At 37.8% G+C, this 60948-nt stretch overlaps 1 protein-coding gene across 2 annotated transcripts; it reads right to left on the bottom strand.

The window, feature by feature from the left end:
• Nucleotides 1–2954: 2954 nt before the first annotated feature.
• EDNRA (endothelin receptor type A) lies at nucleotides 2955–39153 on the bottom strand. Of its 2 annotated transcripts, none has more exons than XM_027795210.2 (8): nucleotides 38926–39153; nucleotides 35585–36065; nucleotides 22727–22854; nucleotides 14027–14225; nucleotides 9852–10004; nucleotides 7456–7589; nucleotides 6937–7045; nucleotides 2955–4804 (listed from the first exon to the last, which is right to left on the bottom strand). In XM_027795210.2, exons 2-8 carry the CDS (start codon nucleotides 35984–35986, stop codon nucleotides 4664–4666), a joined length of 1266 nt encoding a protein of 421 aa, XP_027651011.1. In that variant the 5' UTR covers nucleotides 35987–36065; nucleotides 38926–39153; the 3' UTR covers nucleotides 2955–4663. The 2 variants fall into 2 exon arrangements, with proteins under 2 accessions (XP_027651011.1, XP_055652887.1); XM_055796912.1 differs by having other exon boundaries at nucleotides 38967–39153.
• Nucleotides 39154–60948: the final 21795 nt, after the last annotated feature.

Here is a 60948-nt window from a genome sequence, read left to right as displayed (position 1 = left end):
TAACAGTTCTATCAGGTGAGATTTATGATGAACTACTACATAGGCACATTTTTTCCAAAGCACAGGAGCTGGCTAGGTTAGGTCTGAGGCACAGAGTTTCATTTGTAAATAAATAAAGTCAAACATAAATATAAATGAAAACCTTTGTATGCTATAACTTTGAAGAAAATAAGTATAAAATATACCAAAGAGGAAATGTTTAGTGAGGTAGTTCAAAGAAAATGCATATTGAAAACAAGGAGAATAATTGGCGTCTAAAATTAAATGAAACTGCAAAGTGTTTTGCATTCACAAAGGCTGTGGATGTTTTCTACCTAGACTTTAGTAAAGACTTTGATACTGTCTCCCACATCATTCTCCTGGAGAAGCTGGCTGCTCGCGGCCTGTACGTGTGCGCTCCGGGCTGGGTAAAAGGCTGGCTGGCTGGCCGAGCCCAAAGGGGGGTGGGGAATGGAGCCACATCCAGCTGGCGGCCGGGCACACGGGGTGTTCCCCAGGGCTCAGCGCTGGGGCCGGTCCTGGTTCGTGTGATCTGGGTCTGTGATCTGGGCGAGGGGATCGAGTGCACCCTCAGCGAGTCTGCAGCCAACACCCGGCTGGGCAGGGGTGCTGATCTGCTGGAGGGCAGGAGGCTCTGCAGAGGGGTCTGGGCAGGCTGGATCCACGGGCCCAGGCCACTTGGATGAGGTTCCACAAGGCCGAGTGCCGGGTCCTGCCCTGGGGTCACACCGGCCCCACGCAGCGCTCCAGGCCGGGGCAGAGCGGCTGGGAAGCGCCTGGGGGGAAAGGGCCTGGGGGTGCTGGTGGGCAGCCGGCTGGGCATGAGCCAGCACCGTGCCCAGGTGGCCAGGAGGGCCAGCAGCATCCCGGCTTGTGTCAGCAACAGCGTGGCCAGCGGGACCAGGGCAGTGACCGTCCCCCTGCACTGGGCACTGGTGAGGCCGCCCCTGGAATCCTGTGTTCAGGTTTGGGCCCCTCGCTGCAGGAGGGACACTGAGGGGCTGGAGCGTGTCCAGAGACGGGCAGCGGGGCTGGGGAAGGGGCTGGGGCACAAGTGTTGTGAGGGGCGGCTGAGGGAGCCGGGGTGTTTAGCCTGGAGAAAAGGAGCCTGGGGGGGCTTATCGCTCTCTGCGACTGCCTGACAGGAGATCATACGCAGGTGGGGGTCGGTCTCTTCTCCCAGGTAACAAGTGACAGGAGGAGAGGAAATGGCCTCACATTACTCCAGGGTTGGACTCAGGGATCTTAAGGTCTTTTCCAGCCTGAACAATTCTGTGATTCCATGATTCTGTGAAAGTGTTTGAAGTTGAGATGTGAGACTGTATATAAGAGGAAACAGTCAATGAAATTTTCCACTGACTAGACTGAAAAAAGTTGGGAATTGCGAAGTCCACACAAAAAAAAAAAAGTGATAATTAAATGGATTTTGATTATGATGAAATAGATGTTACAAAAAGTGTAAGAAATTAATCAGAAAATTGTGGAATAGAGATCCTGACAGCTGCACAGAAAAGCTAGGCTTGGTTCCCCTGAGAGGAATGAAGCGACATAAAAATATCTATAAAATAAGAGGTGGATGGAAGGATAGTTGTGGTGGAAAGTTCTCATGTAAAAGAGAAAGCAGCTTCTGTGCAAGAGCAGAGGAAAATCCAAACTAAACCTACACTGGTTTTGATGCACTAAGAGAAATGCCAGAGCACCTTTTTGTAAAACTTGGCAGGAAAAGGAAAGATCAAAATCAAAAAACGCTGAATTTCAGAACTGTGGAAGACTTTTGTTGATTCTTTTGGAAAGTTAGCTTTTTCAGAATTGAGGGTTGATACAGTACTAGGAGAAATATTTACTGTTAGCAGTGGGAAGAACAGGAGAGATTTTGAAAACTTAAGTACCTTAGTAAGTTTTGGAGAAGCAGTTCCCCCCCTCACTATAATTCCCACATCGTAACACCCTTTGTCCTTATGATTGGCTTGTGAGTAGGAGCAGCAGCGACAGTGAAAATACAAAAGAGCATGCAAGGCAAAAATGTTTAAGACCTCCTGAGACCTCACTTGTCACTCTTATTTAGGCTCTCTCTGTCCTTCCACTGGCTGGAGGAGATGGAAGGAGGATCACCAATTAGTTTTTGCAGGCTTTGATCCCTAAGTAAGCTTCCAAAAAATCATTCTAAAGCATTCTAAAAACTGCCTCTCACATCTCTTAGATACTTCACCGTTTTTTTTTTTTCTTTAGTTAAAAAGTTTTATACTTTATAATGCTGCTGCTAAGGTCAGTCAGCTCTTTGGGGAGTAGGAAGATTTTTATTTTTTTTCATCTAGGCTGAATTGCTTAAGTATGCCTTGTGTGTGCACATATATATATCTTCGCCACATAATAAAGCTAGCTATTGGTTTGAAAGCAATAGATGTTTGAAGTGTTAATGCTGAAAGGTTAACTGTTAGCTTTTAATGACTTGTGGTTGGTATCACTGCTGATAGAGCCTAAAAATGGTCCATTTTAGGGTCTGAAACTTTTGCAGGTAGATTTTTTTAGATTTTTTTTTATTATTATTGTAGAACTTTAGAGTTCCTGCCCTGGATTGTCTCTGCTGCTCACTGTCATGTAGATAGGTAGAAAAGATTGTCTCTGAACAATCAGATTATATATTATATTGCTGGTATAGTGTGAACTTTCTAGTTCATCCAACCATCATGTAAATAACAGAAGAGGGGAATGCACACAAAGCTTTCTCCTGCCTTGAAATAAAGAAGGGGCAATTTACAACTTAAACCCATTCCTTATGTCTGTTTTCTGTTTACCTTTGTCATCTCCTCAATACATTCTGTCAAAGGAGCAGTGAAGGTGTCAGGATATAGAGACCAGTAATTCAATCTTCTCAAAGGAAAGCATTGTTACTCATTTACTATGACTTTCAATACAGTTTGAGGATGAAATAGTTTGAATAAAATTCAGCCAAGTCTCATTCAATACCGTGTTCTTAGGCAGTACTAGAGCACTGTCAGAAGATTGTATTTAGGTTTATAACATATGAACATAAATTTATATTTATACACACATACATGCCACAGAGACAAAAGCACACAAAAATATATAAACCAATTTAAAGAATTGTTTTTAATATACTTTAGAAGATTTGTGTGAATGTAAACATTTGGGAAATTTGTGCAGCAGAAGTCATTGTAGGCACTAGCATTTTGACCTCATAAATAAAAATATGCAGGATTATATCTTTCACTTGAAATGTAACAAATGTTTAAAAATTTGTGGAATTTTAATTACTGCTTCTTAGCCTGGCACAACAGATGCTATAAATTTTCTAGCAGATTTGTGCATGAGGCATATTATATATGACACCACATTATTTAATTCCACTATTTAATGAAAGGCTACCTATTAAAAATTTTTATAGCCAAACAAGGAATCTCTTGCCATGTAACCATAATGGATGAAAGTAATAACTAAATCACCAGTTTACATGTATGCAAGCAATATTTTCTATATATTATTCATAGCATTTGTATGGTTAACAATGCTAATAAACTATCAAACCCCATTGAAATCTTTGAACATTGTGAGAATAAGACAAAGAACTCTGTAAGCATAAAGCAGAAAAAAATCCTTGTGCTCTTCCAGCTGTTAAGGACTTCCACAGTTCTGTGTTCTCTCTGACTATAACCTCATGTTCACAATGCGTAAGTAGTATTGTGCATAGTTACTATGATAATAACCATATTCTCAGAACTCTTTGGACAGCTTTAATAATGTTTCACTGTGTTCCACTGATCCTCATTTCAACTTGGATTTAATGCAGCTATAGTGTAAATAGATTAATAGATTCATATAGTTGAAGAATTAAAATGGCAGGTTAATTAAAAACATACTGTAAGCTGCCCCTCTGCGGGCAGCTTTCATTCTTTTTGCTGATATAGATTACGTTTATTTTGTACAGAGCATTAGAATAAATAACACAGTATAGTACTGTATTATTAATACCTCTTTTTTGGGTATTAATCTGTGCTTAAGTGCCAAATTTTGATGCCACTTTAAATAATCTCTTCCTATTTTTGAGTCCTGAAGTGCTACAAATGTGAATGGCCCAGCTAATGTCCTGACCTATTGTAACATAAGTAAATAAAATACTAGTGTGGACCAAAACATTTTCCAACATAAACCTGAAAAACAACAACATGCAAAACATACTGATGCATGGAATATATCCACCACACAAATAAAAGTTAAAAGGCAGATGGGCAGAGAGAAAATGCAGTCACAGACAGATTCCACTTTGCTATCTTCTGAAAAGTTCCATAGGGATTAATTCTAGGTGACAGTCAGGTTAAAAGATTGTATTGTACCAGTCACAGACACTGGACAGTTCCTGCTTGGTTCAGAAGAGTAAACCGCCTGTGTAGTTCAAGTCAGTTTTTTGGTGTCATAATCACATCAATATCTTTTTCAGAGCCAGAATGACCATCCAGTGGATCTCAGTTCACAGAACATCACAGTTACAGTCAGTCAATCTACTCAGTCACCTCTAGAATTAGGTACAAGGGTGCACATGTCTGAATTGATTATAGAACAGTCACTGGACTGCCTGTTGAAATAGCTTTGTTGTGACTCTTTTTTTTCCTGTTTGATTCTGAAGTGGTATGAGAGTCCTTAATTTTCAGTTTATGCTGTCTTTATGGCTGCTTCGGTCTGTATTGTGATTATTTAGTTCTTGATTTTTCCACTGAATGCTTGTTCCATTCATGGGCACTGAAGTCACTAGGCTCTTAGACTGAGAGCAGCAACAGCAAAGACATGACTGGGGAGAAAAAAAAGAAAGTTAACGCAAACCTAACAACTCTATGCAGATTGCCAGCCATATTTTTCATTCAGGAATGACCATGTGATTCTAGCTGAAGGGAGTCATAACTGCACTCAGGCAATTTTTTTATCCTACAATACAAACAATTCTTGTGATTAAACATGACAAACGCAGCAAATTAGGCCCAGCCTAATTTAAGAAAAACTCTTTATTTAAGAAAAACTTGCATACTATCAAAGGAGAAATTTGTTTGACTAAGCTAAATAGATCCAAGAACTGACAGAACTCAATACATATTGTAAGAGCTGGGTTGGGGTTTTTTTTCCCACTTTATCACTGCACTTCAAACTTAGGAATCAGCTTAGCATGTAAAAGAGAAGAAGAAAATTCCCCAGCCTGTGACTTAGTTCTCTTCTCACATCTTAGAAGAAGAAAAAAATATTTAGGAAAAGGGTCAGTGAATATATTGAGATGTATCATTTTTCACAGCTAAGAATAGAAGGTCATTCAGGATCATATGCTCAGGTTATTCACAGGCTGATATGTTCAGTTCTCTTTTGGGAAAGGAGCAGAAAGGATTCTTCAGCTATCCTCCCCTTCCTTCACAAAAACTAGTGCCTAATTCTGTGTAGATGGAATCTCTACTTTAGGGGAAAGAGTTAGGGCCTCAGAGGAGCAACGGCAATAACAGCAGTAGATTCAGGTCGTCTGTGATTTCAATGAGAAGGGAGTGTTGCAGAGAGGTAAAGCCAAACTTAAGATATATTAAGATATATGTACTATATATATCTATGGGTGGGTGTGTAAAAGAGCAACAGAGGTAGGGTGAGCAACTCAAGTACAGAATGGAGAGACTGCCTGAATTAATGACCTTGATATGGGAAGGGAAAGGGTAAATTACAGTGAGAAGCTGGAAAAGATTAAACGGTAGCTGAAAATTCTTTAATTAGTGTTGTTGGATGGTGATTTTATTTGGAAGGACAAGTGGGAAGAATGAACAAATTATATGAGTAGCAGCCTGGTAGTACTCACTGTTAATTCTCCCTTTCATCTGAGGACAAGTTCAGGCATATTATCCTCTACACAGTTCCCAAATGAAGCAGGGGACCATAAAAAGCAAAGCTGACTCCTTGTTTATCTTGTGAAAGTACTCCCTTAAAATAGTTTATGAGTCTAAGCAGGTTACGGGCAAACAGGTATTCCCTAGACCAGGGGTCCTCAAACTACGGCCCGCGGGCCAGATACGGCCCCCCAGGGTCCTCAATCCGGCCCCCGTATTTACAGACCCCCGCGCCAGGGGTTGGGGGGGGAACCAAGCAGCCGCAGATGACTGCCTGCCACTTCATCTGCGCGCCAGCCCCCTGTTTAAAAAGTTTGAGGACCCCTGCGCTAGACTGATAGTTTATTACATTTCTTCAGTAGCTTGAGTTGCCTATTCACAGACAATGTTTAGTGGTACAGTTCTGTCATCTTTTGGTTTTCTTTGCAGTTAAAGCTATTTCAGTCTTCCTTTTCCATTTCATTACTTTCTTTACTACTATATGCTCTCATTTTCTTTCTTCCTGCATTGTCTTTATTAGGTGAATAGGGACTTGAAGAGCCACAGTGTCACAAGGATAGCCTTAAAATATGTTTTCATGTGTAGGAACTGGAAAAATGCAGCTAAAAGCCACATACACATTTAATTGACAAAGTCAACTCACGTGCCTGCTTTGGTGTTCAAACCTGAAAATTTTAGTCGTTAATGAGATTGGTTAACTGCAGGCAGCTTGGCATCCTGTGTGTGTGTCCTTTGGATTCATCTAAAGTGGGAAATAAGTTACTAACCTAATTGTATTTCATATACATATCACACGCAGATAAATAATATTTACAAGAGTATGTCTATCTCAGTTTACATATGAGGACTATGTCACACTTATTTACTGGTTTAGCATTTCAGATAAAGTGGATAGTTCCACTTGCAGTTTGGTATGTGTGCTATGTGAGCTGCTAGATGGTAAACTAGACAATTTCTAATCTTTCATTCCTTTGCATGTCTCTTTTCCCAACTGCTAAAAAAAGATAATAACTAAGTGGCTCAATACAGTTTGTTAACTGGACTTAAAATCTTACCAAGAAGATCTTACCTGGAAACAGTTTTTAAACTTCTTGCTCACAAAATACAGAGCTATTGGGTTTATACAAGAGTTCATAGTTGCCAGGTTGATGCTGATATAATCCAATGGCAGTAAGAAACTACACAACAAAAGAAAAAGCAAAAGCTAAACATTTAAACTGTTCATATATCATAGAAGCATCCATGCTCTTTGCGGTTACAGCCTCTTCTGTCACAGAAACTAATTCTCTTTTACCTAACTCCCCCATCTAGTCTTATATAGTCTAGGTCTATAATAACCTGTCTCACAGAAGTTCACAAAAGCCAGAGGGAAGTTACTGCAATGATTACAGACAACATTTATTAAAATTATGCTGCCCTATTCTGAAACCCCTGAAAATGGATGCAGCTGAAAAGACATAAAGTATTTGCTCTTCTAACACCACAGTCACATGTACAATGACATTTCTCACAAAAATTCTAAGTGTGCGGCATTATAAACAGTATAAACATCAGTATAAACAGTTGATTGAAATAGAAAATGAAGTACCTGAGTAGTTCACATCTGCCGGGGTCTCTCTCATTGTATACCATTTTCTTCAAAATTCGGCTCAAATGGAGAGGGAACCAGCAAAGAGCAAAAATCACTACCAAACAGAAAACTGTCTTTGCAACTTCTCGACGCTAGAAAAAGAAAATAATGATGCCTGAGTGCTTAATTCATATTGGTAGGTGATTGTAGTGTAGTGATGTTGGCAGCAAAGTAAGTAATCTAGATAAAGCATGCAAGGATTTCCGAAGTGCAGCTTCCAGACTACCTGATGTCCCTGAACTGTTTTTATGGGGCTTATCATGTTCTTGATTCTGGCCACCCTCAACAGAACCTGCTCATCACCAAGACTGGAGTAGCTGGAGCACACAGGTCTCTGCCAGGACACTGTAGGCATTAGTCAAGGAAAATCCACTGCTGGCCTTTTCTGAACCTGATTGCTTTTCCAGCCCTTCTTATTCCTCTATACCGGTTTAGTTTTCTGGCAATCCCTCAGATAAACCGCTTTCTTCAGAAACATGCATAATCTGCAAGAAAATTTTTTAATGTATGTGGGAAACTGGGATCATACCTGCCTGATAAACCACTTGTACCTAATCCTTGACGTGGGGCAATTTGTAAACCCAAGGCACCTAAATCAATTGGTAATTAAAGTTCCATTCAACCACATACCTAGCCAGGATGTCAAATTATTGCTAAATGTATTATTTTATAATTAGTATGCATCATGTTACATGAAGGGATATAAATTTTGCTATCTGATCCTTGCTATGTGATCTTGATGTTCTTAAGTAAATATTTCCTCTACAAACAAAATTTTAGAAATGTCTGTATTACAGCTTAATCTCATAATACTTACTCAGAAAATAATTTCAATTTAATGGATATTTTATATAGCTCTAGAGATTTACAGATGTTTTAGTGGATTTTTGACAATGCATACCAGTGGTGTTTGGTAAGCATGGATTTGATAAGGAGAAGCGTATGAAGGGGTAAGAACACCACATCTGAAATTGCCCCTGTAACATAACAATAATTAAGCATTGCAAGGCTCCGTGATTAAGAAATTTAAAATCTAACGTGTGCTTACAGTAAGTCTTATTAGGCTTTGAATATGGCTACTGTTGTTTCTTCTTTCTTATAATAGCAAGTTTTATCAAAATATGAAAAGGATTGTGAGTAGATATTAATGTAGGGAAGGAAGGAAGGAAGGAAGGAAGGAAGAGAGGGAGGAAGGAAGGAAGGAAGGAAGGAAGGAAGAGGAAGGGAGGGAGGAAGGAGGGAAGGAAGGAAGGAAGGAAGGAAGGAAGGAAGGGGAGGGAGGGAGGGAGGAAGAGGAGCAAAAGGTGACAGTTAAAAAGACAAGCATTTGTAAATTGTGGCATAAAGCCATCCTCCAGCAACCAGCCTGAGTAGCTTGCTGGGCACCGCGCAGTGGGATGGGAAAGCTGGAGGGTGGATTCCCCCACCCAGTACATACCGTTCTAGTTCTAATGGGTGGAGCAGCTCGTACATGGTCCTAGAACAGACTGTGTTGCACACCCTGGGGCCTGATGAGGGGAAAAAGTGGAGGATCTGCACAAGGGGAGGATTTCCAGTCTGCTCTAATCTGGAATGAAACAGCAGTGGAGTACCTCCTCTGGAGGGGAAAACTCACTCTGAGGCAAAGGGGACTACTTCAGGGATTCACGCATGTGAATGTGGAATTTGAAAGAAAGAGTGGAATTGGGTGGGCCGACATTAACACAGGGGGAAAACTGCAGATTGTTTTTAAAATTTCAGTTAGGAATTAAACATCAGACAGTGCTGCAAAAACAGCAAAGTGAGATCTGATTGTTCTTTGAGTGACTTCATGATCATTTGTTTGTGCTGTTCTCCCATTGCTCTTTTCAAAGCAGCTGCAGTAGTGGTACTGCAACAGTGCAATAACCCTGAACAAACCAATCCACTCTATTCTAAACTAGGCTATTCTACAGTTGCCTTTTATGTGAAACTGAAGTTACATATCAAAGTGTGCCAAAAGTAGTGAGGACCCATGGAGTCATATCTTTATGAATAAAAAGAAACATGTTTCTGGCAAATCTTTGAAGTTAAATTTCAAAGCATTTAGCCAGTAGTGATTTGAGGTTAAAGAGCAGGAGAGCACAACTGTCATACATACTTAAGAGAAGAAAGAAACTGGCTAGTTTCCTGAGCATGCTGTCTTCAATACATCCTTATACCATTATTTAGTTCTGTGTTCCAGGTTTAAATGAATACCTTAACGTCATAAAAAGCTTACATCCTCACTTTCTATATCTGTAATTTACTCTATTCATGTACACTTTGAAACATTTCTAAGCTAACTCAAAGAGAGAAGAACAGTATTTTCAGACATTGGTGTTCCTAATATTTACCTGCTTAAGGTGTTCACTGAGAGCGATTCTCAAGTTGCTGTTTCTTCTGTTTAACATTTCACAAGTCATTAATGTATAAAAGATGGCAGTACATGCCAGCGGCATGCAGAAATAGAAACCAAACAGCCACCAATCCTTTGCATCTTTGTAAAACTGTAGACAAGGTAAAGAAAAGAGAAGATATTTTCTTATGATTCAATGAAAAGCATCACAGAAAGTCTTGGAAAGTGTGGCAGTTAGTACACTGATATCTTTCTGTTGGTAAACAGCACAAATTATGTAAACTTTCATATTGTTGATCTGTTTTGGATCAACATCAAAATGGGAATTGTGGCAGTGTAAACATTTATTTTACCTTACTGTGGATAGCATGCCTGTACCTTTGTGGCAATCTGTCTTGGGTTGGAGTTAGGTTTATTGGTTGTGTTTTCTGAATATTTACACTCATTCATGAAAACTAGAATCCAGCTTTATTAAAAAGACATGCCAAAATGTAGACAGTGTCAGTTTGAGATAACAAATCTTACTAAAAGCCTATCTCAGGAAATGCCATTTACCTCCATGGCTTCTGTCCTGATTCCAAAAAAGGAAAATGCAAAATGTCTTGTAAGTTTAATCACCTTTTGTTATCAGTGAAAAGATTGGTAGTTGGTTTGCTTATGTACTGGGCAGACAGAAGCCCCTTCATAAGTGTTTGTCTGATATATGCAAAGCTTAGGACTGGTGTCTTCTAGTGGCACAGTTACTTTTAACCCCTTGCCTGCCGTTCATACCATTTGCCTTTTGTGACAGGACACTGAGGGACTTGATAGAGTAGCAGTACTCTGCTGTGTAATTTTAAGTGTTAGCTGTGATTTAAGCTGTGGTTTAAGTTAATACATTTATGTATTATGGGAAATACTACATTTGACAAAACATTTTAAATTACTTTTTTCTGTAGAAGATTAAATTTTCACACTTGAGAAAATATTGTCTATTGGTTTTTAACTTTTATGCTCAAGCAAAAGTGTGCACTGAAATATGAAATTTTAAATACTTCCTGTCTCTATGTTATTAGTCACTGAGATGGATGTGTGTAAAAGGGAAGCTTCTTTCTCATAGTCTTTCCCCTAGCTTGTTTATTCCTAGCGGATGTGCTCTTGTAACATCACGGTTCCCACACCAAATGTCAAAATGCTAATAATGGAGAATCATATGAATCCTGCTTGAAAAGGTAAAACTTTTTACATTTTGTTTACATTTAAAACTGAACAGTACTAAACTTTGAAAGATGAAAAAAAGGATGCAATTAATAGACTAGTATTTAATAATGTTAATTTTAAAAACTGCTTTAATTACACTAGAAGGTTGATTTACAAAGAAGGGAATGCTTTTAATTTATCTCCCTCTGCCACAACACAGTTAGCTACTTACAGAGCTTGCGAATTTAGAGTATGCTGCTTGTATCTAGGCCACAACCCCACCTCACAGGACATGTTGAATTGTGTTGATTAGCTTGTTTCCTCCTCCTCATTAGCCTCATCCCTGTGTGAGGACGGGCTACAGTCTGCTGCATAGTTGCACTCTCCTTGGGGGCAGAATTTCCCACCACTGGGAACAGAGCTTCTGCCAGCAGAAAACAATATGCCTCATATTTGAAAAGTTTTTACTGAGGGGAAATCTAATTAGCACTCCTTCTGCAGAGAAAAGTATTACAAATAGATGGAGAGAATTATCTTTTTTGTGGCAAATTCCTCCAAGTCAGATTAGAATCATATTGGCTGGGCAGCACAACAAAATGTGTACTGTGTGAATCCATGCTATGTTTACAAGGAAAACTCTGTCATATCAGTCTATCGGTTTTCGTGAGTGTTGCCTGTCAGTCAAGAAAACACACATGTAGATTTCTGTGTCACAACCCTGACCAATGCGTCAATTCTGTATGAGGACATAGCTTTCTGATGTTATAAAACCTACATGAAAATGTCTGTAAATGATTAATTGTGGAATCTGAGTTTCAGAAAAGCTTACATCAAAGCGCAAAATTGGGTTGATTTAAGAGAAGTAGACATTCTTTTGTTTTCCTTGAAAGCCCACATGGAACTGGTTTTCTACAGGAAATGTGCATTTTAAACAAGTCTCCCAGTGCACTCAGCCTCTTGGGAATCATGGTCTAGCATGAATCTTTTAAGTCTTTTAAGGATAGCTTTAAACATGAATAAAGCTGCTATTAAAACCAAAAGTTAATCATATATCCTTCCCAAAGTTTAGTGATTGTTTATTGTGGTAGTAAATATTACGGTTAAGGTTAAAATGGTGTTTCCATTTTAATCTCATGTTTGTACTTGCTTGCAATGTATTGAAACACACTCCATTTTGACTGTCATGTCCAACATTTACTCTCAGCTTGAATGTAAATGCTGATCTGTTTCTTTGAAAATCAAACTGGCTTGGGGAGATTTGGAGCTTTTGATTTATGCTGAGCAAGTAAAAGATACTAATTCCTGCTAATAAAACAAAACAGCTCCTCTTCTTACCACATTAAGAACAGAACAATAATCATTAAAGTTAGCATGCCTTTGAAAGACCTGAACTGTAGTGTTTTGAGAAGAAGGAAGAGAAAACTATTCTTTTTCTTAGGGAGAGACAAAGTGAAGATTGTCCTGGCACATTCATGGAGAAAAATAGCCATTACAAAAGGGAAATTTGTTGCAGTGTGCCTTTCATAAATTATGTTCTTATAACTACAGTATCTACAGTCATATAGTCTGTAGAGCTTAGAAAAAAAGATATAGTAAGTCCTGCATTAATTATTTCCATTAGGGAATTCCTTTTGTCTTTTCTTGCACTTGTCTTTTGCTCTTTCTGCCATCCCCAGTCTGTGTAACTCTACCAAAGTTGGAGATGTTCCTCCAAAAAACACTAATCCTCCACATTTTTTCTGTTCAAAATTTCCTAGCTCCATTTCACCCTATCCTTCCCAATTCTAGCCCAAGCCATCCTCTTATCTAATTAAAGGAGAAATACCAGACATTCCAAAAAAGAGAAATTTGCACTCTACCATGAAAAATTCTGGTCTGGAAAAAAATATGGAGTTTCCCTCAAGGCTTAAGATCTTGCACTATATGCCTTCTCTGTGACAAAACAGAACATTACTCTTTCTATTATTGGATGAATGGTGGCTGGCCCTTCTTTGGCTTCACAAAGAAAAAAATTAAGGTAATTTTTTAAGGTAATAAAAAACACTTTCCCATATTCTCAGCGTAGTGCCAGGCAGAAAATCTCTATCCCCCTGTGCTCCCTCTTCATTGGCTGCCCAGCCTCTTACCAGAACCAGCCACAGCTGCACCTTGTCTACATCAGCCACCCCCCCCCCCCCACCCCCCCAAGCCAGCCCACAGCTGTATATTATCAATGTTAATTAACCCAGCTTCATTCCCCTACACCCCTGTTCAGTAAAGATCTATTAATTCTGTAGTGACTACTCACCTGACTTGTTTAACAAGCTAATGTGGGTATTGGCAACTATTAAGCTGCAGTAGTGTAGAGGATGAGGCCTACGAAACATGCCAAAGAAGCCTGGTGTGTCTCAGGCACTTCTCTTGCTCTTGAGTTGCTGTATCTTAGATGACAGCTAACAGTGCCCAAGCTACCTAGGTTGGAGACGTGAATCTGTCAGATTTGTAGCGTGATTTCTTGTAAATGAGAAGATTATTCTCTGTTTGACTTTGTAAATGCATATAGAATAGGAAAAGTTATGTTAAAGCATGGTCTCACCCTTTTCTTTATCTGCCAAAAGAGCAGGCTACTGCATGCAAAATGATGACTAATCATGGTAAAACACGGTTTTTGACAGTTACGAGCTCCAAGGTGTTATACCTAGAAACACAATACCTTCCAAGGCTCTGGCTACCCTGTTATCTTTCTTGATTTTACTTTAAGCAGGCCCAAATTGCAAATCTCTGTATTAAGAATCCTCAGTAGTGAAGAAATAAAAATGTTGTGAAGTCCCATTTACTACCTCTGGCTGAAAGTAGAGACAGGCCACTGTAAATGAGGGATCTTCTTTGCACGAATATACATTAGAATACATTTTGCACTTTAATGGATGAATAAAGTGTATCATACTCCAGTATCTTAATTGTCTAACCTATACACTGTGGATTCCCAAAAAAAGAAGAAAGGATGTTACTTACCAACATAAAATTATTTGTAGGATTGAGCATACAGGTAACATAACCTTCATCCTTGTATCTGAAAGGTACCACAGCAAAACCAATTGCTTCTGGAATAGCCAGTATGAAGGACAGAAGCCAAATGGAGAAAATTTCAATGGCAGTGATCATAGGGATTCCAATTCCCTGAACGCGGCTCCAGGAGGCAACTGCTCTATACCTGAAAGAGGGAGGCATCAGTTTCCAACCTTCAGTTTCTTCCCTATATTCAAATATTTTGGTTCAAGTTTATATATTAAGCAAAATTCTAAAGCTGGCATCTTAGCCTTGTATTGCTTGTTTTTTCCTGCCTGTTCCAGGGGCTTTGCCAGCTACCAAGTCTCTTAGGACACAGCAGAGCACATGAAGGAGTGGACAGCAGAGAACTGTCTGTAACTGTTTTGCTTATGCACAGGATTGTGTGGAATTCTGCTATGTGGACTACGCTATTTCTAATTAAAGTAGGCAAGGTCTGTGAGACCAGATTGTATCTTTCACTAGATCAACTGACATAACAGGAGAAAAAAAAGAACTTCCAGGGACACCAGCCATTCTAACAGATACAAACCAGCTGTCTTCTTCAGCTACCTCAGTTGTAACATCAGTGCTATCTGGTCAGCTTCCACACAATGAAATAGTGTGAAAACACTCTTCATGAAATGAAAATGCATTTGTTCTATTTGCAATATGCAATGCTGGCTCTATGCTGCATATTCTGTATTTGCCTTAGGTTACAAATGAGTGCTAGTTAGGACTGTCTGACAGCTATCTCGGCCTCTGCATCACCTTTCTAATGAGAAACTGAAGTGCCTAGCTAAGAAGTCTATACATGCCAAAGCCAACATATTTCCCCACTACTTTATCCCTTAGATAGCAAGTTTCTCAGTAAAAAGTGGTATTATTGAACCCTGCTTTCCTGTGTGTGTGTGCCTCATAACTGTGATCTTGGTAAAACATAGGAACTCCTTTAAAGAAGTGTCAAATACAGCCCATGCATTTCTCCCGTTTCCTCCTCCTCTTTACCTTCTCTGTCCCTCCAGTTCTGGAGGATTCTTGTTACCAGGTTGCAGCCTTTTCCCCAGTTGGGGAACTGAGGGGGTCTTTCTCTACTTGTCTGCCAGTTTTCAAGAAACTCGTAGAGATTTATTAGCTTTGAGACCTCAATCTCTCTTTTGACTCAGGTCAAAACGTTTGAAAATCATTTGGAGAAGACTTACAGACATACAATACAGCATACAAACCAGTCCTTAAATAAAATTCTCAGTAGCAGACTTAACTGTTGTCTAGCAGTAACTGCAGTAGACGAGTTACTCATAATTTCCAACAATTTAGCAAAGACAGTGCTATCTAAAAATATTGGAAGAACAAACATTACTTTTGATCTTGTAATAATCTGAAATTCATGCTGGAGAGTGTTGTGTCAAGGGTGATGTAACAGTTTTTAAACTGCTTATTTGTCTTCCCCAAAATAATAACACCTTCCCATTTGGAATGACAGTGCTATGTGGATATATCATGGCATCCACTGATGAAATAGTCTTTAGTTGAGGAGAAAAAAGTCAAGAAAGGTTATTCAACTGCTTTAAAAAATGTCAGAGTAAGAAGTCACTGAAGCGGATTATAAATTGTAAGGACCTGTGTCATTTTACTGTCCTGACTATGGGAAGTATTTTTTTCTTCCTCAGACATGCCCTCATTTTCTGCCCCCTTGAGTCCTGGCAGATACATTGGGGTATGTGCAGCTGCCACGCCTTTCCAAGATACAAGGCAAAGTTAAGCTTTTCAGAGAAAAGCAAATGGGGTGGTGATTTCAGCTGGTGACAGCAGCTAACTGGAGTACAAAAGGGCATACCAGTACACACGAGGAGGGTGAAAGGTTTGAGGAAAGGAGATGCCCTCAACAGACCAGGAGGATACAATTTGTAAGTATGTAGGCTCTGAGTTGCACAGGTGGGTGGGCTTGGCAAGGAGAGGAAAGAACGAGGAGCTTTAGATCAGAAAGCTTTGGGCTCAAGGATTAGGCTGTGGAAGGATTTGGGTGGGATGGTAGAGGGGTGATTGGAAGGAATACATAATTTTGGCAATGGGCTTGAAGGCTCAGGAATAACAAGGGTTTAAGGAAAAGAGTAGCTGAGAACTCTGTGTTAGAATGCTTTGAGTGTACTGGGAAGTACTGGATTTTGAATTTCTGAGATGGAAGGAATGAAGAGTTTCCAATGGGAAAAAACAGTTAAGGGATATAGAACCTTGGCTACAGAGGTCAGCAAAATTTAAAGTTATTAAAAGGCATCCTTGCCCCCTCTATAACCAGGACACTAATTTGGAATTCACACATACAGCATTTCTTCTGATATCCTGTATCATGCCCCCTTTTTCATTTGGAAGTGTGCTTATTAACAGGATGGAAGACTTGTGAGTTAAATCCCCTACAGCCTCAATATTAGAGGAAGGAAGATATGAAGGCAAGATCAGGCTGTAAGCCCCTCACAAAAACTTCAGAAAGCCTTATTACAGAATATCAGTGGAAGGTGTCAGGGCCTTGTATACCATCATACTTGCAGAGAATGCACTAGAAACTTTTGCTTTGATAGCAAGTCATACACAGCATAGTCACATGTTCTCATACATCTTATATGGACAGGTTCTCAGTACATCATTTTAACAGAAATGTATGTGTAAAGATTTTGAACATACTAAAGCGAACCACATTTAGGGCTTGCAGATTAAAAGTAAAAACACCTTCTAAAGGCACCCTTGTCTTCAAAGAATATCAAAAAGGAGGGAGGCAGTGGTTCACTCACAGGGAGGTCTATGAGATTAAAATTCTGAGAGCACCAAAACAAATAAACTATACTGAAGTAACTGAGAAACTAACATTCAGCATCATATCTGCTCACACATAGTTATTCATATTAAAATTCAAATTTAATTTTAAATAATAAGTAATCTTCTCATATTTCATTTTACCAAATAAAAAAATTGGCTTTAATGACTAAATGACTCATAAAAATGTAACTTTCCACACAAATACTCAAATATTTGTGAACTTTAGAAATCTAACAATCAATTTGAAGTTTACTTTCTACTGACTGGAAATTTTACAGTCGCTCCCATCAGCTGCACAGGGTACATAATACTATTTCACCCCTGACTGAATGATGTTCTTAGCCAACGGGGGCCTGTAGACTGTACATATTTTTCAAGCAAGAGATGTAAAGTTTTCATTCTGTAACTATGTAAATGGCAACAAATGGGTTGTAAATTGTGAATTCAGTTCTTTGCTTTCTTGCATTTTTGTACCTGTTCTGTTTGAGCTATAGTTGGTTTGCACGTGAGAAGATCAGTGTGCACAGCAGTAAGGATTTGGGTCCTGTATGTATTTTATTAGCAATTTTGTTTTCAGTTCACAATTCAAGTAGCTATCAGTTAAGGAATTATTGGCTGAACAATTTTATGAATGGTTTCATCTAAAGCATAAGAAGCTCAGTAATTAAATCAGAATTTTCTGACTGCATATTAACCAGCAATTACTTGGTCTCTTTACTCACTGCTGTAAGAGTGATTTCAAAAATACTTGTAGTATAATTTTTCAAGTGGGTGTTCTGTGAGTTATGTAATATATAGGATCTTTGTCTATCCACAAACCTCCCATAATTAGGAGTGGGAAAATACTGCAGGGTTTATTTCCCTCACACTTAGAAAATACAGGATGTCTGCCAGGGAACTGTCATAAAATACATGCATCATGCATTACATTTAATTCCCCAATCTAAAATCTCTGTGTGTGTGTTTTGTCTTACTTTTCTTTGTTTGTTTCCCTTTTGTCTCCAACCTTGTCTAAAATACTCAGTTCCTTTCCAGGTCATTTCCTTTTCTCTGTTTAATGTTGTGGCTTCTCTTCTTTCTGCCCTTTCTATTTTCTACTGCTCATGCATGTTCTGTCAACTTTAGTATATTGTGCCCTTCAGTTGCTTTCTCTCCTCTAGTTTCTTCTCCTTCCTCTTCTCCTGTTCTTAGCTATTTTATGACTTTGCAGTCCCTCCCTGCTGCTTATTTTTAGAGCTGCACAGTATTTAAGGACAAAGGCTCATTACATCATGAAGTATACATACATACAATTAAGTATTTTGCACTCCTACCTAGTTACAAACTTGCTTAAAGAATTTCTTTCAGAAGAACATCCTGTCTTCATTTGACAACATTAAGAGCAGGACACCTTTCCCTTTCCCTGGTGGTTTCTTCTTGTAGTTAATCACCCTCATTTTTAAAAATGCGTACCTTATTCTCATTTGGAATTTGTCTGGCTGAAACCTTGTTCTATAACTGCTCATTATATCTTTCTTTGCTAACCTAAAGACCCCATAGGTATCTGATACATCATCAACATTTCAGTACTTGGATATTATATTTAAGTGGCTTCTTAAGTATCATTTTTGATAAGCAAAAAATCTGTAAGGCCACTGAATAATTTCTGATGCTTTTCTATGCCCTCTCCATGATTTCATCATTCTTTGGTAAAGAATAATTCTAGAACTCTAGTTATCCTTCCAGTACTGATCTCATTAATACAGCACAGTTGTGGTTTTTGCTGTGATCCAGATCAGGTTTTGGAACAATTTGGATAAATTTTACCATAATGATACCTAATCAGAATTTAAAAAGGAAGTGTATTGTGGGCCTTATGAAATGAAATCAAGGAGTATGTGAAAAATAAATAATGGGCTATATCTTATCTGTGGACTGGCAGCCTTGGCTTATGAAAGGCAGGTCATGCATGATGAACCTGATCTCTTTCTATGACAAGATGACCCACCTAGTAGATGAGGGAAAGGATGTGGCTATTGTCTACCTGGACCTTAGTAAAGCCTTTGACACTGTCTCCCACAGCATTCTGTGAGACACAGAGAAGCTGGCTGCTAATGGCTTGCATGGGTGTGCTCTGGCCTGGGTTGAAAGCTGGCTGGATAGCCGAGCACGAAGAGTGGTTGTGAATGGAGCCACATCCAGCTGGCGGCCGGGCACACGTGGTGTTCCCCAGGGCTCAGCGCTGGGGCCGGTCCTGGTTCGTGTGATCTGGGTCTGTGATCTGGGCGAGGGGATCGAGTGCACCCTCAGCGAGTCTGCAGCCAACACCCGGCTGGGCAGGGGTGCTGATCTGGAGGGCAGGAGGCTCTGCAGAGGGGTCTGGGCAGGCTGGATCCACGGGCCCAGGCCACTTGTATGAGGTTCCACAAGGCCGAGTGCCGGGTCCTGCCCTGGGGTCACACCGGCCCCACGCAGCGCTCCAGGCCGGGGCAGAGCGGCTGGGAAGTGCCTGGGGGGAAAGGGCCTGGGGGTGCTGGTGGGCAGCCGGCTGGGCATGAGCCAGCACCGTGCCCAGGTGGCCAGGAGGGCCAGCAGCATCCCGGCTTGTGTCAGCAGCAGCGTGGCCAGCGGGACCAGGGCAGTGACCGTCCCCCTGCACTGGGCACTGGTGAGGCCGCCCCTGGAATCCTGTGTTCAGGTTTGGGCCCCTCGCTGCAGGAGGGACACTGAGGGGCTGGAGCGTGTCCAGAGACGGGCAGCGGGGCTGGGGAAGGGGCTGGGGCACAAGTGTTGTGAGGGGCGGCTGAGGGAGCCGGGGTGTTTAGCCTGGAGAGGAGAAGACTTGGGGCCAGGGGGGGAAAGTTACTGCTCTTTACAGCTACCTGAAAGGAGGTTGTAGGCAGATGTGTGTAGGTTTCTTCTCCCAGATAACTAGTGAGAGGACAAGAGGAAATGGCCTCAAGTTGTGCTAGCAGAGGTTTAGTTTGCATATTAGGAAAAATTTCTTCACTGAAAAGGTGGTCAAGCATTGGAACAGGCTGCCTAGGGAGGTGGTGGAATCACCATCCCTGGAGGTATTCAAAAACGCATAGGTGCAGTGCTTAGGGACATGGTTTAGTGATGGGCTTGGCAGTCCTGGGGATTAACAATTGGACTCCATGATCTTCACAGTCTTTTCCAACCTAAATGATTCTATGATTTGATGAAAAGTCAGTTCTCTGTGCCTGCTGTCTTGCAGAGTAGGTGCTTTTGTTTCCCTATTCCTTTTGGCTGCATTAGAAAATTAGTTGTTCAAATGGCCCACTACTATAACATATTTCTGTTCTGCAAGTATCATCAGCCCTTTATAAGAGGCAAAAGCAGTACAGAAAAGGTAAGAGACTTGATCAAGGATGTAAGAAGCAGTCACTGTCAAGGTTAGTGTCAGAACACTTCCTAAATGACACTACAGTTGCTGACACCAACCTATTCCTCTTAGTTGTGGGAGATCTCAGCTGTTCTTCATTTTAAAGATAGCTAGCAGTGTGTTGATTGCAAAGCTCTTAATACAATAAAGCTCTTAGAGCTTTGTTTTAGTGGTAAAATATTTTCTTGCCTAATACACTTATTGGAAGTTGGGCCAGATGAAAGCATCTACCCTGAGATTACTGTTCTATGCATTCTGGTATGCAGAGGAGGCAGGAAGGGGGTGTGTATATGGTAAATGAGATCCGTATCTTCACTCTTCTTAAAATGATTTCTTCATCAAAATCATTATGTCTGACACACAAGGAAGAGTAAAAGCTCAGGAAGGGAAATATCCTTCCTCTTACAGTCAGGCACTGTTTAGAAAAAGAGTCAGACTGTCATCACCACCATGACCTAGAGTTTAAAAATGCCTGAGGGGCATCTGAAACAAATGTGAGCTTCCTCTAAAGGATGAATGGCTGGTTTGGTGGTTTCTGTCAGCCTCTTAAAACCCTCTGCATGTGTAATGTAGGTTTACCTGTGTAAGGTGCATGCCCACAGTTAAACCTTAATACACTGTCAGTGCGAGTCACGTTGTGTGAAGGACAGTAGTAATGAGTGGAGTTTCACAACAGGATGTAGTTAACACTGAGAACAGTCCTTGTAGGAAAAAAATTCTCTTGTGCTAAATTAAGGCTGTAGTCTGCAAGAGGGACAGATAGGCAACAATTATCAAAGCTGTGAAGCTCTGAATTCATTACACCTATTGACTCTATCTTTTTATACCTTTATACCTCGTAGAATGCAATTCCATATATAGACACCCAAAATAATTGTAAATAAGCTAGTTTTCAGAAGCTTTTTAAGGAAAAAAATAACTAGTCTGTAGACCAGAAAGAGTTCAGCTGTGAAAGCACACAGTTCCATATTTAATTATTTTCCATACTAAAAAGCAAACATTAGCTAATGTGGAATTTTGTATTAATGTGACTACGCCACTTCCAGTGCCTGACCTTAGTGGTGATTTAACCTACATTCACTTCATGTTAGCCAATATCAGAATCTGCCCATATACACCTATTTTCTAACACACATTCTCTGCAACCATTTACTAGAGTAGCACCAGATGATAATGAATATGTGCTTGGCCAAGCTTGTAAACTGGGGGAGGAAATTAAATAGTCTGAGTCTGATCCCATACAAGATTTTACTCTTAAATGAAAACAGTGTTTCATTGTTGTGAGGATTAGCAAATCAGTGTTGGCAAAAAAAAAAAAAAAAGAAAACCATATAAAGAGGTAGCTTCAGCTGAGTTACTTCCAATTTATGAAAATGTATGTAACAGTAGGACTAAATCTAGTGAAACTGAGTTGGTCAGAACATCTCTAACAAACTCTTGGTTTCATATGTGCTTGATCTATTATTTATTCCTTAAAGCAAGCCATGGGCAGATATTGGTTGAGAAATAGAATTTTTTTTCAATTCTCAGACTCAAAAATGGAAAAAGAACACTTTAATGTGTTACAATTTTGTTTCTTGCTTCAGCTAATGAGTTACTAATGCAATAAGGAACTGTATTTCAGGCAGATGGATACTACTAAGTTACTCATCCATTGCAAACCTTGTACGTCAACATTGTACATAAAACAAAACCAAGATTAATTTTAAAGTTTCTTTTACCTTTGCATCGTCACTGTACTAATATACATAATGTATTTTATTTATCAATATTTTCTGTATCAGAATTACTTATATTTTAGACTAGAACATGATCAAGTAAACTCAAGACTAATAAAAGACCACTTTTACAGAAGTGGAGTCTTCATCTGCTATTGTCTTATTATGTATGAAAAAAATATAAAAGAATAATGTTCAAAAGCATCTTAGCTGTTGTTCTATCAAAAACTTTATGTATCTTCCTGAGCACTTTTAGCAGAGACATTAATTTTCAAACTATCAATGTCAAACTATCAAAGCAAGTTTCCAAGATGTTTTTCAGTAAAACTCAATTAGTTATAGAAGTCATCAGCGTAAGCACTGTAATTATGGTCCATAGGCAATGAGTTGAAAAAAATATTTTAAGACTAAAGATTATGATCCTGTTCAGATACAGAACAAACGTGAAGTCATATGAAAGCGAGAAGCCTGAATACTGAGTCAAATCCCAATAAATTTTTGCCTGGTAAAGGAAATTGAAATAATGCTTTACTAGAGCTTTTAAATATCTTTAAAAACACTGTAAAGTTAGTTAGTTATATTATACTTTCAGCCACAAATGTGGTGCCTTGTTATAGCCAGGATACCAAAAAACAGAATGTAAGTTGCACCTATACTGTAGTCTGCCTTCTAAGACCATACCAAGTGCTCCCAGTTTTAGGAAAACTGCAAGAGCAAGAACAATGTCTGTCAAAAGAATAAAACATACTGTACCTGTCCACACTAAGGGCACAGAGATTAAGGACTGTGATTCCCACCGATGCCTTCTGAATAAAGGGAAGGAATTTGCAAAGAAACTGTCCAAATTCAGAATCTCCAAAAGGCCACTTCTGAGCAAGGAGCTATAGAGAAGATATAAAATAATCAGCATATTTACACAGGAACTTAGCAATTATGTAACAATTGTAATTATTTGTTGCCATTGTAACCTGGAATTCTCTATACCTCAAGCATATCCTTAGTACTGAGGGAATCTGGGAAGTAAGTGCTACTATAGAAGCACAGAGGGAGAAAGTTTAAACTTAGGTGTTGATCTTGTACTGTTGTCATAGTAACTTGCAATGTTAAAACAGTTTTTATTATTGTGCTTCAACCATCAGTACTGAAAAATGAAAATCTAACTCAGCCCTGTCATAAATGTTTGCAATTACCATGTCCCAGAACTAAGCAGTTAAAGCATAATTTGCAGTTCATAATGAAATACCTCAGAGCCAAATTCTCATGCTGCACGCAAGTAGATTCTGCCAGATTCTTAAGAGTGTGAGGAAAATATTGTACATACATAATTTGTTCCATATGATGTTTTAAAGAAGTAGCATCACACATACTTGTGGGCTGTACTACAAGGCAACAGAAAAGCATCTATTTGAAAAGATGTGAGTGAGTGGCTGGAGTTTAGATTAGTATTTCCAAGGAGACATTTACATAACAAATACGAATACATTGATTTATGTGAATAATTGTGAATAATTAGCATGAAAACAGTAATCTTTCTAGCTGTAACTGTTAAAGCTTTGCACAAGTACAGATACAAAATACAGGATACAATATTATTTAGGATAGTCAAATCTACAACTGACTGCAGAGTTACAGATCTCCCTTTACTGTGTGCCTGGCAGTAAAATGGCAGATTACATTCAGTGTGAGTGTAATAAGGGAAAAAATATTAGGTTCATACAGAGTACTGAGCTCTAACTTAGCTGGTTCCACTCAAGAAAGGGATCTTACAGTCACCATGAATAGTTCTTTTGAAAAATGAAGTCACTAAACCTCACCAGAAGGGTGAAGTCACTCTTGCACTACTGGTTTTGTAATCTTCTTTCCTAAGTCCCTGCTACTGAGCTTTTGTCGGGAGTAGGATACTGAGTAAGAGGTAAGATGAGTTCATTGTGTAATATAGCCCAGCAGTTCTTATGCTCTTACCAACTTCTCTTAAAGCGGATGTGTAATACAAAGCATTAGATTTTAAATGAAAATATCAAGTGCTTGAGCCAAATATGTAACTTTGTCAATATCCTCGCAGATGGTGTATACCCTATATGAACAGGGGGCACATTTTTAAAGGCAGTAATAATAATTGTCTTACTGGATAAGTAACTAATTATTATTACTGTGCAGTTATTGGACTTATATTAAGCCTTAATGAACAAAAGTTAGAACACAGAATATTTTGATGGCACTGTCTAAATTTGGAGATGCTTTTATTTGCCTCAGAGGAAGACAGCAAATTATATACTACGGAGTAGCAATTATAAGCCAAGCTTCTGAAACCTTTAAAACCTAAATTTATTGATTTTTTTTTAAGATAGTCAGATTCAGACCTGGGACTGTTTTATGGAATTAAAATAGATTTAAACTTCACAACACTTTTATTTTCAAATGCATGAGATGGAAATAAACTGGTGTCACATCAAGCATTTCCAACAAATACACTATGTGTGATGTGCCACAGTCTAGTAGCCCCTGGGCAAGAGTGCAAAATGGAAAAGAGAAAACAAGGAACCATATTTTTATCTGCACAAATGTGCAAGGGCTGATGCCATTACATTCTGCATGCAAAAATTAGTTGTGTTCTTTCAATGATAAACACAACCTATGAATTACATATTTTTAACATTTTTGCAGTTAAAACTGAACAAAGATTATACTGTTTGGAATTAGATTAAATCAATAGATATTTGAATTGTTGTTGTCAGTTTACTTTCTCGCAGACCTGTTCTGCCAGGCCATCTTCATACTTGGGCAGACTTCTGTGCTTACAGTGAGTTCACGTTTTGAAAGTTGTCTTTGCAACCATAAGGACTAGAAATTTTTTTCAGTAGAAGCTTAGGCTCTGGAACACACTCATCTAGGAAGAGTGGATGGATTCTGTCTGCATAATTTGTAAAACAAATTTTGGCTTTAGCTCAGGTTTGTAGTATTCAAAGTAAACATTTTATTTCTATTTAAATTACTGTTAATTTGAAACATGCTAATAATCACTACCTTCAACAATAAAATACACATCTGTCTTTATCTCAGTTAAGGTAAGAGTTACCTTTATGGTTTTTTCACAGCATGAGTTTTTCAGAGTACTTTGCCTTACAGTACAGGAAGTTTATCACTGAATGCCAGATTTGTAGGAATTAATCTCCTCTTTATAGTCAGTCCTTAGCTGTCATTTTCACATCCCCTCTTTTTCTTAGTCATTCATTGCAATGCTAACTTACTTCCCCCCTCCCCCCAAGTAATACCTCAAAAATGCTGGAAGAAGCTATGTTCTACATGTTGCCTGTGTCTCTCTAGGACAATATTCACGTTGTCGTTTGATTACTTGTATTTCAAGACTGATTTTAGCAATTCATAGCTTTCAGCCAACTGGGTGTTAACACTGTGAAACAAATGTGTGTGACAGCTCATTAAATAGAAAAGGTATTATCTGTTAGGTGTTATAGTTTCACTGAATTATTTTTTCTCTTCAGCTGAATATTAAAATGAGATTTCTCAACATAAGCTATACGATCAATCCAAGTTTGTCTACTCCCTGTTTCTTGAGGGTGTTAGAATATCACATAAATGTGGTTCCATTTGCTCTTGTTCTGTTACTATGTGTTGCTGTGTCTCTTCTGGCACATTGAGAACTCTTGCCCTCTTCAAGGAGAGCCGAGTATCTTATTTACCATCAAGACCACAGCAGAGAAAATGCAAGCACCTTTGCAATGACATTTGCGTTTAGGACAATCATATTTGATGAGAGCAAATCTCCCTTGTGCTAGAAGGCAGTGAATGGACCACTAGGATTGGTGATTTGACTATTGTCGGTACCTTCAGTAACAAAGGTAATGAGATTATAACTGCAAGCTGTTGATTAGTTCCTCTGATTTTATCTGTATTTATAGACTGAATGAAAAACATTGAAAGCTCCAGCAGAATTATTTTCTAGATAGATTTGCAATATCAGAACAAAGGTTTGCAGGGCGTATTTTTGCCTTTTGCCTAGAACTCTTGCATAGGGTTTTGGTTTATATTGGGGAAGCAGAAAAAAATGTTGGAAAAGGAAGGGGAGGTCTGAATCCACGGTAGTTCTCCAACCAGTTGTAGTCATGTGGAATTTCAGCTCCAGACTGTTGTCTGGGTTTGGGTAAAATCAGAATAGTTTTCAGGCACCACTGAGTGAAGGCTAAATTATAAATGGCACCACCAGGGAAAAGAGGCCCTAGCAGACTTTTGTTAATCCCCTTTGCCAATGAGAGCCCCAAAACAGATTTATCATTACAGATCACACTTAAAAAGGGAACTGAAGGGCATCCACCTATTCATTTATGTGCACTGACTGTGGCTGCAGTGTAAACCCAGCAACAGAAACAAACTGTGAAATCCTGTGAAAAAAGTGACTGTGAAATTTTGTTACTACAAGGCAAATATTAGCTTCAGAAAGAGAAGTGTTGTACTTGAAAAAGGTTCAATAACTCATGTACACATCTACCTCAAATCCCAGGAAGCTTTCCTTTTTTAAAATTAAAAGTATGTTATTCCTTTTGTTTCTTACATTTTTCTACTAATTGAAGTAACATCAGTACCAAATCATTAGACATTCTTTTCAAGTTGATTTTAATCAAAATCACTGGGGTCAGAATTAAATAATTTGATTTTTAAGATCAGCTTTGCAATCATTTCCCCAGGTATACTCCATTATCATTCCACATCAGCTATGCATTCATTACTTCCCCTTGGATCAGATGCCAGTTTTTAATTCTGTAGATATTTTTAGTTGGCAAATCTGATCCTGTCTTTGGTTTTACTAATTTGACATCAAAATAAGTCGATTGCCCTCTGTTCTGCCCTAGCAGGGTACAGAAACTTCAGAAGGAAATAACATGTTTATTTTGTATAAAAAAATGGGCCTAGGAATTTAATTGATTTACTTCTCATTTACTTACGTATGATATAAGAACTGGCACTACTGGCTCTGCTTTCCCAGTGCTTTTGCATATTTTAATATCCAAACAAAATGGGTATAAAATTTTAGCAGATTACATCTTCTCTCAAGGCACAAGGGTAGGAGGAGTCAGACTGATTATTCCAACTTGTGTCCCAGTTCTCCATGAGTTGGTAAAATGGATTGTGCTTTTGCAAACCCACTCACAAAATCTCTGAGGTTTCAAAACAAGATGTGGCAAAGGAAATGCACTTTTTCCCTTGTGCAGTTTGCAGCTTAGGAATATTTCACACAGTTCAACCGTGGTGCAATTCCTGAGTGGGAGAAGAGTGTAATCAACAGCATATTTTTACACTGAAATCAGAAACCAAGATTTAAAGGTTCTGCTGTTGGTCTTAAAAAACCTCAGCAAAGTGACCAGACAGCCACAGCTTCCTTGAGCATCCCTCCTTCTCTGCTGCTTTATATGGCCTCTCTGCCCTGACGCTGCAGCTTGAAACAAACAAGACAGCAGCACTGAGAACATTCCTTTGCAATGATTTTTAAATGTCACTCAGTTGATTTTATTCTACTGCTGTTGCTATTTTCTAACCCCCATTAGCATGCTAGCTGATGTACAAAACATAAAGTCCCACTGTGCATCCCAAGCAATTTTTATACAGTCTAAAAGAGACAATGTTATAATCCAACCACAAGAGTATTCACCAGTATATGCTCATGTGCATCCACAGTGTTTATCTAATACTAGGCTGGTACTGTGTGTTTACAGGCAGATGATGAGCCCTCGAGCTCAGCCCAAAACAGATGGACTGGGTTAGGTGCTGGATATGAACTGCCTTTGAGCTGCTCTATAAAAACTGCTTCGGTTCAACAACTACGTGTCAGGAGGTCCTCTCTGCCACATGGCATTGAGGATGAAAGCAAAGGTTTCATACCTGCCCTTTCCTGCTCTAATCAAATCCTAGTGCTCTAGAGTCCTCCTCTTTCTATGTCCACTTTGGACTGTTCTCTTCCTATGTCCGCTTGGGACTGTTGTTGCGCTGACACACGAGACTTGTTTCCCAGAAACTAAACTGTATTTCATCCAGACAGTGCTTGCCCCTCATGTCTCCCCCATGCAGGATGCTCTCCTGAGTTTCATGGCATGTAAGTGTTCAGCAATACTGATGTCACAACTCTGGCAGTCAGGATTTCTGTTCTGTCTTCAGCAGGACAAATAGAAATACCTTCTTTATTCCATGACTTCTGTTACACTTGTGCAGTAATAGTGAAAGGGACCAAACCCACAGATTTATGTTTGTCTAGGTAATGTCTAGTTGTAGAAGTGACCAGCTTCTCCTAATTGTGGAATAGGAGTTACAAAACCAATGTATTCTGGGCTAATTTCCTTTCCTTGCAGCATAGCTCAGAATGAAAGATCAGAGAAATTCCTCTCTTTCTGAAAGATCAGCACATTTGGGGATTTTTAATTAGTTTGTTTTAAGGCTAGTTTACTCTAGGAGACATTAGGCTGTCTTGGTAAAGCTCTGCCTTAAATTGTGTTCTACAGTTATGTATGACCTTCTCTGTTTCAAGACATGGATCAAATATGGTACCTGGTGTTTTGGTTGGAATCCAGGTGAAATCTGACTGAACACAGAAGTGTTCAAGGTCTATACTGCTGAACTGACTGCATTAAGTGGCAAAAAATGAAGGTTCTGTCTGAAGTGTTCCTCGTGTCTCTGAGCTGTATGTTTGGTTAGTTAGGAAGAAGGGTGGACTGAGTCTCCTGCTTGTGGTATTTTGATTCAGTGACTCAACCAGGACCCTTCTATCCCCATGAAAATTCATAGGACAAGAATTCACTGCACATTCTCAAGCCTTTCTCTTCTTCCTCCAAGAGAGAATTGCATTGCAGCACAATCCTCATCCATTTCTTGCTTAAGACCCACAGACTGTTGCTCGTTCCACGTATGTAAACTCAGCTGTGCTCTACCACTTCGCAGGAAAGAGGGAGAGCTGTAAGAGTGAAGGAGAGGGAACACAGCTTGTCTCTAGGTATTCCTTCCCTTCCCACTGCTGGAGTGAAAAGCCTCAGCTTTAGGAAGGACAGTCAGTAGAGGAAAAGTAGAGAAAAGCAAAGAACAAGACTAACATTTATAATACAGGGCACAAGACTAATATTGAGTATATCACAGTGACATGATAGTTAGGGCTTCTGGTAACTTTTGTATCACCTGGGTTTTTTCCTTGTACTTAGATTCACAATACTGCCATGGTGGAAAAGGCACATTGCATTTCTTCGACTGTTCTTTGCAGGAAGTATGTTCCTAATTTTACTGTAACTGAATACTGTCTTTTTTCCACTTTGGGTGGATAAAAGGCTGATTGTGTTTTTTTCTGGAAGGAAAAAAGGTTATGTGGGGATGTATGAGAACCATCAAAGAGGTTTTTTCCTCTGAATTGCCCTACCACAGCTTTTTGTGCTATTTTGCTCATCTTTGTTCAGCTGAGTCAAGGTAGAAATAGCAGAGGGTCTCATGCCATTTCATGAATGCCTACAGTCTTTTTCTCCTGCTTAGGCAGCTATGGAAAGTAATGTATAGTTTTTACACAAGAGAAAACAGATTATAGTTCAAGAGATCCTGAAAGGTAAGAAGACAAATGCCCTGTTTTTGAAGCAGAACATTCTGTCTCAATTAACTGGTAACAAGATAAATCCTAAGTTTTACGTTCTTTTATATATTTTATATATATGTTTTATAAATATTAAATGTTTCTATTTATTAAAAAAGTCTACTTCATGGTAAAGCATTCCTAACAACTCTAGACATATCCCCTGTGGTATTTTTGCTGTTTACAAAGTAGGATTATTTTTTTTGTTGTTGTTCTGTGGTGTTGGCTAACTTTCCATCCTTTTAGGTAGACTGTTTCTCAAGCTGTGCTGCTCTTCTTCAGGGAAATGAGCTGCAAGGTGTGCTTATGTGCATGGTGATTTTTGAAAGGAATTTTTTCAATCCCTGGGCAAAATATTGCTTTGTTATTCTTTTGTGTGTTGCTAAAGGAGTGACAGAATTGCAAAGAAATTACTGCAAAACTGGTAAACCCTGGATATACACAATTCCTTGTTATCTGTAGAGTTCAGCTGACTGAAAAATAAAGAGAACATACTAAAATATTCTCTTAAACTTAGAGTCTCTAGGTACTGTACAGTATTACAAATACACAAAACAGCAAGGCAAGCATGAGATGTGAAATCGAAGATGAGGGAGGAGCTGCCTGTGCATTGAAGGGAACATATATCCCACCCCATCAAAGCGGAGCCATGCAGAGTGGATCTTGAACTAAGACCTAAATTATAAAATCTCTTCCTTAACTCCTACCTTGGTATGCACATTAAACACTTTCTGCCAGGAAGCTGTAGCCTGTAAATGGAGAGAACAGAGTCCTGAAGGACTTCCCTTCCCTGTTCCGTTTTGGGTAACTTCTGCCTGCAGGACTCAGTGATCAGTTCCTGTGTTACCTTTAGATTTCTTTTAAGTGTGATCACTACATGGAGACATACACCCTGATAACAGGTCATGTTCTGAGCAAGTTATATGGATTGCTGCATCACACTGGGCTACCAATGTCACTTCTTGGAATCACTGGTAAGAATTCAGTAAAAGCCAGAATGTGCTTGTTAAGCTGGTGGCATCAATATTTCCTGCTGGTGTTGGTACTTCATTGAGAAATATAGGCTGCACATATGACAAATTCTGCTTCTAAAAGGGGGTTTCTTTTCTAAGTACACTTAACTTTATGTGTACTGTGGGCTTGGCCTTATACTCCTTTGGCACAAAACTATTAACTGCTGTGGATGTCAGTTGCTCTGTTAGCCTACAGGATCAGTCCCAATGTGTTTACTTATCATTCCTGTTTATGTATAATAATATTAGTACTGTTAGTAAAGGTAATCAGATATGCCAAATAATTTGTGATTGAGAAGGGATTGGTCTAAAATTTATGCATGTGCTCTGATGCTGAAAAACATCCATGACTAGAAATGCCTCAGCCAAGTCTCCTTTTACTGAAGACAAAATGGCTGAAGATGTTTGCTTACTGCCAGCTACCTTTGATGTTTAGACTCATAGTGTTCTAGGTAGACTACTCAGATTTAGGTGGTGTTACAACGAAGGTAAGCATGAATACCAATTTACAAACAACATAGCTTAGTTTATTAAAGAAAACATCATCTTATTGAGAGGTTGAGCAGTTGGTACTCTTGCTTGTTTTCTGGGTAGATGTCTTTCACTTTATACCAGTAAAATAATTAGGAAAATGTTTGCTATTCACATTTAAAGAAACACGTTACAAGCTGGCTAATTTGCTTCATCAACTTCTTTACAAACTAATGGTTTAAAGAGTTAAGCATATGAAGATGTAAGGCAATATAATTTATGTCAATCCTATGTAGGTCAGTTCTCAATTAATAGAACTCATTTAAATATTTTTCTCTAAATTGCATAAAAATGGAAGTGGAGACTGATTAGGACTTCCCAAGAACATAGTTAAAACTGAGTTTTGCCATTCCACAGAGGAGAGCCTTGGCTTAGAGTGTTTCTAGCTCCATAACTCAGGAGAGAGCCATGGACAGCTTTTTCTGTGGGCAGTACCTGTTCTTGCTGGTGCTTAGCTGAATTTTAGCCAGTGACAGCAGCAGCAGCTGTAAGGGCTTTCTAAAGCTTTAGCGCAACCAAGGCAATAGGGGTACTGTGGATATTCTGTTGTTGCCTATGTATAGCCATAAAAAACTGCCTAGTTTCTTTATGCAAAGCAGTCCTCTAAAGAAGCTCTCTTGTATTGCATCCAAACTAAGCTGCTTATTTGCTACAAATACACGTGGCAGTGATGGGTAATGCAGGTGAGGCAGCAACTTTCAGCTATGTGCTACACCACCTGATACTAGAAAAGGAGGTATGAAACCTGTTTCTTCTTCAGTGCCTTAACCTTACCACTACAGCAGCATAGAACATAAAAGTTGCATTTCCAAGTTTTCTTTTCACTGCAAAGAAGTCATTCTTCCTGTTTTGGAGTCTTTAGGCTTTGACGTCTTGAATGTCTGAGATGGGTATGTTTTGGGTAGAGGAAACTATTTGGGCCCAGGTGCTAAAAAAGTGTGATTGAAAATGAAATTGTCTTGGTCCAGTCTGTTAAGGCTGGATTTATAACTGGCACCCTTCCTGTAACGCTCAATTTGTTACAATTTTTAATATTGATTTGATACTGGAAGTAGATATACCAGCAGTAATTAAGTGTAATGGGCTTTAATACATCCAGAATATCTTCAAAGGAGGCTAGTTAATATTACTCACATCTCAATCCATTTAACAAATTGCTAAGGGGAATCCACTATATAATTACAGTAATTGGAGAAAGTAAGGGGGGAATTTTTGAGCCTGCTGTACCATGAGGAAAAGATAAAAATGTCAAATGCCTGTGACCATATCTTTAGTTGACATAAATTACAGGATTTTTCAGCATTAGATCTTTGTTAATTGTGTAAAGGCATAACAGTATGATGGACTCAATTCTCCTAAGACCTTACATTTCCAATTACTATAATCTTGTGTCTGCTTCTTTCCAAGGATTTGTAAAATGGATTTGAATATAAGTAACATTATCTACTTCTCTTTCAGAAGTAGTTTTGAAATAGTTAAGGCTACTTGATGTTTCAGGAAAGTGATTATACCTATTTATGATATTACATTATAGTTACATAGTAATACGCATTTTGTTCTACATGATGCAACCATCTTAAATACTGTACTATTGGTCATTTTAATAAGCAGATGAATGCTTGTTTAATTCTGATTTCAGAGCTCTTTTGTCCTCCTAAAAATAAAGATCTGACCTATAAGGTATTCAGAGTTTGACACCCTTTGTCTATATAGGATACTAATACATGGTTCAACATGAGGCTGATTCTGAAGCTAGAACAGAAGTTCAGAACTGTGTATAAAATACTTCAAAATTTAAACAGAATTCAAACCACTTTAATTTTTTTCCTTGAAAGACTGTCACTTCCACCATCGATCTGTGATATTTCCAGTGACCAACCTTCATACTGTCTCTCAACAAGAGGAGCTAAATGGTGCTACAGATTTTAGGATCCCTAGTGGTACAAACAGGCATTGTGAATGCATACTTTTTAAATAGCATTAATTTAAAAAAATCTTCAAACAACTTGTAATGTAAGCAGACATATTGCTGAATGGTTTATATGAAAAATGGACTATAAATAATAACAGAATTTCCTATCAGAAGTACTAGAGCTCCCTTATAAATGCTGTAAATGCTTCCCTGTATCAGAATACATGCAGCTAACCTTATACAACAAGATAGTTGTATATGGTAATTGTTAAGTAATTTATTTTGGAGCTTCAAGCACTCAAAAAAGTACTAAAACCTATAATTACGCTTGTAAATGCAGTTTTAATTCTGCCTTCTTACATATGGGAATTGACATACATTGATGTCAAGGGGCTGCGGTTTCATTCACAATTTATCAAATAGTTCTCTGCAGTACAGAACTCAATTTTCATATAGACTAAGGTAATTTCATTTGTACAGAGATATTCAGGACCACAGACTTATCATATAAGATATAGCAAGGCAAATGAAACTACAGAATGCCAAAGAAGTGTCAGAAAATTAATAGAAAAAATGTATTGCAAAGTAATAAAGGGAGTGGAAAAAATAATGTTTGTTACTTTTAACTAAACTTCTAAAGAATTTTCAGAAGACTGTCAAAAGGCAATTCTGAAAGGCAAAATTAATTCCAGATTTCCATTCCTCTGTGAAGAAGCAGCAGGGCTCTTGAAAGGTTAGTAAAAATTGTATAATAAAAATAGCTGTTCTTTCCCAAACTGAGCTCTAAAAAAAACACGTGCCATTTTTCCTTAAAATTTCTTATCAGAAATACCACCAGAAGTAAGAACAGTGCCTTAGCAATTATCCATAAAGACATCAGGATAAATTACCAGGGAGGAAACTGTAATGCATCATGGGAGATGCAGTCCAGGCTACGCGTCTAGTTTGCCAAGAATAACGAAAACACGTAAAGCCCAAATCCTACATTCCATTAGGCGTCCACACAGCTATGGAAGGCCGATGAATCTCAAATCAGGCAGAGGCTAATATTTTTCATCAACTTGTTAATCCAAAATACTATACAGATACCTGCTATCGTATCAAAAAATTGATTAATTTTCCAGGTGGAATAATGAAAAGTGGAAACTAGGAATTTCCATTAAATCATGTGCATTATTATTAACAGTCTTTATCCTAGTTTCAAATTCATATTATATTAAACCCAGATAAAGTTAAAAGGCTTATCTGTAATTTAGACTACTGGAAGATCAGAACTAGACTGCATTTTACTGCAGATGATATGCCTCTGTACAAATGTATGCAAATATACATATTTTTAACCCATTAATGGAAAGAATTCAAATTTTTATGATCTTGTCTTATCAATACCTCCATTATAATGCAGGTCAATAGTTAGATAGATACAAAATGTGTCTTTTCAGTTCACTGTTTCTTTAATTTTAAAATCCAATTTGAAACCACAGGACACTAGTTACTACAAAGTTATGCATTAAAATGTTTTGTTTAAAACACATGTAAATAAAAGTTAAATCTCTAGAATTTTTAAGGGCCAAAATTGTGAGCAATGGGGATTTTTTCATTATATTACTTAGTGGTTCATTTACTAACAGAAACACCTGACATTTTTTCCTGAGAAAAGAAAGAAAAATTATGATATCCTGTCAGCTATATACCTTTACACAATCCACAAAGATACCAATAGAAGCTTAGAAAATTATCTGACAATTTTCTAAGATAAATTAATCTCAGTGAGTTATATTAAAAAAGGACTCAGTCTGTTCATTCAAGCCTATCCTGGAATCATGCAAGTTACATTAGTAAACATATATTGCTTCAGAGAAAGCACTGCTTTATGGCTTCATTTAATTAAAATGGAAAATTGGAAAAAAATGGGACAGGGTAACTTTATATGAGATTAAAGAACTGCTGAGAATCCTTTTTATACTTTGACAAACCCAGATAAAATTTGGTATTTCAAGAAGTTCTGTAATATAATTGATTTTACTAACTGGAATCATTTTGAGAATCTGCTATTAATGAATAATTAATAAGAACCTTAACATTCAATTTAACTGACATAATCTTTCTCCACAAAGTCATAACACGAGGCTTGCACATCACAGAGAATATTTTCTGTAAAAATATAAAGAAAGTATAGGATATTCCAAAAATAGCAACTAGTCCAATGCTGTATGTCTATCAAGAAGAAGAACAGTTTATAAAGTCTTCCCTCGTAAATTCTTTTGCTAGCAATAGCAGCTATAATAAATGAAGAGTTCCTGTGAAATGCCCAAGGCAACACTTTGGTTAAGAGCTAAGAGCTACTTCATCTGTAAAAGTAGATACACTTTTTCTTCATGGAGGTGAGACCTGACAGCAAGGTTTTTGTTGTAGAACAAAAAGGAGTTGTATTTTTTCTGAAGTGGACTATTGACAAAACAGCACTACTTAGACAAAGAAGTAACCTTAGAGAACAGACAGTGTAAGACTTTTAAGGAAACTGCAATTAGAATGTATCCTACCTTGTACACAATGATAGGAATATCAATGACAATATAGATAAGGTCTCCTAGTGCCAGACTGGCTATCAGTGCATTCGGGCCATTCCTCATACACTTGTTCTGGTAAATGATCCTCAGCAGAGTTGCATTCCCAACCATTCCAACGATGAAAATAGCGCAAGATACCACTGTGTTAATGTATTTAAAAGTTTCAGCAATCTTAGTCTGCTGGGAGCATTTGACAGTTTGGTTGGACACCAGGGGCTGTCTGGTGGTGAGGAGTATGCTGGATTCAATCCCTGAGAAAGTGGAAAGGTGGTTTCCCAAGTCACTCCGGTTGGCAGCATATCTGTCAGAGCTGTCACTGAGGACAAATCCTGGAACCAGCAGCAGCAAGGAAACTCTTAAACACAAGGCTTCCATCCTGAACTCCCAAAAGAGCAAATTTAGTGAGACAGGGGTTTTTTTCAGTGTTTCAGTGAGATACTTCTCACTTCTTCATCTGCAGAGAGACACAATATGCAAAAAAAAAAAAAAAAAAGAAAGAAAAATGCAGAATCAATACAACAGGTAGACTAACACACTGTTTTTCACTTAGGAAGGGTGTTTCAATGTACAGTCTCTACAGCACATATGTATAAACATCTGTTTATAATCACTGTACCACTCTGAAATCCAAGTTACCCACATAACGTGTCTGACAAAAGGCAAATACAAAAAATTCCCTAAGTAATTGATAGTTTACACAAATAAGATCCCACAAAACCCTGACAGTTTGAGACAAGAGTTTGTATATGAATGGAAAAAATATGGTGGATGAAGTTCTGTTTTAAAAGTCTTGCAAAGAGAAGTGTACCAGCAAAGAGAAGCCTTGGAGCCAAATGACATTTTAGCTAAAATAAAACTTTATTTTTTCTTTGAAAAAGCAAGATAACAGCAATGCATTAATAATTAAAGGTAGTAAATTTGTTAATTTTCTGTGTATTTTTGATGTACTGCAACGATGAGTCTTTTCTCTGAGTTTATAATTACTTGGATTTCAAACGATGACTGAAAATACATTAATTTCAAATCCTATTTTGGACCAGATCCAAAGTCCCTAAATACTTAGGAGGAAGACTTTCATAGTCTCAGGGTGGACCTCTGGCCAGGTGAAGCCCTTCAGACTCTATGTGTCATTTGGTTCCTGAATGTCATTGCAACTCATACTCAGTACTTAGCCACAGCACAGCCAATTATAAAAATTTAAGCTCTTTTAAAGATAAAGAATAGTAAGCAACAGCTCATGACATTTCCAGATAGGAAAGAAAGCACCACAGCATTCTGTCCCAGTAAGCATGACTGCCTATGTGTAACCACCAGAGCTGGCTCCCTGCCACTGGGCTATAAATGCTGCACCTCCAGTGAAACTAAGGAGGCCACTCGAGTCCGTTTCCTTGAAGCCTCAGTTTAATTTAAGATAAAGATTTTTTTTTATGTGGCTCATAACTGCAAAACAAGACAAAGTACTGCAGTGTTTTCAAAAGAAGAGTAGAAAGTAAAGTATTTATAACTTTCTGATTTCTAGGGACTCACATGAAAGATTTAGGAGGCTTCTTTTAAGTAAACGAATCCTAATTTCATTCCCTATGGGGCTGTTAAGTCAGAGTTTATAGCAAGAAATTTACCAGAGAAAGAATGTGGGAGACAATTTACTGATAAGGCTTCTGGATGCAGCCACAGTATAAATATTTACTACTATTACCCTCTTCTGTTGTGTGTGGCCTGTAGAAGTGTGTGTGTGTACCAATATACAGCAGCAAATGCAACGTTAACTCGAGTATTCCTGCCTGGCATGTAGTGTGCTGTCCTTCACAGACCAGGGACCCACGTTTCCAGTCTTTTATATTGGTGTATTTGAGATGAGGATCTGACCAGCTGTGAGTTCCTATGCACTCGATTTTAAAGTTTAATATACTAAATAGTACATCCTTCTTTATTAAATCCCAGTTATGATGGTATCTCAGGGCAGTTAGCAACAGTTTGCATGATGTAAGTGCTTTCGCTTTAGGTTTCTACATCAATCAGAAACAACAGTTGTATCTGCCTGTAACTCTTTTCAGGCAAGGATTAATACTTTTATTATTTATTATGACTGTGGTTCCCCAATTTACAAATGGAAAAAACTGAATCACTAACAATTTAAATGACTTTCCCAAGTTTATACTTGCCCAAGCAAATGTGATAGTTATGAGCAGAACCCACAGCCCTATGCTTTAGTGGTTACATCAGTATCTTCCTTATTTAATGACTTTTCTTGTGAAAAATTTATATATATATATATATATATCTCACATGAACACAGTGGTGGCACAGCATGCAGCCAGTGTGCAAAGCTGGGAATAAAATTGCCAATTACCATCTCTTCCCTCTCCTGGAAGAAACTTTTCCGTAAGAAGCAAAAAATAGAAAAAGATCAGTGTAATGCTTTCTAAGGATATTTTCTTACAGATTCCTGGCAGTCCTTCAATTCCTCTGCGTATTTTCAAAGTATTCATATTGTTACAGAATATAGCACGCAAACCGCCTCATGTAAGTAACAGACTACCATCCGTAATAACCCTTTGGAACAAATTACATTTGTAAAACAGTGTCATCTAGCATGGTCCTGCACATGCAATCTGAATACCTGGGGGTGTGAGGTGGGTTAATCTGGAGGCCAGCGGCATGTGCCGTGCCTGTGCTCCCACAGCACCTCAGAAGGAGCCGCAGATGCGGAGGACAAAACTCCAAACTTGCTTGGGGTACCAAGCCAGAAAAATGCCTACGTCCACCAGAACACACCACGCTACTGGAAACGAAACTGTTCAACGGATTAAAGACGAGCTACGACGTTACCAGTGATCAATCTGCCCGAAAGGCAGCGGAGATGTGAACAGGAGCCAGTCAAGTTCCCAGGGGCACGGAGGCGCGGCGGGACGCGGCGGCGGCTGCCCCCGGCCGGCCCCGGGAGCGGCGCCCTGCGCGGCGCGGCACGGCACAGCCCGCCGGGCCCCCACTCCTCTCGCACAAAAGAAAACATTCTCGCTTGTAACGCTACCGAAAGATCGAATCCAACACGCGCTCGGCAAATCAGTACTACCTCCCCTGCAGCCTATATAGAGCATCTGACCAGGATCTCTATTTTGTGAGACTTGATTTAATAACAGTTCTCCCAAGGAGCCTTGTGCGCTGTCTCCTGTTCTCTCTCCCGCACCGGCACAAACGCACGCAGAGGTGCACCGTCGGAACCTAATCAGCATCTGCAGCGTTTTGGAGAAGTGAAAGCGCCCGGCTGGCCCCGGGAAGGGGCACCGCTGCAGCCCGGCTCCCCCTGCACTCACCCCCGGCGAGCGTCCCCCGCCGGGCTCTCGCTCGGGCTCACCCTCATGCTGCGGCTGCTGCCGCTGCTGCTGCCGCGAATTTCCTCGGAGTGGCTTTTCCTGGGATAGTCTTCCTAGATCCTCCCGATTGCGTCTGACTGGGTGGGATTGAAAATCTCCACCTCCGCTAAATCAGTAAAAGAAAGAGAGAGACCGAAGAAGTCAGAGCGTCCCCTCTTTTCTGCCCCCTCCCCCAATTAAAACAAACCTCCAGCCCAAACCGAGCCCCTGCCAATGCTAAACACAAAGGCTGCCTCCCGGGCACAGGGGAACACCGAGCACTTTAACTGTTTCCTCGCTGAAATTGAGCTGAACTACTTTGCTGGACTCATCTAAGCCCCAGCCTTGTGAATCCAGTTACTCTAGCTGCCTGCTTATAGCGCACCGAGCTCTCGGAAGGGTTGTGTACCTGATCGAGCCAGCCCACATAGGAGCCATGAGCAGCACCAGGGAAAAAAAAAAAAACCAACAAAAAAACCAAAACCAACAAAATAAATTCATGATCGGGCATACAGCTTTTGCTTTCCATTTCCCCCAGATTTGGCCAAGATTGTAGTATGTTTCCAAGACAGTAAAACTCAATGTGTAAGCGTTTGAGAAATGCTGCATCCATAAACAGTGACTGTTCCTGGTGAAAATGTCTGTGGTCCATCCAGGACACACCTTGCTAATACCTCTTAGTTTTCAAGACCAAAACTACATTTACAAAGATAAGTGTAGCACTTTCTGGAATTCCTGTGGTTCTTAATACTGTTCTTCTATCAAGGTAATTGTACAAAAAAACACTGGGCAGAAAAAGTAAAAAGTTGTCTTATAGCTAATAATCTTTTCTGATGATGAAAAAATATCGGTGTATCAAAGGAAGCAGCTTGTAGCGGAAACAGTTTCAAAATCCCTTCATACTAGCAAGTTCAAGAAATTTTGAGTGCCTTCTTGAATCATTTCAGGATCCTCATTTCATGGCAAGTTTCCATCTGGCCGTACCGCGGAAAATATTTTTCAAACATATATGGGCTTCTTTTGAATACAAACAGGCAGTCTTCCTAAATCCAATATAAAAACATCTGGTCCTAAAAGTATCAAAATGGGCTGAATAGAACAATTAAAACTGTAATGCTAGTGGCCTGCAAAATTGAAATAACTGGCACTAAATCATGAAAGAAATTGTTTTGAGCTTTATGAGTTTTGCATAATTAAAATAATGTTTCTGTAGACATTATTTTAAATTATCTGATAAATCTTGAACAGGAAAAAACAGCATTTGGATCAGCTAGAATAGCAATACTTTATTTCTTCTAGAAAAATCATCTCAGTTAAATGATGTCTCAAAACACAAGATCTTTGAAGGAACATTTAAGTGTTCAGGCTAAGAATCATAAGAAACCTACTGTTTGCAAAATAGGTGGAAAAGTTTAATTCAAAATCTGAAGTCACCCTGAATTTGAATAAATGCTGATAAGCCACTAAATTGTCCATATATTAGTAAAAGTTATTTTAAATTGTTTACTGTTTGGTCACAGTTGCATAGTATTAATTATTTGCTTTGTCAAGAATCATCTGTATGATAACGTGTTGGAAAAATGATTGAAGAGTTAGAAAGGATGTACTTAAAATCATGCACACTTTATGGAGTACTTTATTGAATGCAATTCTTAAATCCTTTTTTATGTTCTTTAAACATTCTTAACACTTTATTTCTTTCCTAGGATCATTTGACCTTTATGAAAAATGAAATTTATATTTCTGATCTCATTCAAACACAAATTTGTCCTTCCAATTCCTAACTCCATTAGCTTGGAAGGTTTACATCATACATTACAACACTGCCATGCATAACTAGATTTACTATTAAATGAAATAATCAAATTTACTAATGCTGTTACAGATCTATTTCACAATATGAAAAAAAGAGAGCTCTTTATTACCACTGTGAATGCTTCTATTATTGCCAAACCACATAAGTAGTATTAATTATTAGAAATTACTGAATGGTTCAGTTCTGTGTTCTTTGTTATTATTATTTTTACTTATTTACTAATTGGACCTGTGTTCTGTCTTCAATCTTTTAGGTGTCTAAAACCGAGTTTAATTCCTGTCTTAAACTAAGTTAAATTCAAAAGTTATATTTAATGGTTACTGCTAGGTTGTTCTTGTTCAGGAAAGTAACATGGAAATAAGAAGTTATCACATATGAATTTTCCAAAAAGTGCCGCTACTAAGAAAAGCGATAAAATACAGTTCTTTACACCAAGATATTTTCAGACACTTAGAGACACTCACCATCATTGTAGCACTGCTATCTTGTGCATGCATTGTCTTAGGGAAGAGTTCTAGGCTGAGGACTCTCTTCCAGGTTCAGTGCAGTGAAAGTGTTTCCTCTGAAGACTTCGATTTCATGCGTTCAACAAACTACCTAGCTTGTCTTGCATAACTTCAAAGAGTCAGAGTAAGGGTAACATGTTAGTCCCATTACAAAATAACCTATTATACTTCAGTTTTAAGGATACCTGTCTTTACACCTGGAGTCATGCTTCAAGAAGACTCTCAACATTCTGTAAAGCTATTAATTTTCCTGAAGACTTCAGGTATTAAAAAGGAATACTTTATTGCAAGTGTTACTAGCCTAATGAAACTAAAGCTTCAGTGCCTTTTATACAACTACCCCAAAGGCAATAAAAAAGGATCTTTGGCTATGTTTGTAGGAGTTAATTTTATTTGATTGAAATTAATGTTTTGCAAATGTATTACCTGTTAAGCCATTTATCTCCTTAGATTTGGTATGAAATAGGAACATATGTTCATCAGCTCATGGAGTCCTGAATTGCATTCCTGAGATTCAAAAGACCAAAATCAAAAACAGATTTCATCTATAACTGGCATTTTCATAAGCAGCCAGTTGGTGTGTTTATTGTCTGTAGCATTTTCAGAACATCAGAAGAGTTGTTCATGGCAAAGTACATGAATATCTAGTTATTTTGCTTTCTTTGACTTGATTTCTGATGTATATTTTTCCCCCTTAAAGAAACAATACAAAATATTGTGTTAGGAGCCAGTTGGATAATTTAGAAAAATTAACCTAGATACTTTGGTTAAAATGCTGTATAACTGTTCCACTTTGAATTCAATATGAATATCTAGTAAATAGTTTTCCTTTGTATTTTTGAAATAAAAAGGAACTCAGCAAATTCGAAAATTTTCATAGAAATGTGATAGTTTGAAAAATATTTGGTGGGCAGATTTCTCAACTTCTACTAACTCTGGTTCAGTTAGAAGTTGTACCTCATTTAAAATAAAAAATAATAAAAAAAAGAAGTATCCAAACCATAGACAGTATTTCTATCTTGTGTAGGTTATCTGTTCTTTGACAAGAGATGCACTTATTCAGTGGCTTTAGAATAATTCAGTTAAACAGAGTACCTACCAGAAAATGTAAATTCATTGAAACTCAGGGTGCATTTAACTATATATTTACTTCTATTAAACAACATTTCTGTATCCCAGTAGCTGCTTTATTTAGGTTGTATCTCTAGCAGTGGCATATCTATAACTCAATGTGCTTAGCACAAATAAATCCTCTTTCTGGCAAGTTTCTTGCTCCTCCCTCCCTTGTCTCTCCTTTCCTCCCTCCACCTCTCTTTCCCCCCTTCTCTGTCTCTCTCTTTTGTTTCCTTGATGTTGCTAGACATTGTTGGCAATTTACAATACATGAATTTATAATTCAAAGAGAATTACAGGGAGAATACTTTTATATTAGTTTGTTCTAATAATTGGAAAGGTGTTTGTATTAGAACCACTGAAATATTTCTGCCCTTGGACTATGGGAAGTTGAAACCTGAAGCTGTGATGGATTCAAAAGGGAAAACAAATTCAAGTTTAAAGGACAAAATAGACCACCATGCCAAACAATTAATATAGGAACAACCGCAGGACCTATTGCACCCTAAATGGGAATATTAGTCAGGAATCATGGAATGGGTGTATATAAATTTTACAGAATCATGATAGAGAAGTTTTACTAAGAAGTGAGGTTGCTAGACCTTTAGTATGCAGACTGGAGTAGTAGTAACATGTATTGTTAATTCCCTTCAATTATGGAGAATTTTAGCTGCTTCTGGGGAGCACTTTTCTGCTATGTTATATGCAACAGACTAAGAATTTTTCAGGGAAGATTTACTGGGAGAGGTAAAGTTGTTTGTCTCCATTTTCATAAGTGGAAACCCTAATTTTCAAGCTCTTGTTCCATAGAACCTCATGGGAATGCACCCGTGAATGCTGAGGGAGTTGGCCAATGTCATTGAGAGGCTACTCATAAAAAGGCTACTCATGGAAAGGAGTTGGCAGAGAAGGACCTGGATTTCCTGGTAGGTGACAAGCTACCCATGAGTCAGCAACGTGCCCTTGCAGCAAAGGATGCCAATGTGGTCTGCAGCTGCATTAAACAGAGTATTGCCAGCAGGTCAAGGGAGGTGAAATTACGCCGCTACTCAGCACTGATGAGATGCATCTGGAGTGCTGCATCAAGATGGACTTGGACCTACTGGAGTGAGTCGAGCAAGGGGCCACAAAGATGATTAAGGGACTTAAGCATCTGTCAAATGAGGAAAGGCTGAGAGAGCTGGGACTGTTCAGCCTTGAGAAGGTGCAGGCAGGACCTCAATGTGTATAAATACCTGATGGAAGGCAGTAAAGAAGACAGAACCAGACTCTTCTCAGTAGTGCTCAGTGACAGAACAGGAGGCAATGGGCACAAACTGAAATACAAGAAATTAAATTTAAACATAGGAAAAAACATTTTTGCTATAAGGATGATCAAACAGTGGAACAAGTTGCCCAGAGAGGTTGGAGAGCTTCCATCCTTGGAGATACTCAAAACACAGGTAGGCATAGTCCTGAGCAACCTGCTTTAGGTGACCCTGCTCTGAACAGAGCAAGTGGACGAGACGATTTCCAAAGGTCCCTTCCAATTTCAGCAGCTCAGCAGTTCTGGGATTCTGTGATTCAGATCAAACTTCCATTATGCCAGGAGTATTTTCACTTGAGCTTTAGAATTATAGTGTTAAAAATATATTGAATTATACTATTTCTATTGGAAACTTATGTGGTATTGAATTGTGCATGCATGAGACTGCGAAGAATACTTCTAAATTAATATTCTGTGGCAAGTTTGATATTGTCCAGAAGAAGAATGTGTGGTGTTTGTTGAAATATTTAGCAAAGAGTGTATTTTTTAAATATTAGCTCTATAAAGAATTATTTTTTTCCTTCTATTCTGAGGCCAAGACAGCAAAACGATTGACTGTAGATAGCATTTGGGGATCTTCAGCTGTTCGCATTCTTTATTTCAGGCAACTCTGAAACTAGCTATGAACTGAGGGAGTTCAAGGAACCTGCTCCAAAAAGACCAGTCTCTAATGGTAATAGATAAAACGTTTTTACATAAAACCCTTAATATACAGTACAAATATATACATAGAGAACAACGAAAGAGAGATATGTCACAGAAGATGCATTATATAATTATGCAATATTGAGTGGTTATGTGCATACTAAAGAAAAAATGGAAGAAGGAAGAACAGATATAAAGACAATTTAAAATTTGATTTAAAGAACACTGAGAGGAAGAGAATATATTTGATTGGAAAAACTTTCATAACTTAACATTAGTTCACAAAAGTAAGTTTCAATCTGCGTGTGCAGATGGGAGCGTGTGCAGAACACACATTCTGTGGTAGAGGAATGCTGTTCTGCTGCCAGATGCTTCTTTTATTATCTTAAGCGCTAATAAAATTATCTAGATAAGATAGTGAGATACTAGAATGCCATTTTGTCTTAATCTAAATAAGGTTAAAATTGTTGCTATTGGCTACTCTGCAGTGAAGCTGTTTTTCATGGAAACCCCTGACTCATCTCACTTATTTCTAATGTTATATATTATAAGTTATATAATTTTTTGTTAGCCTAACTAAAGCTAAGTTGAAGTAAGCAGCTTGTACATCTACTTCGATGCACCAAGTTCCTGTTCTTATATTATTCAATGTCTAAAGATCAGCATATACTATTCCACATATTATCTTATTGTAAGTGATACATGTAGGCCTATTTATAGACATCATTAAGTGATAGATCTACAAACTTCTGCATGTTTTTATAGATGTAAGGAATTCTCTGCAACTCAATTTTAGAATAAAGACTTTTCAAACTATCAAAGTTTCTGGAAAAGGTTGCCCCATTCCTTTCTGCTATCTAGAAAAACATTCGTTATGGAAACCAAAGCACACATTTAGGTACCTAGGGTAGCATTAAGACAGTGTAAACAGAAAAATTTAGGTTTGTAATACTTGAGAAAGTAGGAGCAGACAGCTCTTTAGATTTTGGTGACAAAACTCTTCCAACCACCGAAGAATTATCTTTCTATTTTTATGTTTGTGCATGTGGAGTATTCTGTTTGTTTGTTTTAACAGTACAGTTGGCTCTATCCCATGTTTAGAAGGGATGGGTTAAGATATGATTGGATTCATGGGTGTAGGATTGGTATGATGTGTTGTCATGACTTTTGTATGAGGCAAATGAGCACCTAAATTGTGGTACTTACAACTGATTAAAGGAGATAGCAATAGGTTTTGGTAAGTTACCTCTATTACCTTGCTGTGACATGGACTTCCACTGCAACAAATTTCACTCTTTTTTATGTAGATGAAAAAACCCAAGCATGAATGTTGTTACCTCAAGAGACAAATTAAAGTCCTTATGCTAAGGTTCAAGTTAGTTCCTTGCAGTTGATACCTAAATGCATGTTCTGTGGGTGGTTTATAATGTCATACTAAACTTTTTTATTAGACCAAATCCCGCATTTTCAGCATGACTGATACAAAATTACCATAATCCAGGAACTTCTTAACAGTCATATATAGATTCACAATGGATAGTAACATATTGATGTTAAAAACCTATTTTGACATCCTGCGTTTTGATCAGAGACATAATTCAGAATTATGTTTTGGGTGTTTTCCATAAAAATACCATAGATTAATTGAACAGAATCCAATCTCGCAAAAATCTCTTACAATGGAAGTGCTATGGGACCCATTTCATCACTGGGAATTATTCTGTGTTTCTTGAAGTTAGACACTGTGTGGAAGAAGTGCTTTTACTGGTACTTCGCTGTATTAATACAGTTCAGTGATACTACATTTCAGAACTGTCAAGAAATCTGAACCTTTCTTGAGAATCCAGAGGGCTGGGAGCCAGCGAACTGTGGCTCCTTTCATTCCTCTTCCATCCCAGCTTGTTCACAGAGAGCCTTATCTCTTTTGCTGTATTCTTTCTGATGAGAACTACTCATATCTTCTGTGTATGCCTGGTAGGCATTGAATGCTGACAACAGTGTTCATCATCTGCTGATCCTTGTCCTACCCACTGTTGATGATCTACTGTAGTTTCTCACACAATTGGTAGTATGCCTGTTTCTTCATACACTAAACAATGAATGAATGAATTCTGCTAGTTTACCTTTAATCCCAGTCACAGTGCTGGGGTTCGGTGTGGTGAGGACAGACTGGCAACCAAACTGGAAGAATGTCAAGCCTCCGGCTGGCAAGGCCCCTGCCTTCCTGCCTATGGTACCCCCCTTGGCTGCTGGCTCCCCAGCTCTGAGGGAGCGGCTCGCCCTTGCTGCTCCCTGACAGAGGGAGGGCCTGCTGGAAAGAAAACAGGCAGTGATTTTGTGCCTTAGTCCAAGTATCCTAGACAAAAGATCCAACTCAGTTCAGCTGTCTTTGGACAGAGATATTTCTTTCTCTAGTGATAAAAATCTTACTTTGCCTTATAAAATAGCTCGAAACTGAACTGATTTCTATGTGTCAGGCCACTGTGAATAACCTATGTCCTCTCAAATAAAGGGAAATTGTGGAAAGATAAACTAAGAATGCTGTTAAAACATACAGGCAAATTAAAACTATATGTGTATTATTTCATTTTATTTTTATTCCTGTCATCGTTAGTACTTTCAGCTTTTTCAGAATGTGAAATGAAAATGAAAAAAGATATTTTTGCCAGTCTTCCTTTCCTGTCTGATATTCCACCACAGTTATAAGGACTTTCATTTTATAATATTGGATTTTTGTCATGTTAAAACCCAGTGTAATAAGAACATAAATACTATACAGAAGAAAGTCCTACAACAGGTCCTTTGTATCAAACTGTAACACAAGAATTTCTGTTTGTATAGAAAAAAAATTAAAAATTTGAAACCTATGCAATTCCTGGGCACAGTAGGGTAAATAATGACATTAACTTTCTCTGATAATTGTTATGAATATATACAAAAGCAAACTATTGTTAATAATTATATAAAATCATGTATTTTAGGCAACAGGAACCAGTATAGGTCAGTTTTTAAATTTTTAACTACTAGTTATCCAAGTCACAAACTTTCATCAACTTTTAATTGATTTAATGTACTATTCAAGTTAACTATCCAGGAAGTAGGTTAAAAAATACAACCAATAAATGCACACAAACATAAGGTTATGTAGTTTTTGAACTAGTGAGTTTATAATTTTCATCATACTTTCCTAGGGAAGAACATCTGGAAAACCACTGTCTGCTTCCTTATGGATGTAAAATTAATTTTCTAACCATAAATAAATGGTGTAATGCTAAATCTTAACTAAGTCAGATTTAAGACGGTGGGAATGTGATATCCTCTTTTGCACGATGAAGGCTCTGTAGTTATTTAGAATAGTGTATTATGAATATACTAAAAACTAGATGCTGAAAACATACGTATCAGTATTGTTATTTACTTCAGACTTGCTGAAATCAAAGATACATTGTGGGGACTCTTACAACACTGTTGAATTGATTCTCAGCTGGCATAAATGAGTGTAAATCTCTTGATAGTAATGGAAATACATTTATTTGTATTGTCAGGGAGTAATCAGAAATGGTGTCATTCTTTCTGACTCATATTAATATACTTCATAGGGAACCATACCATCATGTACATGTATCTCAAAATGTATCTGAAACTGGACAGTTGCTGCAATTTTCTGCAAGGGCTGTTTCTTCTAGTTAAAATTTTTGATTAATTTTCATATATATTTTTTTTTAGCACTTCCTGACCATTTTGTTCATTAAGTCACTAGTAGCTATAATAATTTAGATTAGTAAATTTTCAAGAAGTACTGAAAAATAGCTAAAAATCAAATTTTGATTCTGAAATAATCTGTAATCAGAAACATTCTTACTGAAAATGAGGCTCCTAGGGGTGAAAATTTTTAAAGAACTCTGCATCCAAACAAGCTTTAAACTAAAGTAAAAACCCTATGTATTTCTGTGAATGGGCCTTACTCAAAACTTGAGTGGGGCTAAATTTTTTTAATAGTTACAAATAATGTATATGTATGAAATTATACTGTTCACATGAAATTTATAATCAAAGCTAATGTTATTATAAAAATGCAAACAAATTATTTGTACAGCCATATGAAGATCAAACAACTGGGCAAAGCTGGATTCTTGTAAATTAAATAGTTTAGCTGTTTGGCATATACCCATAGCAAAATATCTGGATCAAAACATCAGCAAGTGCCTGTGATTGATTTATAATATACGAGTAGCTATCTCTTATTTTTTTCTAGTTGGTGCTATTTAAATCTCATCTGTACTATTACTTGTGAAATTATGGCCAAGAACAATAGAAGCTTTACAAGAATTTTGAACAATATGGGAGAGAAATGCCTTCTGGATTTAGATTTAGCATACTGCAACAGTCTAAGGAAATCCAAGATGGACTAAACTGCTTCCAGCTTAGTTTAGAAACTGTGCTTTATACCTTTGACTGAGTTTTAATTGGGTCAGGATCTGTGTGCTGACTTTTTCTCCTCAATATATGTTAAAAAGTGGAAAAATGGGGAATGCCATACCAAACCCCCCAATATTATTTTCTGAAATTTTGTAATGCTTTGTTGGAATTTTGCAATATCCTGAAATACTTGAGGGAGTTGTGCAAAACTCCCGCTGAGATATTCTGGTCTTTGCAACCTTTTTTAGCTCAAATGAAAAGAAAAAAATCTATTAAAACTCTCCTACCTCTGAGGAATGTTTGTTAGCTCCACTAACTGTACCTTTATTCCTAGATAAATGTCCTCAGATTAAAGAAATTTACCCACCTTTGCAGCTCTTTGAATACACATGCCTGTACATATCTATCAGATAGAGAACACTAGAAGATCTTGTTTATTGCAAAATTCATATATGCAAAAAAGTCTTTCAAGTTATGCAGAAGTAGGAAAAAGTCTGTATGATTTTCGCTGCTAGCATTTGGCGAGACTAAAGGGAAATGAAACAAACAGATGTCCTATAAGCTGTCAAGACCTAATAAGTCTGGTATTAATAGACATGTCTGGGCCAAGTACTCTAGAGATAGTAACACAAATTGCTGCCTCCAGATAGTCACATGCCTAGTCTCTGCAATTTTCTAAAGGATTCAAATTCTCAATTGTTGTGTTTTTGAAAATTTTTAATTAATCATTACTTATTATAATGCTGTCTGTAGATTTAAGTACCCACCCCTAATGAGGTGTCTCAACATGAAAGAAAGTTCAAGGTTTTTTTTAGTGGTGAATAGGAACTGATAGTTTAATTCCTTCTGCCCTCAAGGGCTGGTATGACTTGGTATATTAAGAAATGCTAGTTTGAACAGATGTGTTTGGCAACTTAAATAAAAATGGTAAGACTCATTCAGGCTATTCCTTTGTATAAGGTTGTTCTCTTCTAGTACACATTGCCCTCCATTGTCACCTGGTGGTTCTGTCAACTAACACTGTACTTGACTGAGCATCTCAAGTGCTCAGGAAGGTGGATCAATAATACTTTCAGAGACAGCCTCCTTTTCACTTAGGACTCTGAATATGAAATGCTATTAACTAATCAGTTTTTTATTTCTTCTGGTAGAGCACAGTGATTTTTGGTTTCTTGTTTAACCACTGTCAAACCATTTATGTGAAAACTGATGGGCCTAGTGGGGGACTTAAGTTTCTTACCGAAATCCCAAGACTCCTTTAAGGAAAGCATGCTTGGAACAGTTGTAAACACAGTAAATAGAGGAAGTGACATAGAGCATTACTGTGTTCTAACATTTATGCTAGCTGATGTTAACACCATTTGCCTTGCAAAACAAGTTATCACTATCAGTCAGTCACCATCTTAGGAAGGATGTTCTTCAAAGCAAGCAACTCCTTCTTGTGCTTTCTTATTCTCTAATTTGCATGTGCATATTTATGTTTATAATATTTTCCTTACTTAATTTGGTTATATACCCTGTCATGACCTACAACATTCTACAGGCTAGACACCATCTGTATTTTAAAATTTGTACTGAAGTATGTATCACTTTAACCCTGTTTGCTGAGGTATTGCCACAGAAGGTACCATCGTCATCTGTTATTCTTTGCTTTGATTAAGCCTTCTTAGAGGTCATGCACTTGTGAAAACAATGTTATGTTACTGTATTCATTACAGACAGTCCTTGTGACTTATTTACAGTATCTTTTTGAGGTCACCTATTTCTAGAGCGCTACACTTAATTGCTAAGTTTTTAAGCTTCGTTGCTCCTGCTGGAGTTTCAGAAAACTAGGTTCTTAAGATTAACCTTGAATAATGAAGAGCTGAGATAGATTCAAAATTCTAATGAAAGCCACTGTTCTGTTTGGAAGATAACACATATCATGATATGCATGTGTTTATCTGACGGGTTGGGAGTCCTTTGCCATTTTCTTTATTTATGCATACATGATAAACCACATTCAGAAATACTCATGGGCTGTGTTTATCCTGGAAAGCATCCCAAAGACTGAATTGTCAGTTTTACCAGATCTTCCATTAAACATTTACAATTTCAGATATGTCTGATATCTATTTGTCTCCTCTGTGTACTCGCAAACATCCAGAGGAATTAAAACTAACAATATTTAAAAAAGAATACACTCTTTGTATGTAACGCCACTCTAGATGCATATGAAATTCTCAGTGGCGGTGAGGTTTTAGGATTTTTTGCTTTTAAAATGGTTGAGTCAAATATTTTCAACCACTTAATAAAAACAAGCTGGTACTAAGCTTTTAAAATAAGACTCAAAATAGCTGGCACTAGAAAAAATATCTTTGCACAGAAACTGGAACATTTCTGCAAGTTTGTGGTATTCTTTTGGGTTTTCAGTAGGAGGAATCAGCATACAGAATCTGCTCTCTGATTGCTTTGAAGTAAAATAGCTCTTCTTTCCTCGTTCAAAATAAGCCTCAAACAGTTATCACCTGGATTTAGTTGTCCAATTTTAAGGCGGTGCTACCCATCTATGGTTTGTCACTGTCAGAAGGTGGACATATCCCTCCCCTAAAGCTCTGTTAGGAGAGGTTAGTTGCCTAAGTTTAAGATGGTGCTACCCATCCATTGTTTGTCACCAATCACAAGGTGAATATATCCCTCCCCTAAAGCTCTGTTAGGAAAGGAGATATTAAATGTATTTCTAACTTACCTCATGCCAATCCCACCTGATAATATTACCCACTTGCACTTACTCATTAAACTAGGGCAGCTGAGGTGGTCTGAGATGAAGGCATCCTTGGGTAGGCCTCTGTTGCAGAAAAAAGCTAGCAATGACAAACAGGTATGGGTAAAGTAGTTCTCGACACAATTCTTTACAAAATAGATATCAGTTGATAGCTATGACTCTAAGAGTGTCTCTCTGTATAAAACTCCTAAGTGTTTATAATTATTTTAATCTCAAAATTACAGAGTACCTCTGATTTATTAAGCAGCTGAACTATTAACTAGTGCGTGCTGGCAGTTGCTATAGCTTAAGTCTTACAGAAAGGAGAAAAACTGAAACAAACTGATGTTTTAGTTAAATGTTTTCAGCTTCCTGTTTTGCACACTTTGACTTTTCCTTATACTTTCCTTTCTTATTCCCTTGTTTGAGTATTGTTCTGATTAGCCAGAATTCCAAACAGTCTGTGCTTTGCTGGAAGGGCATGAAATGTGCTGACAGTTCTCAGCTTGGCCATCTACATTGTAATCAATTGATTGCAAAAGTTCTTCAAATGTGAAAGACTATCTACAAAACAGAGGGAAAAGGTTTAACTTTTCCTTGTGCTAATTTTTATTTCTTGTTATTTATATTTCCTATTATGTTGCACTATTATGTTTTTTTATGCTTTTCTTATTTTTTCTTAATTCCTTCATTATGCTTTCTGAATAGACACTGAAGTAGAATCACTGATTCATGCTTAATCAACATGCAAAGTACCACATTTATTTTATTTATGACTGTGGAGTATGTGACTGGTGAAAGGCAAGTTTCGTTCAAAGTGTATTTCTTGAAAGGAACACGCTATTTGCTCAGCCAAAATCCGTTAGTAGAAAGCTATTCAACAAACATGAAAAAAATTACCCCAGCCCCAAAACACACAGATAGTTTATAAAAACAACTTCAGAAATTACAGGATTAAAGTCTGCCTAGACTAAAATGCCTAAATTGTTTGAATAACTACTAGGGAAAAAGAGATAATCTTTCACTCTTTGCATGTATGTTTTACAAAGTAAAACCTATTTTGATTCAGATTGGAAAGATTTTTCTCTTTCCACCAATCTGTGCCAGAATCCAATTATAGAACACATCCCAGTAATGGCAATAAATAATAGTTATAAGAGGAGAGTGAGGAATGGGAAGGCATGCTACAATTTGTTGTTGCCAAATAAGACCCTTTAATAAGAAGCCTGCTTATTCTCTTTAAAGTGACATTTCAAAGTTTTTCTTCCCTGTTTACAACTTAAGAATTGGAATACTTCCAGTGCCTTGGTGCATTTGAAAATTAACTAAATTAAGCCTATTTTTTAATCTTCAACAGCTTATTCCTCCTCTGAATAAAATAGCTGAAGCATATAAGGAATGAAATCCTGACCACTTTGAAGTCACTTGGAAAATTCTTTTTGTCTCTCAGTGAAGCTAGAAATTCACCCCAAGTGACTCAAATCTTACACTATTCTAAGTTACATTTCAGAGACCCGTCTTTTTGTGGAGGAAGTTGGATTGCCACTTTACATCGTTATCCTGTTTTAAACTTTAAAATAAATTGTAACTGGCATTTTGCTTGAACTCATTAAAGAACAGATTATTCTCTTCAGCTTCTCTACCTAGTCACAGAGGCCTGAGAGCCAATACGGAGATTCAAAATTTTCACACTGAAAAGCAGAATACTGTGTAAGGGTCCATTCTCCTGTGTCTGTACAGTAAAGACTATATACAGAAGGACTTCTTCCTGTGGAGAATTAAGAATGCTGGCATCATCAACAGAAAAACAGCAAGTCCAACAGTCATGATTTCTAGAGAGTCATAGTGGCTATTTCACTGATGTTACAATAGCAGTATTGGGATTTCTCACTGCTCACTTACAACCCTACTGCAGAATAGGGATGGAGCACATTAAAACTATTTCTTTGCGTATTTCCAGTGCCAATTAATTTCCCTCCATTTATTTGCTACCAATTAATTTTCAGTCAAGGAAATATCTATACTTGCTTTCCAGTGGTAATCACCCACCGTATTCAAGATTTGTGGGATTGACACTTTACAGACATAATGAGCTCCATGTTGGAAGGGAGGCTTAATGAAGTCACAGCCATCAAAGCGATGGATGACTTTAGAGACCTGCTGTCACTAGGACTGAAAAATCTCAGGAATTTTCATGGAGCTTTTGGTGTGTTTTAGGTTACTTGATTCTAAACCTCTTTCCCCTTCCTGTGTCTGATGTAGAATATATTGTGTATACCAAACTGGTAGTTTGTCTTAGACAGATGTAAGGGTATCTAACCATGTCAATGTTACAAAGGAAATTATTTTTATTTCTTACCATGGACATAAATTGTAGCACTTTTGAAAGTGCACAGGATAAAATATTGGACTGCATACAGATGTTAGTAGAGACCCCCAATATATCTTGCCAAGAAAAATTATTTGTATTTTGAGAACTACAAGAAGGATAATATGTTTTTTATTATAAATCCAGGCCAAATTCCTTTAAACAGAGAGTTGTACCGTTGAGTGTATCCAATAATATAGTCCACAAATAAGTATGACTAAAGTAAAACTGGTAGATAATAAATGATAGCTTGCCATCTATAGAACAAGTTTATATTTGTATGTTTATATGGCATGGGATATATGTAATCCCTGTGGAGGTGAACATTTTTTTATCCCTGTATCTGGGTTATTGTACAAGGTATGTTTCTTCAGTAGAAGATGCCAGTCTCACAACCAATATATGTTTTCCTTTGCTTCCTGTTGCTTTATTTATAGGAACAAAGTAGATGATGTAATTAAATTGCTGATGTATATTTTACAATATATACTAAAACACTCCAAAAGGTGAGTTGAGAAAGATACGCATAAGTCATAGGAGGCAATCGACCTTTTTCTGGTTGACGATTTCACATTTTGTCTCAACACGAAAACTGAATCAGTGTCTAACATTAGGGATGTGTATCTGGGCTGCAACTTGAACTAAGTTGTCTGAAATCCTCCACAGCCTACTGTTAAAAACCTGCATCATCACTGGGCAAATTGCGGTGCCATCATACAATGTAAGTTCAAACTGCTCCGATAAAGTACTTCTGGTTTATATATATGCCCTTAAATTATCAGCTTGATTCTTGTAAACTTTATACTTTTGTTCTTGTCTGTGACAGAAAGAACTAGCAGAGCATGCAACCTACAAAAAATAAATTTCATAATGCAAAAATGGTGTGTTGCTGTATTAATACTAACATTTCTTGGAGCCAGAAATGTAAAAGCCATGGAATGATTAAATTTGGCCTACAAATATAAACTCCAAACTTCTGGCAGTTCTAAAGCTATTCTGCCTTAGGTAATGCTGTTTTGTATGCTAGTTCTTCCATTACTGGAGTTACCACATCGTTTTCTTTTACTAACATCAGCTGGTCTCTGCCTTATGAACAAATAAGCAAAGGTAGCTGAATGCGTACAGAGGGATGACAGGGGAATGAAAAAAACTTGTAGGAGTGCTTGTGTGTGAGTAGCATCACACGTGCTAGCCACTGTCATTGAGAAATTACATTCAGACCTTTGTTAAAAGTAGTGTGGAAGTCCAGCGTCTCAGAAGTAACCTTAAAAAGAAAGTTGTGCAGAATTTTATGTCATAAATCTTTTGTTGCTCCACCTCTTCCTTAGGTCCTGTGGTATCCTATGGCTTTTCTGACTAACCTATAGTAGGAAATTGAACCATGTATCTGCCTTTTGCTGCTTCTTACTCTTTCACATTCCTATTACACCTCACATAAAAGTCTTAATGAGGTGGCAGCTGTTATGTGCCTCCTATCTGCAATCAAAGTGCACAGGCTATACCTGAACCTTGCTGCTTTAATTTTTCTGAATAGCTAATTCTTATTAGAACTATTTCAGACTATAGCAGAAACTTTGATTTTTGGTCTGTTAGTCCAGAATTTACCTAAACTGTGGTAAGTGATCAACTGGTGAACCTCAAACTAATTCGAACTGATCCAGCTGCCACTTGCTTTTGTAGCAATGAGTTAAAATATAAGGTGAATTGGTCTGTTCTGGATTGTGATGTCAGGCTTGGAAATGCAACTGATTAAAGCAAAGGGACGTGAGGAAGCCCATGGGCAGCAACATATTTTCCCATTCCTGCTTGATGTGCTTCTACATTGGCTCATGCTGCTATTGTGGAACTTTCAATGACCTTCATTAGAATTGCTACATAAATAAATGATGGAAGGTAGTGGGGAAGCTGTCATGCAAATCCTGAAAAAAGCAGCTCCAGAGCTCATGGATGGCAAAGTTTTTCTTTCTCTTCTGGGAAGAGTGGAATTTACCTAATGTTATTTACATCTTTAATAACGTTATTGACAAGGGGCAATATGTGTTGTCAGCAAAGCCTCCGCTTTGTACTAAACATAATGAACTGTTCAGCTCAGTGTGCTTAGGGCTGAGTTTGACCAGTAGGATGTTTTCACCCCACTTTTGAGATTTTTTACATTTTGTTTGAGGAAGTACCTCATGTGCAACATTAAAAAAATGCACTGTATATTTTAGGCAAGTATGTTATTATTGCTGATATTTATGACACCAACCCGAACTACTTGGTCTAAGTGCTTCATGCCCTCAAAGCTGATACTATATTGCATCTGAGAAAAGGACTGTTTTTTCTACAGTGTTTTGAAATATTACTTTACTGTATTAGTGATAATATGTATAATGATTATATCACTGTACATTCCCCCTTTGTGCAGCTTACCTGACTGGATCAAAAATAAAAAAAAAATAATAAAAAAAAAATCCTGTATAGCATAACAACAGTACCAAGTTAGTTTGAACCCATGATTAGAAAGTTTTCAGTGGTCTAGATTCATATCTCATGTTAGTCCAATGTGTAGTGGCTTTGCTCGAGATGCAGAGAGAAGATGGTACTGTGTGACTTTTAAGAAAAATTGGTAGCAATGACCTCAGGTCACAAAACTATGCCTTGCAGATCGCATTCATAGCAGAACACACCCTATTTTTACCCAGGTGAATTCCATAGATTTTAATGAAGTTGATGTCTGATTTTGCAGATACGTTCATAATTCTGCCAACATTGCCATTAATAGACTTACTGTAGATTTTCAAAGGGATGGCAGAGGAAAGATTCTGTTCTGGTACCTTTCTTGCAAAAATGGTTGAATTTGCTTTTGAAAGCACTGTTCTGCATAACTTTCTGTTATCTGCCAGATTCTGGTTCAACAAAAGGTTTAGTGGCAGTTGTGCACATTTCAGGTATGTCAACTCTAAAATATACTGAGCGGATCAAGTTGAAATGTAACATTTGTAGTCTGAAAACATGGAAAACCATTTTAGGCTATTCTTTTATTTAAGTTTTGGATTTGAAACTAAACATGAGGTTATCTACAAAGAAAATAGTAAAAAGTAAATCTTTACCAGAACCAATGCTGATTGAAAAGCTTCTTAATGCTTCTCTGCTTTGAAATTATAAAGGTGATCAAAGGGAAAATGATGCCTGTAGAGAACATGAAAGGATTATGTGCTCAGATTTTACATTAATTCTTACATGTCAAACTTTAAGATTTTGTTGGGTAGTGAGTGGGAGTTTGATACTCCTCCAAAATGCATGCCTACTTCTGAGATGAACAAAACTGGTTCAGAATCCTCAGGAGACAGGTTTTCTTTAAAGTTTTCTGGGACTTCTGCGTTCTGTCTTTGATGGAAGTGCCATTCAGTCTTTTCCACAGCATTTTGGTACTACCAGACTTGGCTTTGTGTAAAGAAACTTCCTGAACATGCAAAAGCATGAATTGCCAAGTCTCAGACATGAGCCGATATTCAGTCAGTGAAATTGCCTTAATTTATATGGAGTTGTTTCATTCACAGTAAATACTTTAAAAAACTATTTTCTTGAGGACAACACTCACAAATCCAAAGCACAGACCTTGTTCTACCAGTAAATTGCTGGAGTTTATTAATTCCCTGGTTTATCTATTGTGTGTAATTTGTGTTATTGCATTTCCACAGTTTTTGGTTTTCTTAACAGATGCGAGATTCTCCACATAACTCACCAATATTGCTTTCCTCTGAAGGTATGATGCTGCTTCTTGGATGTGTGCGGCTGAACACATCTTTTCCTCTTCCCGTCCTTTAGGTTTTCTTTTGCCTAAAACAATGGTTTGCTGTGATCTTGGCTTATATTTTTGTTGCCAAAAGAAATTAAAAAAATAATCTGTGCTTCTCAAAGGAGTAATATAATAGGTTGTAAGGGATTACGTGGGCCTTAGCTTCAATTTCCCTAGTCTAGGTTGTAAGCAGAAATTTATTTGATTTCCACTCATAAATTTTGTGCTGAATTTATTATTCTTTTTAATCTGAGTTATATTTATTCTCATTAACATACCATTTACTGATCTTAGGAGAGCAGTCAGACAAACTAGTTGGAAATCTAGAATCCAGAATCTCCAGACAGCTGGGATAAGGCTCTGTGGTCACAGACAACTGTATCACTCTAGTGCATTACAAGAATTTATCAGTGGTCCTTCTTGAAACCAGTTAGGTTTCTTGCTGCTTCTGGTTCCTAATTAAAGGGTGTTCCAAAATATGCTCTTCCAATTTTGGGCCTAAGTCTATTTAGAGCTTCATTGAAGAAAATTTCTCTTAGCCTAACATACCTACATCACTTTTCTTGCTCAGTGTTGTTTAGAGGGAGAGATATAATTTCTCTTGCAGACTTCATTTTTCTTGGCTAGCAAACTAGGTTCCTTTACCACGTCTTTCTTACAGTAGGTTAAATGAGAACTTTTCATTCTTCTTTACCTGTTTCTTTCCGACTATGAGAAACAGACACTGTGGACAGGAGTTTCTTGCAAACCAGACAGCCAGAAATGGCCAAAAAACTCCAACAAACAAAAAAAGAAAAAAAAACAACAACAAAAAATAACAATGACAAAACAAAAAAGAAATTTGCAGTATTTAGTTATTTAGTCAACATTTGACTACAAACCATCAGTTTGAAACAAATCATAGACACATAAAATACTTCGGATTGGAAAGGCTCTTTAAAGATCAGTGCAGAAAATGCAGTGTTAAGATGCAGCAGCAGGTAGCAGTGGATTCAGGGATAGTTCTACTGCCATTGCACAAAGCACTAGTGGAATCTTCTGGGTCCTATTTCAGAATGTATGTTCTTGATGTCCATATTACATTTAAATCTTATTTGTTCATCCCTGTATTTAGTGGGACTCCTTCTGAGATTATCTCTGTGGTGGCATAGATAATGTCCTGATTTCTGTGCTCAGGGAAAGTGTTTGCACAGCATTTAAATGTAAGCAATGAATGAATGAATGAATGAATGGAGGTGTCAGTATTTATCCTGCCTAAATGATGCACCTAAGCTAGAAAGGTCATCTGTCTAGTATCTTTCCTAGTCACTGCAGAGAGAGATCTCTTTTTTCTGCTGTAAAGGCAAATCATCCTCCTAACAGAGGCACCTAAATGCGATGATTTGAATATGCTCCTTTCTGCCTTCAGCCATCTTTATTAACATGTTCCTACTTTGTATAAGAATTTATTTGTTCAGTGTCCAACTTGGTGTGAAAAGGCATTTTGCTAGGTGTGTCTACTAACTCATAAAAAGTCCTGATCCTAGCTCCAGAAGACTTAGAGCCTTTAAGGAATGGGGAAGAGGGATACGAAATAATACATGAATGATGTTATCTACTTAAAGCTACTGTCAGTTTTAAAAGTGCCTCAATCTTACTGTGGTTACGGAGCTGACCTTTAAAGTCCTTGTGATTGTGTAGCTGAAATTAGGCATGTGCAGCTATAATTAAAATGATATGCATAGTTGAATGTTTGCCAGTTCTTATCAGAATATGTTTTGTATAGGTACCATGGTAAGACTGCATCCTGATCATAGACTGAGAGTTCTAGAGAGAAAGAAGCCTGGATATAGAGAAATTGGAAATTATAACTGATCCAATGATAGTACTATTTTTTTCCCATCATTTCCTTTTGAAACACAAGCATTGGTCAGTATGTATTAGAAGTTTAATTAGCAATAATTTGCATCTCTCTGTACAAAACCTGTAATTTTCACTTTGCCATGCCTCATGCAGTATTTTAATAATGTCTGGTTTTCACATTCTGCCTGTCATCTTAATGTTCTTAATTTATTGAGAAGTCCCTTTAAGTTTTTAATATTTGGACCCTCAAAGAGGGACTTCTTAAAAATGTTAAATTCCTAAACAAAATAGGTACTTTGATATCCACTTCTGTGCACATAGATTCACAGATTTACAGAATCACAGAATGGTCAAGGCTGGAAAGCAACTCTGGAGGTTTTCTAGTGCAATCCCCTGCTCAAGGAAGGCCACCTGGACTGATTGCTCAGGACCACGTCCAGACAGTCATACATTGTCTATCAGGTGTATTTCCTAACAATTAATAGCATTTATATTTCAAACTGTATTTGTTGCGAAAGGTGCTTGGAACTTTAAACAGCAGCTTATTATTGCAAAACCTTTATATTTTGAATCAGTAAGTGTCTGTGAAACAACCACATAGCCACACTTGGGAATATTAACAATATCAGATTCTCACTTGTTTACTAGATTCTAATTTATTGAATCTAGAACAAATGTGCTTGAAGTATTCAACTCATGAACACAAGCTGAAAGATCTAGAAGAAACAGCTGGAAATAGTTATTAAATAATCAGTTCCATCTCTCTACCAGAATTAGTAATAGTTTCTGTAAGATGCCCCCAGCTCAAGTTTAAACAACTGCAGTAACAGATCTTGACACTTTCATCAAGTCAGCCCGTGGCTGGCTGTCCCATAGAAACATTCCAGGTCCAGGACACCCTTTTGCCCTCACAGCACAGTTAACAAATGCTTCACGTATTCCCTGAAAAGGGGACACACCAAAGAAATCAAAGTTTAGGTATGTTGTGCATAGCAGTAATAATAAAGTTAAAAGGGTTATCGAGAACTTTTATATTGTTTCCCTCTGTGGCTTCTTTTTCCAGAGAAATATGTGAGTAACAGTTGCAAATAGAAAACAAAAAACATTGTGAACTCTACTTGGCATACATCCCCAAAGTTGTGTTCTTTCTCACTTTGACAGTTTTAAATTCAGCAACCAAAATATACTTAATTGATGTTCTGTGTAAGCCAGAGTGAAACCCAGGGTATGCTTGTCCTAAAGGTTTCACGGTAACATGAAAATAGCTTACCAGTAAAAACAACTGGCTTTCTCTGAGATAGTGTCAGTTATTCTAGTTCAATCACAGTAACTTTAAACGATAAAAACTCTGTTGAAGTCTTCAATGTAAGTATACCAAAGTGAATATATGTGCAAACTCCACACTTGCTGGCTATGCAATTGTTGCTTTCCCTGTAGACAAAAAG

Source organism: Falco peregrinus, chromosome 2 (assembly GCF_023634155.1).
Source record: "Falco peregrinus isolate bFalPer1 chromosome 2, bFalPer1.pri, whole genome shotgun sequence".
Taxonomy (NCBI): Eukaryota; Metazoa; Chordata; class Aves; order Falconiformes; family Falconidae; genus Falco; species Falco peregrinus.
Note: the sequence above shows the minus strand (reverse complement) of the source record. Positions and strands in the feature narration are given on the sequence as shown.

Coding starts and splice junctions, on each gene's coding strand:
- EDNRA (XM_027795210.2), bottom strand. CDS start 35,986: ATGGAAGCCTTGTGTTTAAGAGTTTCCTTGCTGCTGCTGGTTCCAGGA. Junction 10,005..14,026: donor CTACAAATAATTTTATGTTG/GTAAGTAACATC, acceptor CCTTGTCTACAG/TTTTACAAAGATGCAAAGGA. Junction 7,590..9,851: donor TCAGTGAACACCTTAAGCAG/GTAAATATTAGG, acceptor TTCTTTTTCTAG/CGTCGAGAAGTTGCAAAGAC.